We start from the raw sequence: 72089 nt of genomic DNA, 5'->3' as shown, positions 1-72089 counted from the left end.
CACTCCGTTAAGACTGAATGAAGGACTAGAATTTTGGCGCACTATGACTAATAGTCACATGACCCTGATTGTCACGAGGCCAATGTGTATGTGAGAGGTATCGAGAGGGTTGAGTTATCTCTTGTCAGGGACAGTTTTAATATATCCCTCATGACTATGAGAAGGCGAGGGCATTGTGTATGAGATTGGTTGTGATGGATTCATGATAATATGAGATCAAGAATTTAATGTTTTAAGCCTTCATGAGAAGGTTAAAGGTTTGAGAGGATATAGGTTCTAAATCCTTGACCTCGCAACCTTCTTATGGCATATGCATAAACAGTTGCAAAAAAATGAGAAGCCATCCAAGTTGATTCACCGAGAAATTCACATATATCAAGAGAGTACCCTCGCATCTACTAGAGAGAATATCCTTGGGGGTGCATCTGTAATCCCCTACAACCTAAGAGTCATAAGCCACATATTGGATTGACCTTAATAAACCACGCATGAGTCCTTGTTTTATATTGTAGGTCTGGGGTTTCATGGGTCATTCTAAGAAGGTGAATTTGGATTTTGAGTCTAACGGCGTGCAGTTCTCCGACACCTAAGTCATCTTTATAGGATCCTAGTTTCCCTCATTAATATTTGGACAAATAACATATAAGGATAGGCTACCTTGGGTCCCACATATACCATCCAAATAGCCAATGGGTGCCACATGGAATTAAATGGGATCCACGCGAACCCCACATGAGGATTATGTGGGGTTGAAGTCAACCCCATGGTAAATCCCCTCGTAATTAGTGTACTTGTTTATGTGAGGCCTTGAGTTCTATTTTGGAAGTGTGGTGGATATTCCATAAGGGGCATAGGGTGGAAATTATGATTGAAACCTTAAGCCCCACATGAAATTATGCATATGACCACCTATCTTATTGGCATTATATATATATATATATATATAGAAAGAGAGAGAGAGGAAAAGTCTTCTTAATGCCTATAGGTGAAAATAAATAGTGATTTCGCCTACTTTTATCACCATCTAAGTTTCATCACGCGGTCATGATTGTCCGGTAGTGTTTTATTTTTTATTTTATTTTCTATAAATCAGAATGGCCTGAAATTTGGAGGGTATGTACATCTTAATGAGGTGCATCTAATAAAAATATAAAAAAAATTATCCACAAAAAAAACATTGACCAAAATACCTCTGAAATATTTCAGGGTATTTTGGTTACTTTTTTAATGTAAAATATTTTTTTTATATTTTTCAAAGATTCCCCTATTTTTTATGAATGCACGCTCCAAATTTCAAGTCATTCCAATTTATAGAAAAAAAATGAAAAATAAAACACTACCAGACAATCGTGACCGCGCGATGAACTTTGGATGTTGATGAGAGTATGCGAAATCACTGTTCATTTTCGCCTATAGACATTCTGCAGTATTTTCTATATATATATAATATCAAACTCACACGGAATTGGAGATTATTAAATTTAAATTGCATCTAGAACATGAGCAGAATTACCTTGAGGGGTAACCCTCAACTCGGGCTTTCTCCATTTAATTGACTGAGTTGGCATAAGCAGCTAGCTATAGAAGCAAGTTGAATCTAATGTGAATTTGAATTTAAAATTGATGATGGGAAATTTATAAAGAATTAGGATTTTAAAAGAGGATAATGGTATTAAATTTCATCCACTCATCAAAATAACATGATGAGTGATGAGTGACTAAAATCAAGCATCTCTCATACCGTGGATAATTGACTTCAATAACCAAAGGTTGCTCATTGATAATTGACTCTCCATGATTGATCTGACCCACCAATTTGGCTCTTTCTCTCTCCTTCCCCCCATTTGGTTCACTCTCCATATTATGAGATGATTCTTCAAAAATAGAAAGATAGGATAAACGAGTAGGAATTTAGTGAGAGAAAGTGAGATTGAAGCTTCATCTCAAATTTGATGCAGAAACCCTAACTCCATGATCATCAAGCCATTATTCTATGAAGCTTTTTGGTAGCTGTAAATAAGGGTGGTAGTGGACCCGACTGCTTATATTATAGGGTATATGATGGTAAAAAAAAAGGCAAAAAAAAAACAGAAAAAAAAAAAAAAAAAGCTCATAGTTAGTTATAAGGTGGCAATAGATCTGACCAAACCCGGGACCCGATAGGTAGACTCAGGACCCGATAGGTAGACTCGGGACCCAATAAGTCTGGATACGGGTCCAAAGTTTGGATCTGATTACTATTCGGGTTTGGGTCTGGGTCCAGGTCCAGGTCCGGCCAGACCTGATCCGTTCCTGATTTGTTGCTGTAAATCTCAATTTGCAGAAAGGTATTATAGCCCATTACCTCCTCATTTCATGAGATTTTGAGTTCTATTTCATCTTTGAGCCTTTAATTCGTAGTTCGTTGATTCAATTTTAGAGTAATTATGATTGAGATTTCTTGAGACTTAATTGACTAATTTTTCTGCAATTTTTTTATCCAAATCAATCAATTAGTTCGTTATTGGTGAAATTTTAAGGGAAAACTATGCCGAAGTTTTTCCATTCTCATACTACTCAACTCAGAGCCCTTTTCTCCCATGGTTTTCCCCACATTATGGATTCAAATTTTTTAGCCTTTCTTTTGTTGAAATGTGCCACAAAATCTAAGTTTATACGATGCCTAATTGTTTTCTATTGAGGCGATGTGAAATTGGCCTATATTTTGATGCCATCCAAGTAGTCACTTCATGGTATATAGCTAAGAATTTAGCCATAAATCGGACATAGAGAGATTGCTTATTTGATTTCCCATTATCAAATCTATTTTGCACTAGTAAGTGTTTATTTTGGTGAAGATGAGATTGCATTTGAGGTATTTGATGTAGCTCCAAAGCTATGTATAATTTGGCATTGTAATTGGAGTAGTGTTGAATTTTGAAGGACTTGAGTATTGCTTTATATTCATTCAATCTCCTTTGTGCCCTAATAGAGTATTTTAAGATATATGTGACTTTGTGTCTTTTGTATTGTAATGAGAAAAACATTGAAGTGTTGTCACTTGGACTTCGCTTAATACATAAGGGTGGCAACGGATCGTGTCGAGTCCGGGTCTGGTCGAACCTAGACTTGAAAAAATTTATGGGACCCAGATCTAGACCTAGACCGTACCTGACTAGACCCAACCCAAAAATAAATAAATAAATATCTATATATATATATATATATATATATTATGTTAAGTATAATCATGTATCATTTAAATATTATAACTAAAAATATATACTTATATTTATTTAAATATTATTAGAATACTATTAAATTATTATATATTAAATATTATTTAAATAATAACACTATTCGGGTTGGGTCCACATGGACCCCCTGACCTGAATAGTGTTCGGGTCCAATATCTGGACCCGAATCCATCCAACAAGCCAGGTCCAATTTTAGACCCATCCGGACCCAGGTCGGGTCAGGTTGTCAGGTTCCAGGTTCGATCCAAGTCCATTGCCACCCCTATTAATACATTAATATTAATCACATATATTATCAAAGTTAGATTCTGGATAGTGGAACCAAACATCACATGTGCCTGCATAGTCGTGGCTTAATGCATATAAGCTACACAAGGGCAGATTAGCATAAATGGGAAATAACTCCATGAGTAAAATGACTGGTATAGGCTTGATTCATATAAGGATGAATAATGGAATGATTCAGATATTTAAAAATGTGAGATATGTACAGGATTTGAAGAAGAGCTCAATTTAATTTTATTCTCTACATTGGAGGATTACAAATTTCTTGAGCAAGTTGGAGTACTAAAAGGTTCAAAAGTCAGTCCACTTATGATGAAAGGAGTCCAAGAAGGAAAGTTGGATAAATTTTTTATTTTTTTGATAAATAAGGAAAGTTGGAGAAATTGTTTAGGGGCATAATTATAAATGAAATGGTAAATTTGGTTGTAGAGGAAAATAAAGCCAAAAAAAGACGTATGATTTGGCAATAGAAGATCTTAGTGATATGAAGCAAGGTCTAGCATAGTGTTGAGGCAAGTGGAGAAATTAAGCATTTGGAGCCTTCACAACAGAATGTAAGGCCCGAAGCACCTCATGAAATTTTTTCAAACCAATATTAAATATTTGGTCAACGAAAGGCAGATGTGACTAGAGTGTTATATTTTAATCTAGTGTTAATTTTGATAATTGCTATTTGTCAAGATTTGGAGCAATTTAAATAGAACAATTTTTCAATAATTGTATTACCCAAACGTTGGGTATATGTAGAGAATACAAGATGGTACAATCCCTTAATTTTAGTGATTTATCTAAAAAAAATAGAAAATGTACAATGTTTATCCTACTAAAACTAAAAAGTGTACAATAATACAAAATCCCAACTAAAATAAAAAACAATATAAAATTTGAAATTCAAGATTCCAATTTCAATTTGAAAATTGTAGTAACTCCCAACACTCCCCTTCAAATTAGAGCGTAAACTTTGAGTGTGCCCAACTTACCTGCGAAAAACTGAAATTGCTCTTTTCCAAAAGCTTTTATGCATATATTGGCTCATTGAAAACCAATTGGAATATGAGCAATACGAATGAGAGCCTGTTGAATTTTTTCACGAACTAGATGGTAGTCAAGTTCAATGTGTTTTGTTAACTCATGAAAAATGGGATTGATAATAATATGTATGACTGATTTGTTGTCACAATAAAGCATCATGGGGCCATTATGAGAAATACCAAAATCAAACAAGAGGTATTTTAACCAAGTAAGTTCACAAGATATAACTGTCATGGATGATACTCTGCTTTCCGTACATGATCGTGAAACTGTCGGTTGTTTTTAAGCTTTTCAATATAAGAGACCATCTCTTAACCAGTAGTCGAGCGCTTGGTCATTGGGCAAGTAGCCCAATCAGAGTCACAATAGGCAGAGAGTTGTAAACTACTAGTAGCACAGAACAAAATACCTTGGCTAGATGTAACTTTTAAATAACAAAGAACTCAAATAGCAACATGTAAATACGGTTTTCAAGGTTGGATCATGAATTGACTGAAGATATGGACAATGTAGATAATGTCTAACCTTGTAATTGTGATATATATAAATCTATCAATCAACCATCTATAAGATATGGGATCATCTAAAAGAGGTCAATATTTTGACATTCAATTTTAAATTTTGTTCCATAAAAAAACGATAGATTTTACAGCCAAAAGACCCATGCCGTACATAGTTTTTAAGAGCAGGTAGACCATTAAGGTAAACAATTAATATAAGGATGTGTCAATACTACCATTTTAATGGGCAATTATAATAGGTAGTAGGGCAGTTTCCAATTTTCATATAGAATGGTGAGACTAATTGGCTCTGGACCAACAATTCACACTCCAAAATAATTATTTTTGTAATCAATTTTGGACTAGCTGAAATACTCATATCCTTCAAATTCTTAGACTAGAGAGACATTCTCTCCAAAAAAATTGCAAAAACAAAAAAACAAAAGTGTTTTACTGCAAAATATCATATGCCAAAGCTATATTACAGAACCTAACTGCACTTCAATTAAAAGTGTTATACAACAGTCTTACTGTACGTGAAAAACCATAAAAGTTAACATGAAGGGTGTTCCTTGTTTACATAAAAGAAATCAGAATGGCCACAAATTTTGATGCAAAGTCGTGAATTGTTAGATGGTGCATAAGTTGCAGTACCAAAATTCTAACCAGCTTCATATACAACAAAAAACCCAACTAAGGGGGTGCTTATGTGTGTGTGTGTGCATGCCTGAGAGAGAGAGAGAGAGAGAGAGAGAGAGAGATGTTAGGTACTGCAGGCACTCTTAATGCGTCATCAATGGCTTATGAAGGTGATGATGCAAAGAATTAAGGCAAATATTTATACACTATATGGAAAATGAGGTTCGAGTTTGGGGTTAAATGGTTAATCACATGCAGGGGGGAAGCTTATCCTTCAATCGAGAGATGAGCTTAAATGTCTCCTCAGCCTCAACCATTTGACGAGGGTTTCTCTTTGATGCCCGATCAGGATGAAACCGAAGCAAGGCTTGTTTGTAAGCTGCTTGAACCTGATAATAAACACCAAGACTTCTAAATGTAATAGCAGCATTGTTGATGATTATGTTAATACTAACAATAACCATAGTTAACACAGAATATAGTAATTCCCAGCATTAAAATAATTTGGAAAAAGTAGCATCTACGAATTCCGGGAAGCTTACATGGGATAAACTCAGTAATTAACAAACCATACACAAACCATTACCAAAACAAATCTGATATTTAAGCTCCTTATCCAATAAACATTTCAAATATACAACTTAGGGGTTACAACAGCCAACAATAATTTCATTCCTTTGTCCCCAAAAGTGATCTTGTTCCTGACAGAAAAGTGTTTTACTTTCCCTCGACAGGGTTGAAGGAAACCAGCAATTGGTCAATGATATTTTTCATCAAAGTTAATAACCCACTAATTACTATCTAAACAATTACAACAAAAAATTGGCTTGGCAATGATGTAGCAAAATTTCGTAAGGCATCTAGATTTACTACATCAAGTGATCAGATTAACCTCCTAAAGTAAATGCCAAAGATCAAAAATTTGGTTTTCTAGCCATTTAATCAATGTTCAAAAAGGCAGCGATTGCCATGGCGGGCACCCAGATACCTTTGGCAGGCTCCTGAGAGGGGGGGTTTGAGGTGGGGCAGCATATGTTTTTTACGTCAAGTGATTAGATTAACCTCCCAAAGTAAATGCCAAAGATTAAAAAATTGGTTTTCTAGCCATTTAAGCAATGTTGAAAAAGGCAGAGGTGGCTGCCTAGACAAGCACCCAGATAGCTGGGCAGGCCCCTGAGAAGGTGGGGGGGCGTTGAGGTGGGGTGGCACATGTTTTGTGCGTGCCTATGTAAATATTGTGTGTGTATGCACCTCCATATGTATATAATGTGTGTATGTGTGTCAGTGTGCGAGTATATGCATGTGAGAGAGAGGTCTCGAACACTGAGCATATGGATCCGTGTTTGTGACAGGGAGGACTTGGACACTTGGAGTATGTTATTTTTATTCTTCTAATAAGTTGCGAAAGAGAGATAGAGAGACACTGTGAGAGAGGGACCTCGCATTGAACACTTAGAGATCATCTTCTTTTCTTCTTCTTACATGTAAAGCAAGAGCACATGGGTCCATTGTGTCTTTGTGCGCGTATTTGTGTGAGAGAGACAGAGGCCTCGCATCAAACACTTGGGAGCTTTCTGCTTCTTCTTCTTATTCTTATATATAGAGATAGCACATGGGCCCATGAGAGAAACAAAGAGAGAGAGATAGAGAGCAGTGTTTCAAAAAGCGCTAGGCGGCACCTAGGCAGCCAGGGGGGTCCAGGCCGCCCAGCACCTAGGCAGCCGCCCAGAACCTGAACAGCCCAATTTCTAAGGACTCAAAATCTTCTAAAAAACCCTCTAATAGATTTATAGAACATAAAAAAATTAAATTTAATATCAATGGGTGATGCTTCGATCAATTTCTCGTAACTTTGAGAAACCCTTCGATCCTATGGAAAGCACAAAAAAACTAGTTTTTTTGGGTTTTTCTCCCTCTAAAATAGGCTCTAATGGGTTTTAGGTTTCAAATGAACCTAAAACCCACAATTTTATCCCTCTAGTATTAAAAGAATGACAAAAAAAATGCCCTCAACGAGTGACATTCCCACCTCTAGGCGGGGCACAAGCCCTGCCAGGTTCCCAGGCACCTAGATGGGCACCAGGGATTTCCGCCTTTTTTTGCGTGCCTTCTAGACTGTCTTAGTGGCTACCCAGGCGATGGACGGTCCGCTTTTTAAATCACTGATAGATATATATAGAGAGAGAGAGAGCCCTTATATATGCCTTAGGTTTTTATTTTTTAATGTGGCTTTTTTAAGATGGTGGCAGGCACTAGGAAGGCAGCCAGACCCACATAGGCGCCCACCTTGAGCCCGCCTAGGCGGACTCCTTGGGCACCTAGATGGGCACCTTCGACATGCCTGCCTAGACCCACCCGCCTGGGCAGCTTGGCTGCCTAGGCAGGCCCGGACAGCCGATGTTTTCCACAGTGCATGTAATAAAAGAACAGATAAATTCATTCAATCCACATAACTGCCGTGACTATAAAATTCCATGAAATTCAGTAACAAAGATGCGAAATTGCAAATTACAACTGACCTCATGTAACATGGGGCGCAAACCCCCTCCAACCATGATCCCTAAGCCACGGAGTAGTGAAGCCATATCTCTATATTGAAACTCCAATTTGTCAAGTTCCCTCCTCACTTCAACACGTAGCTGCTCCTTCAAATTAATAGTTTCTTCATCCTAAATTTGGAATCAAAAAGATCCAAAAATCCACGATTAAAATAAAATCCAAACATAGTTTTAAAACAAAAGGAGTTGGAACTAATAGGAATTAGGAAATGGGAAGGAATGATTCCATGGGCAGAATAAACCAAACCTTCTTTTGTGTTTCTCGCATTTCTTCTATGCGTTGCTTCTGCCTTTTCTCCATTTCTAACAAACGCAAACTTTCTAATTTTTTCCTCTTACGCAATCGCTGAGCTTCCTCTGCCTTCAAATATGAAAAAAAGAATAATCACATTTTACTCAAAAACAATAAGGTGTACACACTCAAGAACATTGCATGAACGAGCAACCAAAAATAACTATCCATTGTAATCATGACCATACAATCGAATGATGGATGGTTGGTAAGTGGGAAGTTCAGGACTAGGGGAAGACCCCAATAGTGGGTCCAACAAGCTCTCAATCCATCCAATATTTCATCAGATGGTCATGACTCCAATGGACGATGCTTTTTCCCAAGCCCATTGGACTATAGGGTACTTCATCTTTTCCTAGAGATATGATTTCCATGTACAGGTCATGAAACTTGCAACCCTCTAGGAATGTTATATACCATATTCATGACAAATCCCAGAAAGAAAGGTCAACTCCTCAACTTACAAACATATATACCTTGTAACATTTGTTCCTATGGCTCATACAGAAGTCCAACCTATAGGTGATGAAGCTTCGGTCTTGCCTTCCAAATAAAAAATAAAATTAGTGAAGTTTTGGCCAGTAATATAGATGGAATGGGGGAGATGGAAAACACCTTGGTAGGCTAGTCTGTATAATAGTTCTTTTTTTTCCCATCTATACTTTGTGTAGAATTTCCAAGAGGAGTTTCTTAAATAAGAGGTGGGGGAGATGGAAACACCTTGGTAGGCTAGTCTGTTTAATAGTTCTTTTTTTCCCATCTATACTTTGTGTAGAATTTCCAAGAGGAGTTTCTTAAATAAGAGGTGGGGGAGATCAAAAGAGACAATGAGGGCATTGAAGCAATTGCGAAGGAAGACAAGTTTTCCAGAGAAAGGGATAATGCTGTGTTTAGCAGGCCTTGGTATTGGCTCACATGCTGGATTTTACAATAACTTCAATCAAAAGAATGCATCCCCTGCAACCTAAAAGTTCTAATGGAACTTCCCACCATCAAACCCTTCTTATGGACATAAACTGTTGCCATCATACTATCTATTTCTATATATATATGTATGTATGACCAACTTTATATCCATTCTGTATTAATCCACGTCAAATGCACCATCTAAGATATTCTTTGGACCTCCCAAAAAGCCTATTAACGGCATGCACATATTAAATATTCATTATTAAAGGTAAAAAAGATTTTTCTTAGTGATATGAAAATTTTGGAGGCATTTCTTTGACAAGAAGGGCTTCAAAAGAAGCCCATCATCCATGAATTTAGGAGCCGACCAACATCATTTTTCATTCCTAAATGGGCAAAGGGAAAACCAGCCCTCTATTACCATATTTTGGCCCTTCCAAACAGGACATAAATTACGTAAGTTCTTGCAAAACTAGTGCAAAGAAATAAATGAAGCTCAAATACAAAAAGGAGCACACTAATCCACAGGTAAGTGACATTGTGGTCGGAATAATAATTGCATCTACCCACTTTAGGCATTAGGCAGAGAAGAAGGAAACGATTATCCACATAACTTGGCAGATGTACCCTCTCATAAGCCACAGTTATATATAAACAACTCCAAAAATTAAGAAATAATACATCAATGGACTATTCAAGACAAAGTTACAAAGTTGAATCATTCGCAGTTCCAACGAGTTCTATCAACTGAGGCCAACAATGACAACCACTTGCATTGGGGGAAGAGCCAATTAGACACAGAATTCCTGGAGCACTAGATATTGCACTAGTTACCAAGAAAATAGAAGGAAATGTTCATTTCAAGCAACTTGTGCCATGATAGTGTTAAAATTACCAAGCACTCTGCTCCTAAAAATACAAAGGCAGTATTATCCAGGATAATTAAATAAGTAAATGAATATCAAGAATTAACCAATTTCAGCAGGCTAAAAGTTTTAAATCGAAAATTTGCTAGTTCCAAATTGCACTATAGTACAAATGTATTCATTTCACAAAACAAAAAAAACTAAACATGCATTGGTACAAAGTATCTAGCATCTACTATATGAAACTGCTTTAGATCGGTATGTTATTTCATTCAAAACTGACATGTAATGCTTCATAATGAGGCATCAGAATTAACTAAAAACAACACTCCATCTGATAACTATTTGGGAGAAGTTTTTTGTTTTTTGCTGAATATTGTGACTATGACTCTGACAAGAAAGAACACAACACATAAGGCACGTAAAGAAAAAGCGGGCCATATTATCATCGGAATGTTTCAACTTATTTCCTGGCCATCACTATACAGTCTACGATCATGTGAGGGACACATATGATAGAAAACAATATTACAGAAAACAACATTGAGATGGATTGTATGCAGAAAGAGAAAGGAATGTCGACAAACCTGTATTTGTATTTCTCGCTGCCTGTTCGCCCATTCTTCTTCTATAGCAAGCTTAAAGGCAGCAGTGTCCTTAAGCTTCTCTCTATCTCCAACCAAATCATTCTCAAACTCTGTTGTCCCAGTATCGTTTCTGGCATCCCCAGCAATGTTTTCCACTTTAGTGTCATCATTCTCTTGGCAATTAAATAAGGGATCTTTAACATCGCCATTCTCTCTGTTATTGAATAAAGAATATTTCACATCACCATGCTCTCGGTTCTTGAATAGAACATCATTATCATCACCATTCTCTCGGTTATTGAATAAAGCATCTTTAGCATCACCAATCTCTTGGTTATTGAATAAAGCATCTACGTCAGGCACCCATCCTTCTTGAGCCTTGGGACCATCTTCTTCATTTCCATCATCCACTACAGTTCCATCTAATCCCTTCGTGCTCTCAGAATCCATTTCTTCAAGATTTGATGAATCCCCCATCTGAGTTGGGGCACCCATATCTGGTGACTGACGATCAAATTCTGATCCAGAGTCATTAAGATCAGGATTTGGAATAAACTCTTCTCTAATATCATCCGGACTAGTCTTAAAGTTGGAGATATCCTCCTCCATCACAATATCACAGATATCCTCCATCACAATGTCACTTGCACTAGAAAGCACTGGCTCATCAGACTCCAAATCGCGATCTACATTGACATCCTTTTGAACAAATGAGCTATTTTGTGAATGACTTCTAGATTCATTATTGGATCCTGAGGTGCTTGCCTGATCCTCAACCTCAAATTGCATGTTCCAAGATCCCTTCATCATTTTCCTTCTTAATGCAGCTTTCTCCCACTGAGCACGAACATCGCCAGAAGAGTCTTCCAAAATTTCACAATCTGAATTATCATCTTCTGATATATTAGATGCAAAGCCAGTATTAAGACCAAACCGATTTCTAGAGGTCAAATTCCCAAAGTAGCCATCATTAAGACCAAAACGATTTCTAGAGGTCCGAAACTGATGTTCCGTGCGCTTTGGTGAAAAACATGGGGCTTTTCCTCGAAAAAACATCTGACATTCATCATCTGAATCTTCAACAATTTGGGGTTCATCAGGAACCGATGTAAGTACTTCGCTGGAGATTGTGTCACTTTGATGAGCATCATCACGTTCTTCACCATTTTGATGCTCATCGTCATCCAGGCCATTGTCTATAATTATAAAGGTAGCTCTCTGTGAAGGTTTCTTCCTGTTCTTTGAAGTTTTGCAGCCTTTCAAATTTTGGCTTGATGTTTCTGGAACGTCGACTACATTCACATTAACCCTAGAATTACATTTCCCTAGATGACGCTTTCTCCCCATAGACAAACTATGGGAACGGTACCTTGGCATCTTAACCTCCACAACTATAAAGCAGATATTTTTGGGGTGTCAACTTGCATCAGGCCTTCATCATTTCCATCAAAATTCTGCCATCTCAGTAGCTGATTTTGAAATAGTGCACCTGCATTACGTGCTCAAGCAATTATGTGGACCTCTCTGTTCTCAAATATTGAACACAGTTGTATAGATGGAATAATTCAATACTTCCCCTGCAAGAGGAAAAAAAACAACATTCAACTTCATGAGAACTTCTGTGATAGAAACAAAATAAGAACTGACAAAACATGAAAATAAACTTGAAATAAAGGGTCATAGCTCCAACAATGAACTGAAGAAACTAGGGTCTGTGACATGTTTGTCTCATTGTATCTATCCTTGCCCAAATGCCATAACTAATCCAAAGATACCAGTGATATATTTACATTTTAACACAATCTAGAAAAAACAAGCCGCAGCAGCAAGCAAAAAGAAAAAAAAATGAAGACACTTAACAAGGGACATAAGTACAAGCAAAGAATCAAAAAAACAATACAAGTTTCTATTCTTCATAATGTATTTTTGGGCGAGTGCAACTCTGTAATAGTAGAGATCCGAAGAGCGATAAGGGCAAGCAACAGGATGATCAATTTACCCATAAACTTCACTTATTCAAGTGTATGCAGTTGTGGAGAGGACTAAAGGCATGCAGAAAACCAATAGACAACTAATTGGACATGCAATTCAACAAGTGGAGCTTGATGGAGCTTGATCAGCCTTCCAGCATACTCCTCAAGGGGAACTGTTCATGTGAATCTATAAATGCATCGGCAATTGCAAAATCCACAGATGCATTGAACACCCTCAAGGAATGTACTAATGGTGGTGGGTCCCAAACAGCAGTCGTATTTATCACAGAAATGCAGCCCTATAGTTGCAAGTAATTTGCTCAAAACTAAATTATCCACACTTCTTCATGCATAATTTATGCACAAGAAGTTAAGCTACTTCCCTGGCATACATTCTTGCCCATCCATGGCCAACAAAATCATATTTGACATGTTTAACTTTGTTATCGTAAGTCGTATGTTATTGTCTTTATTGTCATATAATTTGCGTTTACACAGAACACAATTACGCCCCAAATTAGGTTAGCAAACCATTTATGACAGAAAAATAGTTAAAGGAAACAATAGGAATCTTTACAAATCTAGTTCATAGTGATCCATCTGGACATGTCAACCAACATCTTCTTCCACATAGTTATTTCTGGTAATATCTTTCAGGAGCTATCTCTTGTATTCATGCATCTTACATGTGAAAGAATAGTGTATTGCGGCATATAAGAAGTATTTAGGAAAAATACCTTAATTTTGCCAAGTAAAAATTTAAGTTCTACACTATGGAGGTGCAACTTAATGGTATTTAGAGAAAATACCCATGTCGCTATATTATACAGTCAGCTACAGTTCACAAACTCAGAGAGTCAGACTCAAACTAACCAGAGGTACTTGGGATCGGCTGCCTGCCCCCTCCCCCCCCCCCCCCCCAAACCTCCCTCCAAAAAGACAAATTGGCAAAGGGTACTGTTCATCAGTTCATCTGGGTTACAGCAGTAACTCAAGCAAGTTATGACAGATTTGGCGATTCCATCGAAACTCACTGAGCTTGACATATATTGCAGTACAAAAGGCGGACTGCAAAAAGAAATAAAACCAACTATATCGATCTTATTCTGCTAGTTCTTTCAGACAAATTCATACAACTGCAAAATGAATGAACCAAACTAGATACAATGGCGTGACTATCATTTCCTAATTCAGCCAAAACAGATAACTATACATACTTGCAAGCCACCACAAAAAGCTAGAAACTCCATAAAGACACAAAAACTGAACAAGAAACCCTAATAGTAGCTATCCACAAATAATCATACAATGAAATAGCATATAACTGTAAGACCAACAAAGAGCTATGAATTCCATATGGAAAAAAACTACTGAACAAGAAACGCTAAAAGCAGGCAATCCAGAAAAACGCGCAATCTAAAACATGGGTTAATCAACCAAAAGAAAGCGATTTTTTCTGGAATAGCACAGCAAAGCTGAGAAAAATTGCAGCCCTAAGTTACAAACTTTCATTACCCTATTTCGAAAGCAAACAAAGCAAAGAAAAGCATGATCAAACCACCACGTATTGACGAAACAACAAACACCATTCTCTTGGTGAGAAAAAGAATTGCAAATAGGCGATCATAATTCGACCATGGGTACTTTAAAAAGGAAACCCTAAGTCAAAAAGAAAGTACACAGAAAAATTAAATTAACGCAAAGCAAAAGAATAGCCCTAGGTCAACCAGAAAACACAAAAAGGATATGATTTTTGAATTAGAAAGAGAAACTCAGAGTAAGAAGAAGAAATGCTGAGAGAGAAATTGGACCTTCAAGAGAGGAGACCGTTAAAAATCTGGTTACTTTTGGGGGGGTTTTATTATAGGGCAGAACTTCTGTGAGAAAAGCAGGCTCTGGTTTTAAAGTATTAACAAGGATGACCCCTGAATTCAAGATATTGCAAGAGAGGACTTCTACTGAGGGCGTGGGCGTAATAGAGAGAGAGAGAGAGAGAGAGAGAGAGAGAGAGAGAGAGAGCACGAAATCTGATTGGTTCGTTAGGGAAATCTGGAGTTAGAGAGTGCAAGAGATTGGAAAGAGGTGGGAAGAGCGCCAAGAAATAGCGGTATGAGGAGGGAGTCAAAATTTCGGAGGGTTTCAAGAGAGAAAGTGAGGAGAGCGAGAATTTCGGACGGTTTAGAGAGAGAAAGAGAGGGAGTAGAAATTTGGGAGGAATTCGAACGAGGAGAGAGAACAGGAATTGGCTGTGTTGGGAGAGACCCCAAATTTAGAAAATGTAGAATTAAAGGTGAACCTCAAAACTTCAGGGAAAAAGGTTGCTGTGATATTGAAAAACCCAGAGTTCGTTTGGAGAAGAGGAAATTAGGAATCTTTCATATTTGAAATTCAAAAAAATATATGGATTTACAATATCAATGATTTTTGTCGTGGATTCGTCAAATCGTTTGGATAAACTATACAAAATTCATATAGGTAACTAAACTTGTTACAATTTTTCGCTCTAAAAGTTTAATATCCTTTTTCTCTCTAAAACTCAAAAGTTGGGATAATGCGTCTATACAATTTTGAGATTTTTTTTTTAAAAAAATTTGATATGGTTTCTCTCTCTAAAATTTGATATGGTTTTTTTCTCTAAAATTTGATATACTTTCTATTCAAAACTTAAAATTTGAAATTATTTCTTTAAAAATAAACTTAAAATTTGAAATTATTTCTTTAAAAATTTTGAGATAGTTTCTCTCTTTAAAATATTTAAGTGCTTTCTCTCTTTAAAATTTAATATAGTTTCTCTTTCTAAAATTTAAAATACTCTCTATCTAAAACTTAAAACTTGAGATAGTTTCTCTTTTCAATAATTTTGAGATAGTTTCTCTCTCTAAACATTTTTAAGATAGTTTCTCTCTAAAATATGACATAGGTTTCCTCTCAAATTTTAAGATACTTTTTCTCTCTAAAAGTCAAAATTTGAGATAATTTTTTTCAAAAAATTTTGCGATAGTTTCTCTTTCTAAAAACTTTTATGTACTTTCTCTATCTAAAATTTGATATAGTACTCTAATAAATTTTAAAATGTTTTCTCTCTCTAAAATTTAAAGTTTGAGATAGTTGCTCTCTCTAAAATTTTGAAATAGTTTCTCTATTTAAAATTTGATATAGTGTCTATCTAAAATTTGATATACTTTCTCTCTCTGAAATTTAAAATTTGAGATACTTTCTCTCTCCAAAACTTAAATTTTGAGAGTTTCTCCATCTAAAATTTTATGAGATGGTTCCTCTCTAAAAATTTCATGTACTTTCTCTATCTAAAAGTTGATATAGTTTATCTCTCTAAACTTTTAAGATATTTTCTCTCTCTAAAACAAATTTTGCGATAGTTTCTCTCCAAAAATTTTGAGATAGTTTCTATCTCTAAAATTTTTTAGATGGTTTCTCTCTCTCTAAAATTTGATATAATTTCTATTTTTAAAATTTTAACATATTTTGTCTCTCTAAAACTCAAAATTCGATATTGTTTCTCTCTAAAACTCAAAATTCGAGATAGTTTCTCTCTCTAAGAAACTTGAGATATTTCTCTCTCTAATTTTTTTTTGCCAGTTTCTCTTTCTAAAATTTATAATAGTTTCTATCTAAAAGTTTAAGAATACTTTCTCTCTCTACAATTTTAAGAATACTTTCTCTCTTTAAAACTTAAGATTTGATATAGTTTCTCTCTATAAAAAATTTGAGATAGTTTCTGTCTCTAAAAAATTTTAGGTACTCTCTAAAATTTGATATAGTTTCTCTCTCTAAAATTAAAATTTGAGATTGTTTCTCTCTCTAAAATTTTTGAAATAGTTTTTCTCTCTCTAAATTTTTTGAAATAGTTTCTCTCTCTAAAATTTTGAGATAGTTTCTCTCTCTAAAATTTTGAGATAGTTTATCTCTCTAAACAAATTTGGTACTCTCTTTCTCTAAAATTTTAACATATTTTCTCTCTCTAAACTTTTAGCATACTTTCCCTCTCTAAAAAATTTAAGATAGTTTATCTCTCTAAAAAATTTAAGAGTACTTTCTCTTTTTAAAAAAATTTAGGTACTTTCTCTCTCTAAAATTCTAGTACCCTCCAAATGTTCCCTATGTTTCTGGTTGAGGGAGCCAATGATTGAAATCCATAGGGGTTGGATATTCAAAAAAATAGGTTTTGGTGCGGAAATGAAAATATGAAAAACTAGGTCTTATTTTTATGATTTTAATTTTCTTGATTTTAAGTATCTTAGTCATTAAGTAGTGGATTTTGGTAATATCCAAGATATTAGAAATCCACGCCTTAAAATCCATATACCCAAACAGGGCCTTACTAAAATAAAGACTGTAAGTCTTAGAAATAGGGCATCTTGTAACACATTATCTACATCGTCTATTTTCAAGATTTCCGTATGTTTATAGATCGGCTTAATTTTAAACATTTTTTAAGTTTAAAATTTTATAATTATATTTGAAAATAGATTTTAAGATAATCCTAAAAAAAATTTATATCAGAATGACTTGTTATGGTAAAATTTATAGATGTGCCTTAATTGGATTATTTAAGGTTGCAACCTTATAAAAACCACACCCTAACAAAAATTTGTTTCATGCGGGCTGGACCGCATTTCTACATTTGCAGTCCAAAAAGTGTAAAGCATCCATCTTAAAGATGATGCAAGTAGGTGTTCCACCTAAAAAAAAATGAAAACTAACGGTCCAATTGTATTCTTACTAAAAAAATTATTTTTAGTTTTAAAAATTTACTTATTCTTCATATTTATGATCTCCATGTTAGAGACTACATAACTTTAAAAATTAAGTTAAAAAATCTATCTCAAAAATAGATTTATTAATAGGCCCGCATTTCTACATATGCGGATTGGCCGCATAGAAACCGGGTCAAAAAAGAAATGGTATGATATTGGTAACATCATTCCAAAGGGCAAAGTAGAAAAAATAAGAAAACCACGAAAGACAGACCTTTCGCACAATCTTCGGAAAGAAAAAAGGGTCTTTCCATATTTTCCTATTTATTTTAAGGAAAAAGTTTATATAAGGATGCTACCTTATAATGTAGAACTACGGATGCCCCTCAAAAATCTATCGGAAAAGATAGTTTTAATGTTGAAAAACCCTTTGATTGATCATCGACATCGAGATGTATGACTATGAAAAGTAAAAAGATTTTAAGTCTCATAAAGAGTGCATTTTACAACATATTATCTACACCGTCCATTTTCAAGATTTTCATATGTCTATGGATCTACTTGATTTTAACTATTTTTGAAATTTTAAATTTTATAATTAGATATCAAAATAGATTTTGAGATAATCTTAAGAACATTTTACATCAAGACTATATACCCTAATAAAATTTGAAGGTGCATCTTACCTCTTCACCTACGGATGCATGCGTATGCAAATTGCACCCTTGTTTTAATGTCATTACACAAATTAATCAACACTAGAAACTTAAAATATTGTGCGGAAGGTCGGTCTTATTTTCTTTAGTTTGCCCTTTGGTCTGATATGGCTCATATCAGCCTGTTGTTTTTTTTAATTTTTATTTTTTAGGAAAAATTACTTAAATATTTGTTATATTTTATATTATTTTAAAAATATTTAAAACTTTCCATTATTACACATATGTCTCTTTTTTCAATGTCATAACACTTTTTTTTTTTTAAAAGATGAAATTGCCCATTTTCGGTTTTTGAAAAACTGAAAGTTTTAATGTTTGGTTTTTCAAAAACCAAAATTTTAAAATTTCGGTTCTGAAAAACCAAAAATTATATGTTTTTTGGTATTTGAAACTCTATCTCTACCATTGTTAGTAAATCAGGGAATAATAAAATATCGGCAAATCAAAACATAGGTAACAAATCGGTTTTATTTTAAAAAGTCGGACAAAAAATCAGGTCAAAAATACAAATTGCCAAAAAAAATAAAGTAAGCTATAGAATCGTAAATATTTCGAATTTGGTTCAAAAAAACGTAGTGAAAAAATCAGATATGTAAAGATGCCGCAATATAAGATTATGATTTACAACTATTATGTAGATAATCTAAAGCCATTAAATAATACTTTTATATCCTAACTATTGTCATTAGAGTAATACTTAACAATTTTTTGTTGAAACTTTCAATAAATCCAGCAACAATGTTTACTTTGTTGTTACGTCACGATTTATTAGGAGCACAAAATGAAACATGATGCAGGGAGAGAATAAAACCAGAAAATTGACAATAAAAAGAATGAAAGTTAAGAGAAAAATTCTTTTTCTCAAAGGTCTGCAAGGGAATCTACCCCCAAAACAATCTCTTTCAAGAGACTAATTTTTATTCAATTCATAGATTGATTTACAATGAAAAGAGATATCCCTTTAAATAGACTAAAATAAGATAACTGATAAAAAGCTTCTCTCTACACCTATCCCTATTTGCTCTCTCTGATATTCATGGGCTTCTAGATAGCCATGTTTACCCTTTCATGTTTTACCCAAAAAAAAACCTCCCAAGTTGATTATTGTTAATAAAGATAAACACTCTTCTAAATTTACCATTATCCTAATTATATCCTATTACAAGATAAACACAATATAAACTCTAAAGTCGCCCTGCTAATTATCAATGCTCACTCCCTAAACAAAAGAATAATTAAAATAATCCTACTAACGTCAATTTTTTTGCCCTTTTTTGGCCCAATCACGAAAGGGGATGGCTACATCATTCCCGCCCAGTTGAAAGGAACTCGACTCCGGCGAGTTGACTTCAGTATATATGTGATTGGCGATAAGAACCCTTTCAAGTTTGAAAGTTTTCAGTCTTCAAAACTTGCTCAATTTCATCCTCTTTCTTCTTGGGAATTTCTTCATCATATCAACTACATCTTCTACGCCTTCTAGAGGATCTCCATGAAACTCAAATAAGTCGGCAACATTAAATATCTGGGAGATATCCAATGCCTTTGGTAACTCTACCTTATATGTGTTGTTCCCATATTGCTTCAAGATGCGGCAATGACCCACTTTGTTGGACTTGAGTTTATTATAGGTTCCCAATGGAAATCTTTCCTTTCGCAAATACACCATTGCTAAGTTACCCTCCTTGAAAATCTTCTATCTTCTATGCTCATTTGAGGCTTTTGATACTTTGCATTGCTCTCCTCAATTTTTTTCTTGATTTGGGCTTACAAATCTCAAATATGCTCAGCAAAAGCATTGACATCATCACTTATCTTACCTGGCATGGGTAACGGCACTAGGTCTAACACATGATTAAGCGTCCGCCCATTAACAATCTCAAATGACGATTTTCTTGTAGATCGATTTATTGAACTGTTGTAAGTAAACTCAGCCTAAGGCAAAGCGAGGTCCTACTGAGATATGTTATCACCAACAATACTCCTCAAGAGGTTACCAAGGCTCCTATTCACTACTTCAATATGCCTATCTGTTTGAGGATGATAGGTACTAGAAAATTGAAGTTTGGTTCCCATGCGCTTCCATAAAGTGCGTCAAAAATGACTTAAAAATTTTGTATCTGGATCAGATGTAATAGACTTAAGAACACCATGTAGCCTTACAATATATTTGAAAACGAGATTCGCGATATGTGTAGCATCCATGATTCTTCTACAAAGAATAAAATGTGTCATTTTGGAAAATCGATCAACAACAACAAAAATAGAGTCCATTCCTTGTGTGGTACGAGTCCAAGTACAAAGTCCATAGAAATATCAACCCATAAGGCATCTGAAACAGGAAGGGGAGTATAAAGACTTGTATTTTGTGTGTGACATTTACACACTTGACAAGTTCGACATCGGGTTACAAATCGATCAACATCTCGTCGCATATTTGGCTAAAAATATTTTTCTCCAACCATAGCCATAGTTTTGTCATTCCCAAAGTGTCCACCCAAACCCCCACCATGAAGCTCCATGATTATCTTCTCCCTTAGGGAGCAATCAGGTATACATAACCGCACACGTTTAAATAAACAACCATCATGCACGAGATACTCACCCATAGGGTCTCGCTCATCAACACACCTTTCAAGGACCTTGCTGAAAATTGGATCAACTTTATATTGATCTTTTATTACTTCAAACCCTAACACTTCTATAGACAAAGTTCTATGCAATACTACCCTTCTACTTAAAACATCAACTGCCTTATTTTGGGTTCCAGCCTTGTGCTTTAATAGGAAAGTGTATTCTTGAAGGAAGGTCATCCACTTAGCATGTCGTGCATTCAACTTTTTTTGGGAACTCAAATACCGGAGTGCTTCATGATCTGAGTATAGAACAAATTATCTATGAATCAGTAGTACCTCCAGTAGCGTAAGGCTTACACCATTGTATAAAACTCGAGGTCATAAACCGAATACTTCTTATGTGTATCATTCAATTTCTCACTAAAGAAGGCCAATGGTCATCCCTCTTGACTTAAAACTGCCCCTATGCCAACATTTGATGCATCAGTTTCAATCTCAAACACCTTAAAAAATCTGGTAAGGCAAGTACTGGTGCTTGCATCATCTTTTGTTTAATTAGAGTGAAGCTCTTTTCAGCAGTGGGACTCCATGAAAACATTCCAGCCCTCAAACAATCAGTCGTTGGTGCTATTAGAATACTGAAATTTCTGATAAAAGGTCGTTAGGCCATGAAAAGAACGCACCTCAGTGAGTGACTTTGGCAGCAGCCACTCAGCTATGGCTTTCACTTTTTCTTGATCCACCTTAATTCCCTTAGATGAAACAACATACCCCAGAAAGAAGACATTGGTTGTCATAAATGAGCATTTTTTCAAATTCACAATAAGTGATTCATTCCTTAGCACATCAAAAATTTGTTCCAAGTGGTTAAGATGATCATGTGGGTTAGTGCTAAAAACCAACATATCATCAAAATAAACCACAATAAATTTGTTAATAAAAGGACGAAGTACCTCAGTCATTAGGCGTATGAATGTACTTGGTGCGTTAAAAAGGTCGAATGGCATCACGAGCCACTCATATAGTCCATCTTGAGCTTTGAATGCTGTTTTTCATTCATCTCCAGGATGAATCCGAATTTGATGGTACCTACTCCTTAAATCAATATTTGATAAAACCTTGGCTCCATTAAGCATATCTAACATATCATCGAGCCTAGGTATGGGAAATCGGTACTTGACTGTGATTTTGTTGATTGTCCGACTGTCCACGCACATCCTCCACGATCCATCTTTTTTTAGAGTTAGTAATGCAGGGACGACACATGGTGACATGCTTTCTCGAAGTAATCCCTTCTTAAGCAAAGCAACAACTTATCTGTGCAATTCCTCATGTTCCATTGGGCTCATTCGATAATGCGCAAATTTGGTGATTTAGGCACCAAGTTAATGTGATATTGAATATTTCTCATTGGTGGAAGATCATCACGTAATTCTTCAAGCATCGAATCTTTGTACTTATCAAGTTGAGGTTCAAGAGACATAAGAAATTGCAATCGGTGCAGAATTTTCTGTTGCAACCAATACATAAATCATATCCATACCCTTGTTGTCCCCTTTTAATTTTTGAACATTAAGCAACTTTAACCCCTCATCTTTAGTGGATTTGGGTGTCGGAAGTTGCTTCATAGGGTGGAGTATTATATTAATACCATCATTAACAAAAGAATAAGTATTTGGCCTAGTTTTATGCACTATATCATGATTATAAAGCCATGGTCTACCAAGTAATATGTGGCATGCATCCATAGGTGCAACATCACACCACACATTATCTTTATAATTAGCACCAATATAAAAAGAGATTAAACAACTAGTAAGAACTGATACTTCACCTCCTTTCTTGAACCACTAGATGTGATATAGGCGTAGGTGTTTATGTTCCTTCAATTGAAGTTTAGACACCATCTCTTTAGACACAATGTTTCCACTGCTCCCACCATCAATTAGTATTGTGCATAATTTGTCTTTTGATGTTCAAATTGTTCGAAAAATATTATGTCGTAGACGCTTCTCATCCTTGTTAGATATTGGGGTTGACAACATAGTTTGCTGGACAACTAAAACTTCATCCTCTTCATCTCCATACAAATCCTCAGCTTCACCTTTGAAAGGCCTAGTCCGTTCACAAGACTGGCTCGTCCCAATATCACCTTGGTCTTCCTAGGTGTATCCTTCATCAACTTTTTCTTCATAATTTTCTTCAGCCAAATTAACTTTGACAAGGGGTTGACGTGAGGAGCAATTGAATGCCATATGTCCAAGCTGTTGACACTTGAAACACACTATTTGTGTATTATCAGGAAGTGTTTTAGGTGCTCCCAATCCTCTCCCAACACCATGTCTCCCCATATTAGGGTTTGTCCTAAGTGGAAAATTATGAGAGGTTTGGTTTCCACGCTATATAGGTGGTCTTCTAAAGGTTAAAGCTTGCTGACCTTGTATTGAAGTAGAGCCTCTTGTTATTGAGCTATTTCTCCTAAGGTCCAGATTGACTATTTCCTCTACTTTGAGGGCCAAAGTATAAGCATCAGACATATTATAAACATCTTTGAAGGCCAATTCATTCTGAATGCCTTGATTTAGCCCATTCAAGTAACGATTTATTTTTTGATCTTCATAATCTTGTAAATTTTCCCTATATTTCAAAATATAGAACTCTTCAGTATAGTCACTTACCGACTTTTCACATTGCTTGAGGTTTTGACACCTTTGGTATAAAGTTTGAGCATAATTACTGGTCAAAATTTTCGACGCATCTTCGTCTTCATCTTTTCTCACGAATTAATCTTTTCCTTGGCTTGTCGAAGATGATCCTGTTGCAAATCATTCCACCAAACCAATGCATGGCCATAAAATTTTGTGGCTACTGATTTTACTTTTTTATGATCTGCAATATCTTTGTACTCAAACACTTTCTCTACTGTACTTAACCAATCAAGAAAATCATCTACATGCAATCGACCATGGAACTCTAGAATATCAATTTTTATTCCAGGTTCTCTTTCTCTTCCCAACAACCGAAGAATTCATTCATTGAATTCGTTATTAGCCGGGGCCACCCTAGGTTGGTTAGGAACAAGATGCATACCTCTTTCATCTCTGTTGCTTTGAGTTCCAATGCCGGTCTCCGGATTCCTTCAATCCTGAAGCTGAGCGAACCTTTGCAGAAGCTCATTGACTTTCGTAGCTACAGGCATGAATTGGTCTACTCTCTCTGCTAGGGCTTGAACTAATCCAGTCAATACCTTTAATCCATCGAGGGGTGTCTCTTGTGAAGCCATCGAAACTTGGCTCTGATACCAATTGATGCAGGGAGAAAATAAAACCAAAAAATTGACAATAAAAAGAAGGAAGGTCAAGAGAAAAATACCCTCTCTCAAATATCTGCAAGGGAATCCAACCCCCGAAACAATCTCTTTCAAGAGACCAAATTTCATTCAATTCATAAACTGATTTACAATGAAAGAAGATGTCCTTTTAAATAGACTAAAATAAGATAACTAATAAAAAACTTCTCTCTACACCTATCCCTACTTTCTCTCTCTTATATTCATGGGCTTCTAGATAGCCACGCTTTCCCTCTCATGTTTTATTAAAAAAAAACCTTCCAAGTTGGTTATTGTTGATAAAAATAAACTCTCGTTTAAATTTACCCGTATCCTAATTATATCTCTCAAACTAACCCAATCGATACAGGATAAACACAATATAAACTTTAAAGCGCACTCCCTAAACAAAATAATAATTAAAATAATCCTAATAAATAACCTTAATAATTTCTCTTTATTACGTCATTGCCCTTTCTTTCCCTCTTGGGTTCGGCGACCCTTCTTTGGCCCACTCACGAAGGGGCATGGCTGCATCAAAGCACCACAACAAGAATTATGAACCAACGTATACAATTATTTTTTAAAGAAAAAAAACAAAAAAGCCCTCAATATAGGATTACAACTAATTAAAAAGAAAATGCAAAGTCCCAAATATGTAAAATAGTGGTCCATCCAAAATGCTATGTTGTATACACCAATAAATATATAAATAAAAAATAACACTATGAAATTAATCAAATTTCTCTATGCATAAAAAAATAACAAAATGCTAAGAAAATTTGAATCTCACACTGAATTCCTGGCTACCTAAATATTTAGAATCATTGAATCTATCTCTTGCTCGTTATAAGGACGGGGTTTAAAGAGAAAATATAGATTTTCCGCTAGATTACTCTTCTTCTGATTCTGCATATTATTTTAAGATATACAATTGTTTTAATTCCTTTTTTTTTAGGAATATGTTGCTTATATTTTGTTCTTACACTTTTTTTATGTGAATTCATTGGTGAAATTGTTCATAGAATTTTTGTTAAATCAACATTCTTAATTTACTCCCTCTGTTAATGTGCTTATCTTTAAATCTAAATTCAATATTATTAAGCTAGTGAAGAAATAAAATTATAGCGAAGAAGCATTTTGTAAAAGAGTTTTTTAACAGATTTATATTGGTTCCATTAAAAAAATGTGATTTTTTGAAGATCTTTTGAAAAACTCAAAGTTCCAAACATATTTCAAAAAATCGGAGATTTTTTTGAAATCATCATGTTTTAAACAAATACGTGCTAACTATGATCTCTAGCCATCCATGTATTCAAAAAATTTAGAATCTTAAAAAAGGCAACTTGTTTTTTGATAATTCATTCAATTCTTCAAAGGTCATCAAATCAAATCTACACTACTCCAAAATCAGGGTCCATTTCTATCTCATCTCTCGGATCAGGGATCTAGGCACTGAAGGGGTCGAGGATTGTAGTGTTGTAGAGAACTAATGTATTAGAACTCCACATATGGCCTTGCGGACATGATTAAGCCCTTTCCTTTCATCTTTGCTTTTAATTTGATTGCCAGATCATCATCTTGCCTCTCCTGATCTCTGTCCTTGTGCTAACAAGAAAATTACTTCCTAGTGATTTCTATTTGTTAAGCAATAGTTTTGGGAGAAAGAATACATGGAAGGGTAGAGAGAGTTAAAAAAACCATGGACTTTGAGACTTACCTCAAGATCGTGTCGAAATATGTAGTTTTAATGTCGGAAATTATCTCTGAAAATCTATCAGGGATTGGTTAAATTTATAAGAGAGAGGTAAAAGAGAGAGAGAAAAGAGAGCAGAAGTTTTGAGACCTCAAAGGTTTGCAGAGAGCAAGAGTTTGGAGATCGTGTTAAACGGACATGGCCATTTTCGGTTATTCAAAAATTGAAATCATACCCTTTTCGGTTTTTGAAAAATCGAAAATGGGTAATTTCGTCTTTTTAAAAAAAATTGTTATGAAGTTAAAAAACAGACATATGTGTAATAACATAAAGTTTTAGGTATTTTTGTAATACCAAAAACTAAACCATATATTTACGTAATTTTCCTCTTTTTTTAACACAGACATCAGTCGTGGTGTCGATGTGGCATAAGGCCACAAACAGAGCAAACCTTGAACTCATGTCCTTGTGACTTACGGCCACAAATAGATGGGCTGAGGTCTTAGACGTCGGACCGGTCACTAGTGTCAATGTTCAAAATAATAATAATAATATCACTTTGAAAATAATGTGGTAAAATCAAATCGAAGGATAAAATAGAAAAATAAAAAAAAACATAAGGGATAAACCTTCCACATAATATTTGAAAAAGAAAAATACCTATTTCCGTATTTTCCAATTTATTTTAGTACCATACGTAAATTACTCTTCAAATTTTCAAAGAGAAAAAGTTGAGAGAGAGACCAAGAGAGAAAAAACTTCAAAAGAGAGGGAGGCGCTAGAGGCGCGTAATAACATGGTCCCTCATGAGCAAGAAAATATTTCGTTTAATGGTATACCTTACATTTTTTTAGAAAAAAGTTTAAAGTTTTTATTGATTAACAAAATGAGATTACAGCCCCCTTTGGCGAGAGAGTCGGCTAAAACATTAGCCTCGCAAAAGACATGCACAAAAGAAATAACAAGAGACCTGGACAGGTCCCAAATTTGTAATAGGGAAGACCTCAACTCTCAAGGGGGCTTAAGAACACCATTACACCAGTTGATAACATTGAGAGAGTCCCCCTCCACAATACAAAACCGACCGATATCACGTTCAATGAATAGTTTCAGGCCATTGAGGAGAGCTAGCATCTTTGTGTGGTTGGCTGTTGTGATTCCCAACGGCCCTGCATAGGAAAAATTAACCAGTCCATTCAAGTCTCTCACCGCACCCCCATAGCCAGCCCTCCCTGGATTCCCAAGAGGGCTCCCATCGAAGTTACGTTTGACAGTGCCTTCCAAAGGGGGCACCCATCTACCCTGCAGTCTACACTTTAGGGTTCTCAGAAAGAAAAGAATAGGAAGATTTCTCTTCACATCGACTTCTAAAATATCGGTCCCCTCCTTGGTGATGGAACAACAACGTCAAAGATCATGAAGTATTTTGACGTCAAACATTAGCCTCACAAAAGACATGCACAAAAGAAATAACGAGAGACAACGTCAAACATTAGCCTCACAAAAGACATGTACAAAAGAAATAACAAGAGACCTGGACAGGTCCCAAATTTGTAATAGGGAAGACCTCAACTCCCAAGGGGGCTTAAGAACACCATTACACCAGTTGATAACATTGAGAGAGTCCCCCTCCACAATACAAAACCGACGGATATCATGTTCAATGAATAGTTTCAGGCCATTGAGGAGAGCCAGCATCTCTGCATGGTTGGCTGTTGTGATTCCCAACGGCCCTGCATAGGAAAAATTAACCAGTCCATTCAAGTCTCTCACCGCACCCCCATAGCCAGCCCTCCCTGGATTCCCAAGAGGGCTCCCATCGAAGTTAAGTTTGAAGGTGCCTTCCAAAGGGGGCACCCATCTACCCTGAGGTCTACACTTTAGGGTTCTCAGAAAGAAAATAATAGGAAGATTTCTCTTCACATCGACTTCTAAAATATCGGTCCCCTCCTTGGTGATGGAACAACAACGTCAAAGATCATGAAGTATTTTGTGCAATAACATCTCAAAAGGGAGACTACAACCATCAAACACTCTTCGATTCCTTTTTTTCCACACTTTCCATAAGATCAAGCCTCTCGCAATCTACCACAGGGACATCCCAAACTTAGGTAGCGGCACAGACAAGTTTGAGATGATACTAATAACCTCAGCAAGCATGATAATGGGTATCCCCATTTTATCAAAAAACCAATGCCATATTTGAAGGGTAAAAATGGCAGTGAAGAAATAAATGCGGACCTATTTCAGTATCCGACTTGCACAGCAAGCAGACATTCGGCAAGACTTTACCTCTCTTGATTAGATTGTCGGTGGTAAGTACCTTATTTTGGACAGCCAACCATAAGAAGGCTTGAACTTTAAGGGGCAAAGGCCATTTCCATATTGAGGCTATCTCTAGCATCGACCATCTCCACCGGTCGTGGAACAGAAGGTCATACATGGTTTTGACTGAGAATAACTATCAGCTCGAATCTCCCAAATAACCGTATCTGAAGCATTCAGTGGGATGTAAACATTATGAAGTAGAGATTGCAGCCCCACAAATTCTTGAAAAATGAGATCATGAACCCTACAATATGGAAGATGGATATCCCAGCTAACCTGAGAACCCCTACGAGCAAACATCTTAGCTATCATGGCATTAGGGTTTGCCATAGTTTGAAAGATGGCTGGAAAGAGGTATTTCAAAGGCATCGAGCCCACCTACTTATGGTGTCAGAAAGAAATATTATGATCATCACCTAGGCACCACTAAATGTCCCTATGAATCAAGGCCCTGTAAGAGTTGATGGATTTCCAGGCCATTGGCAGCCCTTGTGACCCATTTCTTGCTTCCACCCACATCTGAAATCTGTCCACTCCATACTTTGCCGCCACCACCTGGTATCATAACAAATCTTTAAGGACTAGGCTCCTCCACTACCACTTGGAAAGGCGAGATTGATTAACCAAGGAAACACGCCTTAAACCAAGTCCACCATCCCTCATAGGGGTACACACTTTTTCCCACCTAAGAAGGTGGACCTTTTTTGAATTATCAAAGGACCCCCACAAGAAGTTCCTCATCATAGTTTCAATCTTCTTGGCCACCCTAGGCAGGATCTGCAACAGGGACATCTAATATATGGGTAAGTTAGGCAAACAAGCTTTAATCAAAGTGATCCTACCCCTAAAGAGAGGCATTTATACTTCCAAATATCAAGTTTAACTTGAATTCTTTTGATGATCTTATCCCATACAGCCAAGGGTAGACGCCCATCTGAAATGGGTAGGCCCAAATAAACAAAAAGAAAATAGTCCGCCTTACAACCCAAGATAGCCGCAATCTTCGACAGTAATGTCTCATTGTACCATAACTGCGGACGTAGTAAAATTGACTTTAAGTCCCAATGCTACTTCACAAATATTGATAAACATGGCCACATAGCCATCTTGTCAGTTCTAGCTTCACAGAAAAGCAGTGTATCATCCGCATATTGAACGTGTGTCACACACGGGCAGTCATTATGCAATTCGAATCCAATAAAGTGGCCATTAGATACCACATTGAGGATAAATCGGCTAAAACATTCAACATAAATAGTGAACAAAAAAGGGGATAAGGGATATCCCTGCCAAAGTCCTCTAGTAGGAAAAACTCAGAAGGACGACCTTTAAAAAGAATGGAAAAGTGTGCTGAGGAAAGACAGTAAAAAATCCAGCTTCTCCACTTAATCCCAAATCCCATATTCTTCTTGATCTCAAGCAGAATACTCCACTCCAGTCTATCATAAGCCTTTTCCAGATCTAATTTAATGACAACCCCAGCCTCTTTGCTCAACACTCTTGAGTGGATGCACTCTTGTGCCACGAGAACACTATCTGTGATCAACCTGTCATTGATGAAGCAGACTGAGGCCCCGAAATAATAGCAGGTAGGACCACTTTAAGCCTTTTAGCACGCACCATAGTAATGATCTTATAAAAGATCAAAAGGAGACTTATAGGTCTGATGTCACTCAGACTAGTGATGATAGACTTTTTAGGGATCTAGGCTATATATGAAGAATTTACTCCTCAAAAAACCTCACCACGCCTCATGAAGTCTCGAACCATCTCTAAGACTTCCCTGCTAACCAAGTTCCAAAATTTATGAAAATAACAGAGGGAAACCATCGAGGCCAGGCGCCTTATCCCTTGGTAAAGAAAAAACAGCTTTCTTAACTTCTTCCATAGACCCATATCTTTCAAGGAGATCTCTTACTTCGGTGGGTGGACACTAAAACCCCATACAAGACAGCCTAGGGGTAACCTTCACCTCAGAAGAAAAGACCCTCTTAAAGTGGTCGGTCACCGCCGAAGCCATTGCGGAGTCATTGTTTGGATCAGTTCCAGGAATCACCAGACCTGATACATCATTCTGGTATCTCCTAGCATTTGCAATGGCATGGAAGAATTTGGTGTTAAGGTCACCTTCCTTCTGCGAAGTTATTGTAATTCAATAAACCTCCATTATTATGCGAAGTTCCTGCAATAGTGGTCCTTTCAAGCTTCTGTTCCTCAGACATTGAGAAAGAATTTTGGACATTATTGTCAAACTCGAAAAGATAACTGAGGATATCATCAATCTTGAGTTTGACATGATATATGGTATCACGCTTCCATGCAATAAGTCAATACTTAACACAAAGAAGTTTCTTATGGAGTTGAAAGTCCATAGAGCCAAAGGAGATAGAGTTCTCCCATGCACTCTTGATAATATCCCCAATCCCCTTTTCAGAGAGCCAACCCATCTCAAATTTGAAGGGCTTGGGACCTTTAGGAATGACCTTAGAATAGAGGAGAAGGGGGGTATGGTCAGAAGAAAATCGCAAAAATGCCTTAACAACTGCAAAAGGAAATAAATCTGCCCACTCCCCAGACACCAGAAACCTATCCAACTTAGACATGGACAAATTGGAGGAGCTGTTATTAATCCACGCGTAATGTACACCAGAAATAGGCAGATCAATGAGGGCATGAGTTTCAATAAAATCATTGAATAAGTGCATAACAGTCGAGATTGAGTTAGTATAAGTGCACTCATCATGCCGTCTGATAAAGTTGAAATCCCCCCTCCCCTCCCCCCCCCCTCAAACACAGAGGAAAAGAAAATTCTTAAATAAAGAGAACCATATCATTAATCAAAAGTTGCTTTTGTGCCCAATTATGAGGCCCATACATATTCAATAAACCCCAACAAAAATCAGACCCAAGCCCCCCAAACCCTACCATCAAAAAGTTATCTTTTTTAAGGGAGCAGAAAGAAGACAAAACAATGGGATCCCACAAAATCCACATACCACCCGAAGTACCCACAGAGTCAATTCCTAGGAAATTAACAGACTTGGAACCCCAAACTTCCCTCACACTAGAGATAGTGGGATCGGGAAGTTTGGTTTCCTGTAAGATAAGAACAGTTGGTCTAAACCGAGAAACCAAAAACAACACATCCTTCTTTCGGTTGAGGTCATCCAAACCTCTTACATTCCAACTTAAAATATTCATGGAGAAGGGTTGAGAGAAGAGGAACCTAGGTCGTTCCTCAACCTGTCACCGGTAGCAGGGTCAACATCCTCCTTCCATTCTTCCTCTGTGTCCTCATCTTCGAAGGAAAGCCCTGTGTACTTAGACACCTGTACCTCTGAAAAAACAATCCCCTTTGTAGATGAAGCAACGCTCAGTTCTTCCCTCTCTTGCAGCCTTTTAGAAGATCTAGTCCCTTTTTCTGGGGCTTTACCTCTAGCTTTCCCTTTGGCCACACCTGGGGGTGGAGCCGCCAACATCAAATCCGAAGAGAAGTCACCACTTTTATTCACTTTCTCGGCCTTCTTTTTATCAAGAATGCCTTTATACACCACCACAATGGGGACATCATAGTCCATGTCGCAATCTGCAACCAAACCAGTAACCCTCTTTTCCTCAACTATAGCGGGTGAAGATTCTTTAAGTGGCATCACTACAGAAACCGGGTCAGTCGTGAGTAGCCTGCTCGAGTCAACTGGAGCAGCAAAAAGATGAAAGGTTACATGGTTATCATCTCGATGATAACTGTAAGAGGAGGTGGAGAGGCCACTTCCACCATCGCTAAGTTGGGGTCTGCAGACCCCATTGGATCAGCTGCTTTCTCAGAGGGCGCGGGAACATCACGTTTAGGGTTTAACGCCTCCCATTCTAGAACCATATTTTCTTCAGGGACAACCACTGCCAGCGGATCAACTAGCAGAGGGTAAAACTTCGGTCTATTCTTCTAATCTCTTTATAGTGGAAAAGGGGGTACATCTTTGCAGCGACCACTAACAGGAGGTTAAAAGCAACCATAGAGCAACGGTTATGAGCAGCAGGAAATAAGGCTGAAAGCCACACCGAGAAGAGGGAAAAGCAAGGAAGCTTCTGCTTGCTTAGGGGAGAAGGCAAAGAGGATGTCGATTGGGAAATGGAAGTGGTTAGCATCGTTCAGATGCACGCCGTCAGGCCATCTGTCCTTTTGGGCGGCGCCTCAGTACCAAACACATATTTGTTGCAGGAAGGAGGATTTGTTATTGGTGAAGCCCCGCGGTCCACCGAAGTTAGTGTACCAACATCAGAGCAGTTCCTACGTGTCACTTTGATGGAGCTGTTCAGCTCACTATCGAGTTGACCTTCCTGACAAAGCGCCGGTGGCTTCGCGAAACTTCCCACTGAAATCCAATGCTCGACAATTTTCAAATTTTGCTCATGCTTCCGTTTTTTCCTGGACTTCCGACACTTTCGACATCTTGAACCATGTCCAGTGAAATTCTCCATTACATTCAAGTTAGAGTTTTTGTGGGTCAATAGAAGCATTTTCACCTTTCAAAATCTATTTTAGAATCTATTTTAGAGATGGATTTTGAATTTTCAAATTTTATTGATTGACAATATTCCTGGTCACGATGATGAAATATTTATAAGGTTGGGACCTTATACTACTGAAGTAAGGTACATCTCAAAACCCTCTAGAATGGAGTGTACCAACATTGAAGAACCTTTCAATTGATCATCTCGACCTCGAGACATGAAGATACAAAGAAGAAAAAGAATTTCAAGTCTAAAAAATAATGGATATTGTAATACGTTATCTGGATTGTCTATTTCCAAGATTTTCAAATATTTATAGATATATTCAAACTATACTATTTTTGACATTTTAAACTTCATGACTAGGGATACAAATAGACTTTTAGCTATCATGAGATTCCCTACACCAAAACTACATCCTCAAGCAAATTTTCGAAGTAAGCATTACTTCTACAATATAAGGAGGGTGCCTTATATAAACCTCACCCTTGAAAACGAAAAAGAATTTGAAGCTTAAGATAATATATTTGTCCGTTTTTACCTTGTTTATTTTAAGGGTGTGGTTTCTTTAAGGTTGCAACCTTAAACAATACAATTAAAGTGCACCTCTAAATTTTATGATAACAAGTAATTTTGGTGTAAAACATTCTTTAGATTATCTTAAAATCTATTTTCATCTCTAATTAGAAAATTTGAAACTCCAAAAATGGTTAAAATCAAGTAGGTCTATAAACATATGAAAATCTTGAAAATGAACGGTCTAGATGAGGTATTGCGAGATGTACTATTTTTGGGAATCAAAATCTTTTTTTTGTTTCATATTCATACATCTTGATGTCGAGATGATCAATTAGAGGGTTTTTCAACATTAAAACGATATTTTCTGATGGATTTTTGAGGTGCATCTGTAATTCTACATTTTAAGGTTGCAACTTTATATAAATTTTTCCCTTATTTTAATTATTCTTAAATCATCAATTCGACTATTTCTTGAGCAGTGCAATCGTAGATCTAACATAAAAATGCATTTGGAGTGTCTTAAATGTATTCTATGTCCTAAATCCATTAGAATAAGTGCAGCCATGCATGCAACAACCAATACACTTTTCATTATTTTATGGCATTTATAGAAGATTATTGCTGCACAAATGTTATTTAGGTAACTTTAAAAAACAACAAATACTTTATTTTAAGGTGTGGGTTGCATGAGGTTGCAATTTTATACAATAAATTTAAATGCACCTCCAAATTTTGTCATAAGTAATTTTGGTGTCGAAAATTCTTAGGATGGCCTGAGAATTTATTGTCATCTCTCTAATTATAAAATTTCAAACTTAAAAAATATTTCAAAATCAAGCAGGCTATAAATGCATGAAAGTCTTGAAATAAACAGTCCCGATAATGTATTGTAAAATACATTATTTTTAAAACTTAAATTATTTTTTTTTCTCCTTATTCATACATATGTCAATTCATTTTTTTTTTCCAACTTCAAAAAAGCCTTTTTTGATATATTTTTGAAGCGCACTTTAATTCTACAGCTTAAGGCATCAACCTTATATAAACTCTTTCCTTTATTTTATCGTTCAAAATAAAGAAAGTCACCTATTCCTTTGTGCAGGGAAGTCGTTCGTTGAGTTTGGGAAATACAATATATTGCTATTGTATAGATATTGGGAAAGAGTGGGCGTTGATTGGTTTGAAATTTGAATGTTGTTTGTCAAGTGGGTCTCACGAAGCCTGTAATTATTGGAAATTGAAATATAAGTACCTTTTTGTATGTATGATTTTAAAAATTATTTTCTATGTTTAAGTGTTACGTGTATATTTTTCTTTTTTGGAACTCCAATTATAGAACTAAGGTATTTTCTGCAGCTTAATTTTTGGTTTTGAACTTCATGCTTGGAGCCAAACGTTTTTTTTTGTTTAACCGGTTCATATATACATATAAAATATGAGATTAGCCCGTTCGCCTATATGTTTCAGCTGCATCTAACGGTCATGATGAAAAGTCTATAAATGGACGGTTAGTAGGATGGTAAGAAATGTCAGCATTCTTTGTGAAAAAAATGGCTTTTTTTAATGGGGGCGCTGACAGTGCAGCGCATGAGTACTGACATGCACGATTATCTCTCTCTCTTCCTGAAACAACGCGCCTTCTCTTCTCTCTGTACCGAAACAACACGCCCTCTGTCTCTCTCTCTCCTGGTTTTCTTCCTCATCTCCTTGCTTTCTTCTTCCCCCACTCTCTTACCACACAGTGGAACTCCCTCTCTCTCTCTTTCTACGCAGTGGTCCTCTTCTCTCTATGCAGCAGAAAAACCCAACTTTCTCTTTCTACGCAGTGGAACTCCCTCTCTCTCTACGCGGCGGTCCTCCCTGTCTCTCTGTACAGCAGAAAAACGTAGCTTTTTCTCTCTACGCGGTGGAACTCCCTCTCTCTCTCTAGGTGGTGGTCCTCCCTCTCTCTCTGTGTAGTAGAAAAACCCAACTTTCTCTCTCTACTTGGTGGAACTCCCTCTCTCTCTGTTCAGCCATTGAAGCCCCATCTTTCTCTCTCTACGTGGTGGAACTCCCTCTCTCTCTGTTCAGCCATTGAAGCCCCAATCTCTAAAGGTACTCTCTCTCTCTTATTTGATAGGTTTTAGTGAGAGAAATCCCTCCATGATTTTCGGCCTTCCTCAAGCCCCTTCATCTTGCTTCATTTACAGCCAGGCAGTTTAGATTGATTCTACAGTTTGAAGGTTTTATTCATATTTGATTGATCTTAGTTTGGAGAGTGATCGATTGAGAGTTTCTGGAATTGTATTGACTGATTTTTCTGTGCAATTTCCGATTTTTCTCAGCAATTTATTGGATCATATATGAGTCAATGAGATCATCATTTTGGTAAATTTAAAAATGGGAAACTATTTCAAACTTTTGTAGAGGAGGAGATTGAATTTGAAGTGTTTGATGGATTTCCAAAGCGAAGTATAAAAATTGGGTTTTTCTGTATAGCGTAGGAAAAGTCCAGTTTTTGGGCTACAAAAATTTGAAAAAGTTAGCAATAGATTAGAAAATCATTTGGGCTAGAAGTTCTCTCTCTCAAAATTGTAAAAGTTAGCAATAGATTTATTGGCTACAAGGTTATCATAAGTTCTCTGTTGAACATGCTTAAAAGATTTGATTTCAGGCTTGCATTCTTTCTCCCATTGGCAACTTTCGACAATCTTGTTGTCCTGTGTTATTGTGCGTTAAGGGGCATCCTGTGTTTTTGTGCGTTAAGAGGTACAATTCTCTTACCCTAAATTTAGATCTAAGTAGGAGTTTCATGTACATTCACATTTCACAAAAATTCTCTCATTCCTGAAAATGCAATTTTTTAGTTTCTTCACATGCTATGCTATAATTTATTGCTTTTTCCTTATTAGATTCAGCTGTTATAATTATGATTATTTGGTTCAGGTATAAAGCAAATGGCATCAGGTTAGATTCTGGTGACAAATTCATGTTTATGACAAACTTTTAAATCCTGAAAAGTATTGTATGTTGGGGACAAAGTCATGTTTATCCTTTTATATATGTTTACGTCACTCATCATAATAATGTATTTTATGTCTCAGACAGAGTATTTTGTGTCTCAGAGGACAAATTCATATGGAACAACTTCAAAGGAGGGGCTATGGCTATTTTTTTGTTTTATTTGTTTTTTGAAAAGTTTGTTGTTAAACTATTGGCATTATTGACACTCAAAAAAAAAGATACAGGTTGTATGCCATTGTACAGGCTTGTCTGTTGATTAGAGTGTGTATGGTTTTTGTGTAAACTTGGCGACGGTTTGTTGCAATTATGCAAATCTGTCTTGATCTGCAGCAAGAGCTTGTCTTCTTGGTGGCATTGGCCATGATATTTTATTGTTGAAAAAATATTTAAAAATGCAAGAAATTAATCTGACTTGTACGTAATGACCTCACTGCATTTGATATTTCTGTGATCATTCAAGTAGTCTGTTGCAGAACTCTTTTTGAAAATAAACAGTTTCAAAAAGTAGTTCTGAAATCATATTCTGTTGATATCACAAGTAAAATTGAAACCTTATTTTGAAATGAAGGGGCAAGGTCAAGAAAAAGGTATGTGCTTGACTACAAGCTAATTCTCACCTAGAGCGCAAATTATTAGTTATCCTATTCAAATTGTATCTTTTATAGGTTCGGGAATGTATTAATGCTTACTGGGCAAGCTGATTATCTTGCCATTACTGCTCTCGATATTACGAATTGTATTGAAAACAGTGTTTTAAAAAACTCCGAGTCGAACCGGACTCGTCCGGTTCGACTCGGAAATCACAAAAAGTGGATCGTATTGGCCAAAAAATCGAAAATCGTCCGGTTCTAGAGAGAACCGGACGATTCTGTACAGTGACTCGCTGATTCACAGTGAATCGGCGAGTCCGAACGGTGAATCGGCAAGTCCCGTACGGAATTTTTTTTTTTTTTTTTTTTTTTTTTTTTTGTAATCCATGATAGATTTTTTTGTAATACTTGATCGATTTTTTTGTAATCCATGATCGAATTGTTTTTGTTTTTTTGTAATCCATGATCGAATTTTTTGTTTTTTTGTAACCCATGATAGAATTTTTTGTAATCTATGATCGAATTTTTTGTAATCCATGATCGAAATGTTTGTTTTTTTTTCTTGTAATCCATGATCGAATTTTTTGCTTTTGTAACCCATGATAGAATTTTTTGTAATCCATGATCGAATGTTTTGTAATACATGATCGAAATGTTTGTTTTTTTTTTGTAATCCATGATCGAAATGTTTGTTTTTTTTTTTGTAATCCATGATTGAATTTTTTGGTTTTTGCTTTTTTTGTAACCCATGATAGAGTTTTTTGTAATCCACGATTGAATTTTTTGTAATCCATGATCGAATTGTTTTTTTCTTTTTTTGTAATCCACGATTGAATTTTTTGTTTTTTTTTGTTTGTTTTTTTTTGTAATCCATGATCGAATTTTATGTAATCCATGATCGAATTTTATGTAATCCATGATCGAATTTTTTGTAATCCATGATTGAATTTTTTGAAAATTTGTGATTTTTTTTTTTTTTTCCATGATCGAATTTTTTTTTGTAATCCATGATAGAATTTTTGGAAAATTTTTGATTTTTTTTTTTTAATCCATGATCGAATTTTTTTTTGTAATCCATGATAGAATTTTTTGAAAATTTGTGATTTTTTTTTTAATCCATGATCGATTTTTTTGAAATTTGTTATTTTTTTTTTTTAATCCATATTACTCAAAGAGAAAATGAGAGAGATGATGATTCTGAGGCCACCCTATCCCAGCCATATTATTCACATATCGAGTCCCAACAACAACAGTGTAGGATGAACACGACAGTGCAGGTGAGCATGAAGGATGGACAATCTTCGGGGATTTTAGATTGGGAACACAACAAAACACTAACACTCAGGGATTTGGGAATAGTCAGATGCCTGTTAATATCGATGATTCGTTTTTAGATCGAATCAATGAATTGTTAAACGAATTCAATCAATGACACCAACGTGATCAAGAAGAACAATAACGTCGTCTATCATTTTATTTTTAGATCATATGTTACTAATTTTATGCTTTATTGTAGTCCATGTATGTTGATATACTTATTCCATGATAATTGTATGTTTATCCTTTTGTGTGATGTAAATTAAATGCTGAATGGCGGTTCATGCAGGGAAAGAACATATCAATATTGGCATATTCATTCAAAAACATGAAAATTCTTAATGGAGTACCCTCATTTCTTATGGAATTCCTAAAAAATAATATTTATAATGAATTTTAATAATTTTTTCGGATTTTTTTTAAGTTTTATTCCGACCGATTCACCCGATTCCCGATCCAGATCGCCGATTCGCCGATCCGAATCGGTTTTTTGGAAGCCCGATCCGGATCACCGATCCGTTTTTTAAACCATTGATTGAAAAGGTTGCTTGCAAGAACTTACAAGATGCACTTGTTTAAGTACATGCCCCAATTTAGAATATCTTGGCGCCTTTGAATTGTGAGGTATTTGGGGTAAATTTTTTGTTCTCTCTTAATAATTAGAAACAGTATATAGGAAGTCATACGCTTCAAGTGGAATGCTATTATTGTACCTTTCCAACAATCGAAATATTAATCCATCAACTTCTGCTGCCGAGTCTCTTTCCCTATAGTTGTTAGACAAAGTGCTATTGTAATTTTCTTAAATATATTATGCTTTATGGGTTTAAAATATCTTTTCATTGCTTTTCTAGTTTTCTTCAAGTTTATTCGTGGGATTGTTGAGGGGAGGAATCGCGCATGCTTGAGGAATTTATAGAAATTTGAGAATGGACTATAAGCAACTGAATTGTTCTCCATTCAAACCATAAAGCCACCAAAATATCACGCCTACTCCTTCAGCTTTCAACATTCAACATTCAAACCACATAAGAATATCTAATGCTTGAGAGAGACAAATAGAGGGTTCCAAATCACATTAACGTACAAATATATTAATTTGAATATTGTTGTTCCATAGAATAGAAGATAGAGAACTATAAGTGTAAGCAACTATAAGTATATATATACCTTAAAACATATACCCATCTTTTTTACAAAACAAAGAAGGCAAACATCAATATCATAAATAAAATTACATATGAGAGTAATTTTTTGAATATCTACTTTCTCGGGGACTATAGCAACAGATTTATGATTCTCTTTTTCAAATAGAGATGCATCTACTCCATCACCAACACAACCATCCGGCTTTCGGCTTTAGAGGCACGAAGCTTTTAACTACATGCTGCTTATCTTCACCTAGAATTTCATCACACCACTTCACTTGGAATTTCATGTTTCTTATCTTCACCTAGAATTTCATCGCATCACTTCACTTAAAATTTCATGCTTCTTATATTCACTTAGAATTTCATCGCATCACTTCACCTAAAATTTCATCACACCACTTTAGATATCCTCATCCAGTCTCATCCTAACAGTTAACACCAATATGCTTTTACATTATGTTAATGAATGAAAAGTATATGAAAAAAAAAGAAAAAAGGTAGGAATGTTTTATGAGCTAAAAAAAAATAAAAAAATTTCATTTTAAAACATAGTGACAACAAGACATCAAGATGATGTCAAACATTGTGAAATTGGAATCAAAGGACAACAAGATTGTCAAAGTTGCCAATGGGAGAAAGAATGCAAGCCTAAAATCAAATCTTTTATGCATGTTCAACAGAGAACTTATGATACTCATGTGGCAAATAAATCTATTGCTAACTTTTTCAATTTTAACAGAGAACTTGTAGCCCAAATGATTTTTGAGTCTTATACAGAGGACAAAAACCCAACTTTCTAGACCATCAACAATCAAGTTAGGTCCTGTGCCTATAGATGTCTCACTAAGAAGAAAAGGAGGGTCAACGAAGTCCCAGGTAACCTTGTCGAAGAAAATTTGCACGGGGTCAATTGATTCATCAAATATCAATCCTGAACCATAAAAACATAATATCAAAGTCAAAAAGGAAAATGACACAAACAAAGGTGTGTATCTTTCAGCAACAAGTAATTTCAGTCAAATTAACGAATTCTAATCTATTGCTAACTTTTTCAATTTTTTCTAGCCCAAAAACTGGACTTTTCCTACGCAATATTGGGATGCCAATTTTTATACTTCGGTTTGGAAATCCATCAAACACTTCAAATTCAACCTCCTCCTCTACAAAATTTTGAAATAATTTCCCATTTTTAAATTTTCAATTTATCCTACCAAAATGATGATCTAATTGACTTATTTATGATCCAATAAATTGCAGAGAAAAATCAGCAATTGCACAGAAAAATCAGTCAATATAATTCAAGAAACTCTCAATGGAACACTCTCCAAACTAAGATCAATCAAATATGAATAAATCCTTCAAACTGTAGAATCAATCTAAACTACCTGGCTGTAAATGAAGCAAGAAGAAGGGGCTTGAGGAGGGCCAGAAATCATGGAGGATTTCTTTCACTAAAGCCTATCAAATAAGAGAGAGAGTACCTTTAGAGATGGGCTTCAATGGTTGAACAGAGAGAGGAAGTTCCACCATGTAGAGAGATAAAGTTGGGTTTTCCTGCTACAGAGAGAGAGAGGGAGGACTACCACCAAAAGAGAGAGAGGGAGTTCCACCGTGTAGAGAGAGAAAAAGTTCGGGTTTTTCTACTGCACTGAGAGAGAGGGACGACCGTCGCATAGAGAGAGGAGTTCCTCTGTGTAGAGAGAGAAAGTTCGGTTTTTCTGCTGCATAGAGAGAGAAGGAGAACCACAGCGTAGAGAGAGAGAGGGAGTTCCACTGTGTAGCAAGAGAGTGGCAGGGAAGAAGACAACCAGGAGAGAGAGAGGGCACGTTGTTTTCGTAAAGAGAGAAGAGAAGGCGCGTTGTTTCTGGAAGAGAGAGAGAGAATCGTGCATAGGAGTACTCATTCACTACACTGTCGGGATTATCATTAAATTAGAGTTAGATGGGACTTGATTTTTCTATATATGTGTTCGAAATTTAATGGTGATCTTTTGAAGTCCTATACATAGGTATGGGAGGGTCTCACAATATATATATAAATATAAAAGATCATGTTCGCCCACGGGCTATTAGCTATACTGTTAGCCAATGGTTCAGATTGAATTTGGGCCGATCCGACAGTCACGACATCATTTTGTGTTTGAATATTTATTTTTTTCTACAAATGCAAATCACTTGAAATTGAGAGTGTCTTTCTTCAAAAATAGAAGAATCTAATAAAAATATAAAAATAATAATTCGTAAAATATAAATTGATCAAAATACTCTCGAAACATCCGAAAATATTTCGATCAATTTATTTTTTACGAATTATTTTTTTTATATTTTTATTAGGCACGCCTTGATGAAAATAATGAACGCTAAAAATTTCAAGTGATTTTAATTAGTAGAAAAAAAAAAAAATGAAAATTCAAAAACGAAATGAGATTGTAACCATCAGGTCAGCCAAGATTCAATATAGGCTATTGGCTAACACTGTAGTAGTCATCCTTTGGGCTCCACTCCCATATATATATAGGAATATACTACAAAATACCTATAGGCGAAAATAAATAGTAATTTCGCCTACCCTCATCCCCATTCAAAGTTCATCGTACGGTCACGATTGTCCGGTAGTGTTTCATTTTCATGTTTTTTTTACAAATTGGATTGACTTGAAATATGGAGCGTGTGTTCATCAAAAATAGGCGAATCTATAAAAAATATCAAAAAAATATTTTACATGAAAAACATTGACCAAAATACCCCCAAAAGTTTTGAGGGTATTTTGGTCAAATGTTCAACAAATTATTTTATTTTTATTTTTATTAAGTGCGAATCACTAAGATGTACACACCCTTCAAATTTCAAGTAATTTGGATTTGTAGAAAAAAAATGAAATTGAAACACTACTGGACAACTATGACCATGCGATGAAGTTTGGATGGTGATGAGGGTAGGTGAAATCACTGTTCATTTTCGCCTATAAGCGTTTTGTAGTATCTTCATATATATATATATATATATATATATATATATATATATATATATATATATATATATATATATATATATATATATATATATATATATATGTTTGTTTATAGCTTGGACTTCCCAATGGGTTTCAAATCCCACATTCTAATGGAGAGCACAATATAAGCATAATGCCTAAAAGAAAGAAATATACTATTTCATTTTGAAAGTATATGGGATTGTATACTAGGAGAAAATTTATTTTTGCTACAAGCAGGCTATTTGTCACACCCCAAGTTTACTAACATTCCTGAGGTGCGACATACTATTCTTATACTATTAATATACTAGTAGAAATTTTAAATTTGTTATATATATAAATAGTATAAGAATAGTATGTCGCACCTTAGAAATGTTAGTAAATTTGGGGTGTGATACTATTACTTGCCATTAGATGTCAAATTTGTGTGTCACAAAGTTTGAGATTGTTTTTCAACATTTAAGTCTGCTCAATAACACACTCAGAACCATCCGATTTAAAAATTGAAGGAGAAGATGATTGTGACTTCCTTGTATTAAAAGTAAATGACCTCTTTATATACTATTCCGATTTAAAATATAAAATATGTGTGTATATGTGTCTTTTTTAATTTAAGAACTATAGAATCTCATATAGTTTTTTTTAAAATAAGGTGTATGCTATACTCCCTCAAGAACATAGTTTACTTCTACTCCCTCGGTCAGATGACCTACTTGCGAGATTTTTTCAATCCAAGATTTTAGTAACCACCTTAAAATCAAAGGTGAATTTTTAGTAACAATAGACCTACATCAAGGGTCAGCATTGAGCCTATAGCTCTATGTTTTACTTATGGACGAGTTAACTTGGCATCTGCAAGATGGAGTGCTGTGGTGTATGTTGTTCGCGGATGACATAGTTTTGATCGATGAACTATAAGCAACGTCAATATATAGTTCGAATTTTGGAGGGATGCTCTAGAATCTAAAGATTTTAAAATTAGTCGGACTAAGACAAAATATATGAAATGCACGTTTAGTAAATAATAGGTGCATAAACGAGGAAGCAACTAAGATTGATGGTCAATAAATACGTAAAAGAGAGTATTTTCTTTATTTTAGGTCTATTATCCATGAAAATGGTGAGATTGGGCAAGATGTCACACATAGAATTAGAACTAGGTGGACGAAGTGGAGATGTACAACTGGACTCTTATGTAATCACTGTTTACAAGATATCACTTTGTTAACAAATTACAATACTTTTTTTTTTGAGGAAGCAGAAGTTACAATACTTTTAACACACAAAAAATAGTAATATTTAAAATCACATTCTATTTTAATAAATATAAGAATTGCATTTACAAGATAATACTTTTATAAAAATATGCATTTTATTAGAATAAATGTTAAAAATTATACATTCTATTTAGTAATTAATAAATATAATAATAATATATAATTTTATGAAATTTATTTTACAATAAATACATAAAAGTAAAAATTAGAAATGGCAAAAAAAAAAAAAAAAAAAACACCCATGTGCCAAACTTTGGCCAACTTTTCGTTACCTTAGCAGCTCTTTAAAGAGGCTTTTTTTTTCTTTTTTTTGAAGAGTATCATCATCATTATCATAACCTTTTTCCCAATTAATTAGGGTCGGATAGACGAATCTTGGTTCACCATTTTGCTCTATTTAAGGCCACATCTTCAGTGAGGCCATAAGTCCTCATATCTTTTTTGACTACTTCACCCAATCTTTTTGGGCGTAATCTTTTCAATCCTTCCACTTGAATTAACTCGCACCTCCTAACAGGCGCTGTATTGGATCGATGCCACACGTGGCTAACCCACTTACGTATACTATCTCTCATGTTATCTCCTGTTGGTGCCACACTTAAACTTTTCCAAATGGATTCATTTCGGATTCTATCCATTCTTGTCTTGCAACTCATCCATCTCAACATCTTCATCTCCGCTACACTAATTTTATGGGTATATTGTTTTTGTCCGCCTAACATTTTGCCTTATAAAGTAAAGCCGGTCTCACAGCTGACCTATAGAACTTATCCTTCAACTTCATTGGTATGCGGCGATTACATAAAATTCCAATTGTACATCTCAACTTAGCCTACCCAGCTCTAATTTTATAAGCGACATCTTCCTCAATCTCTCCATTTTCCTGGATTATCATCCCAAGGTATCAAATGTGCAATCTTTTTTGAACTTTATGGTTGTCAATCTTAACTACTTCCTCATCTCTACTCCTATGATTACTAAACTTGCATTTTATATACTTCGTTTTAGTCAGGCTAATTTTAAAACTTTTGGATTCTAGAGCATCATTCCAAAGTTCTAACTCTGTATTAATGCCGTTTCGGATCTCATCATCAAAACTATGTCATCTACGAGCAACATGCACCCCAGTACCTCATCTTGCTGATGCCTAGTTAAATCGTCCATAATTAAAACAAAGAGATACGGGCTCAATACTCACACTACAGAGAGAGACCTTAAGAGAGAGAGAGAGAGAGAGAGAGAGAGAGAGAGTTATATTAAGAAAGAGAGGGTAGTCGTATTTGTTACAATAAAACATCTTGCATAGTGGGAAAGAGCAATATTAGAGAGCAGGCTTGAAAAATGGGCCAGAACAAAGAGGAAGGTAGTGACATTTTCTAAAAGATTGTGCCCTGATTTTAGAGAGAGAAAGGCACAACCCTTGTGCCCTGTGGTTAGATTTAGAGAAAGAGAGAGAGAAGATGTCTCTCTAACATTGTGATGGTGTGATTTAGAAAGAGCAAGGAAGGTGCCTTTCCAACAGCGTGATCTAGAGAGAGAAAGAGAGGAGGTGCCTGATTTAAAGAGAGAGAGATATTGAGCAAGGGATTGTATGTATTCCTGAAGTAGTAAAAGATGAAAATTTTAAAATGCAAAAACAAAGGCCATAAAGCCGAAATTAATACTGGATTGTTCGATCTACCCATTATGCTATAGTGAATCATCAGTTCTCTAATACATGCAATCCAGGGAGAGACTCGGCAGGCATCTGATACCATCAGGGAATCAACCCGATTAATAGTGATTCCATATGAAGACCAAAATTACCGATCTCAATTGGTAGCGAAAAAGCATGTACACCATGTAGCAATTTTTTTAAACAATGCTACATTATGTTGAGTCTTTCCGCTGCCAATTTGAGGGAACCATTTCCTAAAGGGTTTTTCTTTCATTAACATTCCCCATACATGATGGTGAGCGGGATTAGCCCTTAACATCAAGTACTTTAGATAATTTCCTTATTGATGGGGTCCTTGAATTTAATTTAATTATATTTAATATGAATTTCTTTTTTTCGTAATTTTGAAGGGGTAACTTTAAATAATCAACATATTAATGGGAAAATGCGCTAAGTTTACTTATTTATAATAGGGTATGGTTTGCATAAGGTTGCAACTTTAAACAATAAAAGTAAGGTGCACCTCCAAACTTTGTCATGAGATGCAATTTTGGTATAAACAATTCTTAGGATATTGCGAGAATATATTTTTATCTCTAATTATAAGATTTTAAACTCCAAAAATGGTTCAAATCAAGCATAGCTATAAATATATGAAACTTGGAAATGGACGGTCCATATAATGTGTTGTAAGATGTACGATATTTTAAGACTTGAAATCTCTTTTTTCCTCTATTTCTATGCATCTTGATATCGTGATGATCAATTAGATAGTTTTCCAATCTGAAATCAACCTTTTTCTTAAAGTTTTAGAAGTACATCTTAATTCCACATTTTAATGTGTCAACCTTATTAATTTTTTTTCTTTGATAATATGTACATTTGCTAGGTAGTGTTACATGGATACACCACATATGATGTGTCCAATTCTCCTTTAGAAAAAGGAAAACAGTCAAATTCTCCATTTAAAAGAAAACATTTATAGAAGGACATTAAAATATAGAATTAAGGTGCATCTCAAAAATCCATCGGAAAGGTTGTTTTCATGTAGGAAAACCATCTAATGGATCATCTCAACATCAAGAAGTATGAATATAAAAAATAAAAAATATTGTGATAAAATTTGGAGGTGCACCTTAATTTGATTGTTTAGTGCAAGTTTGTATGTTTACCCAAATTTGGAATTTAATTTTTTTTTAAAAAAATTTAAAATGGCTAGTGGAAACCATTTAGATAACCCTATAAGATTTTATTCCTCATAAAAAAACTTCATATTATCCCCAAAACTATCCAAAACTATAAGCCACAATCTTAAAAGAATTTCCGCTTTCCTCATCGGGTGCTTGTGCTTCCCTCACACTTACAAAGCTCTCTCCCGATCTCAAACAGGTGTTACAAGCTCTCTCTCTCTCTTTCTCTCTCTCTTTCTCTCTCATAGAACTAGCTATCTCTCGCAAGTTGAACAAGATCTTTCTCTTACAGGCTGAGGAGGTTATCTACACTCTCAAAAGTATGTTCCGCTCAAGCCTCTCTTTCATCAACAGATTAGAGAACCCATGTTTCCCTCATTTGCAGATTAATAAACCATTATCCCATCATGTATATTGTTATGAGATTAGGGATTTCTAGAGTGATGGCATTTTATGCTTTTAGAGGTAATTTGGCTTTGGTAGTGGTACCAGACAAGGTATGATGTGTGCTGTTCTAGAGAAAAAAGATAAACTATTGTCCATTTTATTGGGAGACAAGGGGATGTTGGTGCTTGATGTGATGTCCATGGGAGGCATTCTAGACATGGCGAATGTGTTCATTCTTTACTCTTCTCATTTCATCTCTCTCATAGTTACACATGTTTCTAGTTTGTGTTAACGAAATTTACTCCTCTCATTTCATTTCCCTCATAGTTCCTCAAGTTTCTAGTTTGTGCTAATGAAAGCTCTCTTTTCAATCTTCTGGAGTTTCATAGTTCTATTTCTAATTCTAAAAATTAGTTTTTCCATTTAGTTATCTTTCTCTTTAGGCAGTTCACATTTCCAACATTATTTATAGATAGTCTAACTTCATGGATTTCTCAAGAGGAAGGAAATATACCAATCTACCAAGCTCATGACAATATAAACTATCATTGAATAGCTTTTGGAAGTTGATCAAATACGGGGAGAATCTGATAGCATGCTCTCTCTTCTTATTCAATGAATAAATGGATTTCCTTTTCAGAATATAACTTAATTTATGGCAGTATACCTGCATCCAAATATGTTATAGAAGATGCACGTATTTGTTAGGTTCATGTCCATCTTTTCAGTTATGCATCATAGTTGGGAAAATATGATGTACACTGGTGTGTTTTGTGGCATATGCCTGTATGGTATACCTCAAGATTGTCCAATGGCCTTCATTCAAATTTTGTTGATGAAATTCACAAAATTGTCCAATACTACTGTTGACTTTTTTGTAATAGCATGGATGCAGTTTTTTATCAAAGTTTCTTGAACTTAAATTGCTCATTTGATTGGGAATTCATTAGAATTCATCTAAGATAGTATTAGAATGGTAAAATCATTAGAACTCATCTAAGATAGTATTAGAATGGTAAAATCATTAGAACTCATCTAAGATAGTATTAGAATGGTAAAATCATTAGAACTCATCTAAGATAGTATTAGAATGGTTTGATTAATGTTTGTGAGAAAGTTTGAGGCTAATCACCGCTAATCACATTGATCATAAGAGTAAATAAGAATTAAGAATCATCAGCTAGTTTTGGCATTGTTTGTGCAACAACAAGATATTCATCAACCCAAAACAACTTGTTCTTGATCTACTCTACTTCAAACTAATCAATCAACTTATAAACCAATGTTCAAATAATATGTGTTCATGTAATGTTGGATTAAGATGCAAAGATCTCATGACATTATGTTTAAAAATCATATAATACTACTATATTTTCTTTGTTGTGCAAAAAGTAGAGACTTCTTTCAATTTCGTCATGAATTAATATGAAAATTGATTTTAAAAAACAATGTAAATGATCTCCTTAAGAGTGATTCATGATCTAACAGTAAGGACCAGCAAAAACTATTTTTGAAATCTGGTTTTAGAACAATAATTTTTTTTTTTATACTGTTACTTAAACATTATTCTTTAACGTATGAGTTGGGGTAGATTTCCTAATCTTTTACACTGGACCCACTCATCTCTATTTCAATTTGCCTTCTTGCTTTGGGGGTCCAATAGATTCTTCCTTTACTTTAGGGTTTTGTAGCTTTGGTCATGGGTTTGCAAGTTTATTTGTTGATGAGGAGTATGTTTTTTTGTTTCTCATTGAACCATGTAATTTTTGTTCAAATTATACTGAGCATAGGGCTTATACATAATAAGTGATATTGAGGCCTTTGATGGTATGTTTAAGAAAATGGTGGGTTCACTCATTGAGTTATTTGTTGATTGTGTTATATGTGAACTTTTGTAGCAGTGTATTTTACATAAAGTCAAGATGTTAATAGTTTGACAAGTATTAGAAGGTATCATTCAGTCTAGATGGCTTCACACCCCCCTATCTCTTAAGATCCTACCAAAGCAAACTCGAGTACAGCGCTTGATGAATTCATAGTCAAACAATTGAAAAAATAACATTTTGCTGGGAAGCGGTTTGATATTGGATGGAAAAAAGAGGATTGGAGGTCTATCTTAGATGCATTTAATAAAAATTGTGATGTTAAAAATACCATACAACAATTGAAAACTTGCTAGACTAACTCGACTACACTTAAGAAGCAGTATTTCATTGCGAATGAACTTATTGACCAAAGTGGTTTCGGTTGGTATGACCATGATGACATTTGTAACTATTGTGAATAACGTGTGGGATCAATATCTGCAAGTAAGTTTTCAATGTTAATTTCAAATTTTTTATTTTTCTTTGGGTATAGTAGGAATTTATGTACAATATTTGGAAAGCTAACATATCTAAGAAAGTATGCCCATCCTAAAGCAACGCTATTTAGAAACTCAAGGTTTTCCTTTTATGATCAACTTACCATACTATTAGAAGGCAATTATTTCCACTATATCAAATATATTTATTTTACTTTATATTGCACAAGAAGAGACATTCAAAGATGACATTTTGTGCCAATAGGTAAACATGCCACGAGGAAAGAACAACTATCAGCTGTTCGTCAAGAGCCATTAGCAGATGACATAAATGAACATAAGATTGAGCAAAATCCACAATTAGGAGCACAATATAATACGGATGAGAATGATTTGGGCCCTTAAGATGAGATGCCTATGGTGACGCCTGAATGGAACAAATGTCAAGCCACTACAAAATTAATTCTAAGAAAGTGAGATCTAGCCCTACGAGTATATTAGCAGCAGCCATTAAAAATTTAGTAAATAAATACAAAACCCTACAGAGAATTTAGAGTTTTCATATAAGAAGTACTTGATAGAATTGTAGTAGTTGGAAGGCTTAAGCCAAAGTGAGCACCTGCAAGCATGAGATTTACTTACTAATGAAAAGGTGGTAATCGCATTTATGACTCTCGAACGAAATTGCATTTGGATTGGTTGCGTGCTAAATGTCATGAAGGACATTAACATCTTATGTTTATCTCTTTTTTTATTTTTTGTATGAGAATAATTAATTTAGTGTTTGAAGAACATTCTAATTTGGCTATGTAAGGCTTTTAGACATATTTTTTTGAAGAACAATAATATAATGTTTGTTGTTTTTTGATGAACAATTTATTTGTCATAGGCATTTATTTGACACGTTTGAGTTAGATATATTTAATGTATGGGGTTTGTTGATTAAGTTATTATGTATCTTATGTTGATTTAAAGATGAATATGTGATTCCTTTTTCAAAAGATGCACATATTCCACTTTTTTTTTTTTTTTAATTTGTTAAGATCTCTTTCAATTTTTCTATAGAGTGAATTCACACATAATCGACCAAAAAAACGCGATTGAGATGGAATTGGCCAAACGAGATGAAAGGCAATGGAACAAGCAACGATTAATACTTGCACTTGTACTTTACAATTATAATAAAATTTCTATGAACAAGATACCTTATATATAGAAGAAATAGTTAAAGGTCATAGAGAATGATGCCTTCAAGTTTGTCATATAAAATTATATGTATTCAAAACCTTTATGAGATTCTTTTAAGTAGACGTCTTTTAATTGATAGTTGAGGTATAAAGGTCGAAGAACAGTTGGCAATGTTCTTATACATCATGGGAAAGACCTCAAGCCATCACACAGTCCAAAACCGGTTCCAACATTTAGGTGAAACCATTAACTGCCATTTTGAGAGAGTTCTCTATGCAACATATTAATTATCACTCTACTATGTTAATCTACCATCAAATGGTACTCCCCCATAAATTCATAAAAAAAATCATATGTTACCTTTCTTCAAGGTATTTATTTTAAATTTATGCATCTTTCTATAGTTCTAGAAAACTAATGGTTAATTTAATCAAGGGTGTGGTTTCTGTAAGATTGCAATCTTAAAAAATCAATTAAGGCGCAAGTCTAAATTTTATCATAACAAGTAATTTTGGTGTTAAAAATTATTAGGTTATCTGAAAATCTATTTTCATATTTAATTATAAAATTTTAAACTTCAAAAATAATTAAAATCAAGTAGATCTATAAACATATGAAAATCTTGAAAATGGACAGTCTAGATAATGTGTTGCAAGATGCACTAATTCTGGGACTCAAAATATATATATATTTTCTTTTTCACATTCATACATCTCAACGTCAAGATGATCAATTAGAGGGTTTTCAACATTAAAAGACCTTTTCGATGGATTTTTGAGGTGCATATGTAATTCTACATTTTAAGGTTGCAACCTTATATAAACTTTTTCCTTTAATTAAAGAGTACCTATTTTATTTTTGGAGAATTACATTGGGGCAATAGATAGTACACATATTCCTATGAGCATTGGTGTTGGACATCAAGCTCTATATCATAATAGGAAAGGTTTTTTATCACAAAATATAATGGCAGTTTGTTTTTTGACCTTCACTTTTTTACTTGTACTTGCTGGGTTGGAGGGATCATCATCGAATTCTTCTGTGTTAAAAGCTACACTAAAATTTGGTTTCAAGGTTCCCAAAGGTCACAATTATTTTTTGTACCTTTGAAAGTTATTTTTTGGTGAAATATTTAAATTTCATTTCAAAGTTGCTAAATGTCATAGTTCTTGTCCACTTCCTACAAAAGTAATATTTTTAGTTTAGAATATTTAACTAAAATTTGTCATTTATATGCATTCAGATCGATGCCCATTATGAACACACATTTCATAGCTCTATTTAGGCCTTAAAGTATTGTTTGAAAGCTTATGGTCAGGAAATTTTAGTCCAAAAAATGCAAAGGAGCTCTTCAACCCTCACTATTGATCTTTTCGAAATGTTGTTGAATGTGCCTTTGGCATGTTGAAGAAACAATCACCTCTTTTAAAAGTGGCACATCATATCCTTATGAAACACAAGCTAAGATAAAAAAAGTTGTTGCTGCTTGCACTTTAGATAATCATGTCCAAACTATAAGGGGTGGTGACGATTGGCTCTATGAGGAGTCTGATGGGGATATTGAACTTGAGTCAATTTAAGAAACAAATAATTTGAGATTAGATCGCTATAATGATATCAACTCTCATGCTTGTAAAAATGATGGCAATGAATTGCTCACCGTTGAGTACAAATCGGCACACAAATATGACAGGCTGTAATTATGTTTTCCATGCTTCTCTTTTGTGGCCACTATGCCGATACTAATTATAATTAGGTTATGGAACTGGCATAAAACTCTCTTATTTACAATTATCTTTGTTCATTCTCCTATATGGCCATGGAATAATTTATTTTTTCCTATAATAAATAATTCCTTAAAAAATTCTTATTTTGTAATTTTTTTTTTACACATTAATGATCTTTAGGTTAGGAATTTTATTCTCCTAATCTGGATCAAAATCTATTTGAAAAATAGATGATTATAAGGGCCATATTTCTATATATGAATCTGAGGACTCATAAAATTGTCCTCTTAAAAAAACTAGAAATGGCAAGACAAGTCTGTACATAAAATATTTAAAGTAAATATGTTTACCTTATAAAATTTTCATAACTGTTTTTTTTTTTAAACGATGAGTTTTCATTAAGGTAACGAAGAGAACCTCACATGGTGAAAGGAATGAGGAGAGAGAGAAAAGAAAAAGAAACATAAAGAAGATAGGGGGGAAAGCGAAGATATGAGGAAAAGGTCACATAGAAGGCCCCTCTTTCACTAGCCGGTCTGCATCAAATTTCCTTGTCTCTGAAAGTATGTTGGAATATAACCTCTCTCCCAAAGAGGTCAGAAACAATAATCTCCATGGAGGAGGACAACATCCAGGGAACACTCATAGGGTACCTAGACCAAGATATAACATTAGCTGAGTCTCCTTTTGATGATTGGCCTGGAAATGTGAGGCTGCAGCTTTTGAACCCCCTCGTGAAGTTCCCTCAATTCGACCTCATTGATATCATAGAAGTGCATAGGTCCACTAAAAGACAAGAGAATAACACCCGCATCATCTCTGAGGAGGCCCCCAAACCCTGCTCACTGCTCGTCCAGCAAAACGCTCCCATCAAAAGTTCAACCTGAACCACCCAACAGGTGGAGAAATCCAGAGCGTCGATCGGGACCACCTTCTTCTTCTAAAGAAAATCAACTCCAAAAAATGCGACAAGAGAAACTCATTCGGCACAGAAGAAAAAGGGTTGGAAGCACGAGCCCAGGCAAAAACCAAAGCTTGAATAGCTTGGATCACGATGCTGACATTCCTATACTTTCCTTCAAAAGTTCTCAGATTTCATTCCTTCCTAAGACTCCAAATTACCGTATCTAGAAGGATCCTCCATAAAATCAGACCTGAAAGAATTTGGGGGACTTGATCTGCGAGAGGGTAATATGAATGTGTTGGTGAGGCATCCACATCCATCCATAGATACTTTTAACCTAAGACCAAATCTTTGAGCCACATGGGCGATGTAAGAGGATATGATCCAAAGTCTCCTTGTCGTTTTTGCAAAAAAGACAGACTGAGGAAAGCACCACCCCATTCTTTTGCAACTAATCAATAGTCAGTGGCCGCCAGAGACCCACCAATCAAAGGAAACTCGCACCATATGGGGTGCCCTGTAGGACAGGAATCTATTCACTTCCAAGTTCAATTCAATAACACTATCATGACATAAAGTATCAAAAAGAAAAGTGACCTAGAAAAGCTCTTTGGATTCTAAAGTCCCAACAAGTTTGTCTGCTTGCCCAGGGAAGTAGAAGAAAATGCAAAGAAGAGCTATACGGGCAGTGAATTCTTACTCAGCTTCTGCACCAACCCTCCTCACACCTAGTAAAGCATTCCAAAGGATATTACAACCATTATAGGAGACAAGAGATTGGACAAAGGCATTCTTATGAGAAAATCTACGAAACAAGTGTAGAAAGGAGAACTTAAGGGGGTACTCAAGTTGCCATTTTCTACGCCAAAATCTCGTAGAAGCACCATCCCCCACCACCATCCTGGAGTAAACTAGGAAGAGGGGTCTAACAGATAAGATCCCTTTCCAGACCCCAGAGGTAGGGAATCTAGTAGGGGTTTGCCTTGCAATAAACCCATTAGGGTCTCGACTATACTTCTCTAGGATCATAGTCTCCCATAACTGACCATGTTGTCTAGAAAGCCGCCATCACCATTTAGTAAGAAGGGCCTCATTAACTACTGAAATTCTTCTAATTCCCAGGCCACCTTCCTTTTTAAGGAGGCACACTCTGGCCCATCGCAACAAGTGAATCTCCTTCCTATGTTGACTCTCACTCCACAAGAAATTCTGCATTAGAGCTTAAAGTTTATCAATCACCCACTTCGGAGCACTGAATAAAGAGAAGTAATAGATAGGCAAGTATGTCAGGGATGCTTTAATGAGGGTGATACGACCTCCAAAAGACAAGAATCTTGACTTCCAGCCATCGAGTTTAATCTGAAAGCGGTAAGTGAGAGGATCCCAAAACTCCATCGGGAGACCAGATATAATAAGGGGGAGGCCCAAGTACAAGGTAGGAAAAAAATCAATAGTACATTCCATCCACTGAGCCCTCCAAGAAGTCTCACCATCATCACAATTGATACCCAGCAACCTAGTCTTAGACATATTAATTCTAGCCCCAAATACTTGTTCGTAGCATTTTAGAAACAACCAAGTATTACGGATATTTTCTCCAACTCCCCCAACAACATAAATGTATGATCAATGTATTGGAGATGGGTCAAAGGGGTTCCTCCCCGATAGGATGACAACCCATTAATCAAGTTACTACTAACAACACCTCCCATCATCTTGCTGAAAGACTCCCCTACTAGAGCAAAAAGAAACGGAGAGAGAGGGTCTCCTTGTTTGAGCCCCCTAGAGGCTAGAAAATACCCGCAAGATTTTTCATTGATACGGACTGACAGATGGGTCATAGCCAAACATCCCTTAATCTACTTTTGCCATTTAACACCAAAACCCATCAATTTCAAGATCTCAAGAAGGTAGTCCCATTCCACCAAATCATAAGCTTTTTCAAAGTCCAATTTCAAGAGAACTCCTTCGGACCGGAATGGGCATCCGAATGTATGACTTCCTGTGCAGAAAGAATCTCATCCATAATATATCTTTATTAATAAAGGCAGATATTGGGCCTTTAATAAAAAAATTCATAACTTTGGGCAACCCAATTAAGATTGTAGGGCATACTTTCTATCTTCGATAGGCCTAGAGTTGAAACTTCAAGGAATAAGCTTCATGGCATATGCAAGATGTTAACCCTAGAGTACATTGAGAGGGACACTTATTTTCATGAAAATACCACAAAGTTCCCACATTCATAATTTAATGCAAAACCTAATTTCTTCCACTTGAATTTTGGTGAGAGGCTATATTTTCTTTATGTGGTCTCAGACTCACTAACTTGTAAAAATCTGAATTTTCATAAATATATTTTCAAAAAGTATATAGGCACTTCATTAATTTAGAAGATATGCATAAATGGCAATGTCGATTTTTTAAAATGTAATATTAAAACTAAGTGAATATTTTTTTACTGTAATTTAAATTAAGAGAAATTACATAATTTTTTTTATTTTGGAAATTTAAGAATAATTTCATATATTTTTATATTTATACTCAAGTCCCAATTTTTGAAACTATGTAGTGTATTTTAATTTTATAACTTTTATATATAACAGATTAATCTCACCACAGCACGCCTATAAAAAAATTTAAAAATAATTTCAAAATCATAAAGAACTAAATCCTTAATAGTATTCAGGGGTATTTTGATAATTTTATTAGTTTTTAAACATTCATATATTTATAAGTGTGCAATTTCATTATTTGTTTAATAGATAAAAATAGATATAAATTACAAATATATTTATTTATCAAAGCAAATCATGGGCATAATAAAAAAGTGATAATTAAAAAGGCAAATCACCAAAATTATTCTCATCAATAAAAAGTTAATTTTTCAATCTTAGTTAACTATTTGCAATTATCGTATTATTTTACTCATACAATGACAAAATAGTAATTTTTGAATTCCGATAATTGTTTGTAATTCACAATATAATGCAACTAAAAACAAATTTAATAAAGTTCATAATTATGTTTTTTAAAAGGGAGTTATTGCTATTTAGTATTGATTTCTAATTAATAGCATAACATTGTTTTAGTAAAAATACTCCTATGATTAACTAATTTAGGAAAATATTTTGATAGGGCTGTAGTCCCATCAAAACAAGTAAAGCCTCACCTCAAAACTCATTGAAAATTGCAGTTCTGGTGACGGAAAACGTTCAAATCGATCATTTCAACCTTCACCATTTGGTTATGCTTAAAAAAAAAGAAGAAATTTCCAAGTCCTAAAAAATATTGTATATTGTAATACATAATCTAGGCAGTCTACCGTGCCCTAAAAATAAGTGTTTTTAGATGTGCATGATCCGTTCCATGTTTTGAGCTTCAAATTTCGTAGCCGTTTTTTAAAGTTTATTTTAGAGCCGTCATAGAGATTTCAGATGCCCAAAGTGCATTTCGAGTGAAGCTTTGAGGTGAGGCTTTACTTTATTTTCGTAATGCGTAAGCCTTGTAGGAATTGCATCAATTAATTAATCATATGTTTTGTTAATTACTCCAGGTAATTAAAAACTTGACCTAATGCCAAACGATTTCAAGCTCCCACGCAAGCATACTATCAACATACTACCTTGGATAACATAAGAGTAATTTAAGGACCCTAAATTTTGGGTATATAACCTCTTTGAACATTAATAACTAAATGTGTGTACTTGAAAAAGAATAATGCTTCAAGATTGAATAGAGAGCATCTAATTTTTTAGGGTGAGATCTAAGTGTTAAAAAACTCAAAATATATTATTTTTTAAAATAATCTCATAGGTGCTCACGCGATAAAAATAATAAAACATATTTCTACCAGAAAACCATAATAATACCTTTGAAACCATCTTTTCTTTTCATAAATATTTTTTTACTTGTCCTAGATGCACAACCATAAGAAGAGGAGACCTCCCACATTATAATAAAAAATATTGTAAAAAATGATAAAAATCAGATAGTATTTTAGCATGCTTTGTGACATAAAGAATCCAAGCCATCCATTCAAATCAAAAGGATGGGAATTGGAGTCACATATACTCTTAATCTTGTGACACCATGTAATATAAAAAATAAGTAAAACCTCACCTCAAAACACGTTGAAAATTACAATTTGGGTGTCGGAAAACCTTCATATCGATCATCCCGGCCTTCACCATATGGCTGTTATTAAAACAAAAACAGGTTCCAAGCCCTAAAAATTGTGTATATTGTAGCACATAATCTAGGCCGTCCACTTCGCCCAGAAAATAAGTGTTCATGAGTCTACAAGATCCATGTCATTTTATAAGCTTCAAATTTCATAGTAAGTGGTAGAAATTTAGTTTAGAGCCATCATAGAGATTTCGGATGCTCAAAGTGCTTTTCGAACGAATCTTTGAGGTGAGGCTTTACTTTATTTTCATAAATCTTAAGCCTTATAGAAACCACATTAATTAATTAATCATATGTTATGTTAATTACACAGTAATTAAAAATTTGACCTAATGCCAAACGATTTCATGCTCGCACGCAAGCGTACTATCCATTTACTCCCTTCAGTAAAAAGCAATATAAGAGTAATTTTAGGAACCTAAATTTTAGGTATGTGACCTCTTCGACCGATAGATGAACCTTACCGAATGGTACTTTCGTGTACTTGAAAAAAGAATAATACCTTAATATTGAATAAAGAACAATTAATTTTTTTAAGGTGAGATCTAAGTGTTAGAAAACTCAAAATATATTATTTTTGAAAATAATATCATAGGACACACGTGATAAAAATAATACACATATTTATGCTAGAAAATTGTAAGAATACACCCTTGAAACTTGAATGAGTTTCATTATAATTTTTTTTTTCAAGGGTTACAACAATAAGAAGAGGAAATTTTCAAGGCTTTACAACTAAATTTAGCATGCGTCGTGGCATAAACAATCCCAGCCATCCACTCAAATCAAAAGGCTAGAAAGTGGAGTCACATATACTATTTATCATATATGACACCATGTAATATCACACTTCTCATATAGAAAGTAAATATTTATTTGTATAAAAAAACGGGACTTGAGCCCCTACCATTCCATCCTTTCTTTGCAAACAAAAGAAATGAACGATTAAATTCTAGTGCCATTTTGTTGCTCTTTTGCATAGACAATGACTTAAATTATAGGGGCCATGGTGCAGATACAAATTAGGAAAAATTAAGAATTCTAATTTTATTATTTTTTGAATTTATTTTTTTAGGAATGTGTAACTTGAGTTTTTAGGGAAAGCAAGTTAGTTTTTTTTTTCAAGGTTATCTTAGATTTAATGAGAGATTTAAGGGAATTTAAATAGATATAGTGAGATATTTAAAGAGGATTTAAATAGGAGAAAGATATGGGATTTAGATATAGAAAGGTATGTTTTGGATTTATCTCCAAAAGAAAGAAAGGTTGAGGGGATGGAAAATAGGGATGGCATGTGAGGTTAAGAGTGAGAAGATAGGGATAGAGGTAGGCTATCTTTTGGAAGCAAATCTTTTAAGACGTAAAAAGAGAAAGAAAATAGGGAGATGAAGAGAGAGAGATAAGGAAAAGTTTGTGCAAGTAAGAGAGAGAGGTTTTTTTAATTATTTGTTTTTTTTTTTGAAATATTTTTAAAGGGAGAAATACCTTCATAGTAAACCATCAGATAATGATAAAAAATGATAACTGAGAAAGTTGATCTTGTGAAAAGATCTGAATTGAGAAAATTTGATTTTGTCAAAAGATCTGAATTGAGAAAATTTGATCTTGTGAAAAGATCTGAATTGAGTAAAGTTGATCTTGTGTAAATATCGTTTTTGGGTGGATTCCCTTGTCGACCTTGAGAGATGACATATTCTTTAAACCATTTTATTTTCATATTTTTATTGTTTCAATTTTATTTTATCTGTGCATCAATTGATATTAGAGCATTGAGATCTCTAATCTAGTTATGGAGAGCTTCAATCAAAGATTTGATAAACTCAAAGAAGACTTAGTAAAGTGTATTAACAAAGTAGTAGAATAACGTCTACGAGATTTATCTCATAGATAACAATTGAAACAAGAGGAACAAGAATACGAAGAGGTAGATTCGATATAAAAGATGACATCGATAACCCCAATGTGCAAGAAATTTTGAAATCAATTATGAAGAAAAAGATATGTGTGATGCAGTATTCGAAATCCAACTACGTGAGTCTCAAGGAAAAATCAAGATTGAGCCCAATATTATAATTTTCTACTTCGAAATAGCACAAAGCCTTTCATGAATCAGTTCAATGAAGAAATTGAAGAAAAAATACCGAAACGTATGGTGGGATTACATCACCAATTAGTAGAGTTTGATTGGCTTCAAGCTCGACGTCGAGCTTCTCCCAACTTGGGGAGAATGATATAAATAAAAATTAGGAAAAATTCAGAATTGTAATTTTTTTTTTTTTGAATTAATCTTTTTAAGAATCCGGGGAGAATGATGTAGTTAGTTTTCTATTAAGCTAGATTTGAGGGGGATTTAAATAGATTTAGTGATAGATTTAAGGGGATATGAGAAGCTACGTTTTGGATTTATCTCCAAAAGAAAGGTTGAGGGGATGGAAAATAGGTATGGCACGTGAGCTTAAGAGAGAGAAGATAGGGACAGAGGTGGGTTATCTTTTGGAAGCACATCTTTTAAGATGTAAAAAGAGAGAGAAAATAGGGAGATAGAGAGAGAGATAAGGAAAAAGTTCATACGAGTGAGAGAGATTTTATTTTTTTTTAAGTTCTATTTAAAATAGAGATATCACTTCATTGTAAATGATCAGAGAATGATCAAAGAATGAGAATTGAGAAAAAATGATCTTGTGAAAAGATTTGAACTGAAAAAAGTTGATCTTGTGAAAAGATCTGAATTGAGAAAGGTTGATCTTGTGAAAGATCATTTTTGGGGTGATCTTGTGAAAAGATTGTTTTTGGGGTGGATTCCCTTAGACATTGAGAGAGAGTATATTCTCTCAACTATTTCTTCTTTATATTTTTATTGATGCAATTTTATTTTCTCCCTACATCAGGCTAACACCTTATATAAATTTTTTTGAAGATAAATTTGTTCCCTTTGTTAAAAAAAGAGATAGATTTTTTTCCCTAAATTTGATATTTTTATGCAAGTTGCTTATTGTAACAAAAGTAGGGTCTCAAAATAAAACATGAATATCATTGCAAGGAGAGACAAAGCTAACATCTTTATACTATAATGAATTAGCCTTTGCATTTTGGAAAAAGATAAAAAAGTAAGCATTACTTATGCCATATAAAAACATTTGGAAAATTGTTTCACGCAGGTTCAGCCGCATTTTTACAAATGCAGTAAGTATAAATCATCCATCTTTAAGATGGACGCAAATATGTGGTCCATCTAAAAAAAATTGAAACTAACGGTCCAAATGTTTTCTTAATATAATTATTATTTTTAGTTTTTGAAATTTATTTATTTTTTCATTTTATGATCTCCATGTTAAAGATTACATATCCTTAAAAATTAAGTCCAACAATCTATCAAAAAAATTGCTTTATTAAAGGCCACAAATCCAACACATTTTGGATGTCACGAGTTGGAAGAACACATGCATGTCCTTTTTGTAGCATAAAGACCAATTTACTCATGAGTTGGGAGAACCCATACTATAACAGTAGCAGCATAATTCAAATTTTTTAGTCAAGCATAGACCCCGAGCCTTCGAAGAAGCTTTCATTTGATGCATACTATTTATAGAAAAAATATATATAAATAAATTTTTTTTTGGGTAATTCTGTGGGTAGACAACCCCTACCCATTTTTTCAATAGATTAGAGAATTATATTTTGAATATGTTAATTGGAGGTGTCAGCGGTAGGAATGGATACAACGATATGGTAATTGGGTGTGGGGATGCTACCACTACGACCCCAGCCCCATTCCTAAAATATATATAAAATTTGACTTCCTTATTCAACATATTAGATAATTTCACTTAATTATATTATTAAAGAGCATAAAGACATATTTTATATCAAATTAATTTAATGTTGGAGTTTAGCAATAAGATTTGCTAAATGTTTTCCATCATGTGAGTGAAAGTTGGACTATGTAACCCGAAAAAGTGTATATTAATTAAACTTTTTTATTTTTTCTTTATTTTCACCACCCGGATTACTTACATATGTCCAAATATATAAAAACACAAAGAATCCCAAGAACTCTCAGTTGATGCTACTTTAACAATTCTTTATTACACAAACGAAATGGGTGAAGTTTGTATAGAGCCGAGGCTCTAAACAATCAAATTAAAGCCCACTTTCAGGAAAGTTTTTTGATAGTCTTAAATTATATTTTTCATCTTTAGTTATAATAAATAGTTTAGATCGAGCAGATCTATGAAAACTTGAAAATCTTGAAAATTAATGGTCCGAAAATGTGTTACATGATGCACTATTTCCAAAACTTGAAATCCATTTTTTTTCTCATGTCAATGTATCTTAATGTTGAGATGATCAATTTGATTATATTTGAATATTGAAACAACCTCTTCTAGTGAAAGTTTTGAGGTAGGCTCTAATTATTGTTTAGAGCCTAGGCTCTATATAAACTTTTCCCCAAACGAAATTCTATGAGAGTAAGAAAACATAATAATGCAAACCATAAAGAAGATTTCCACAAGATTACCTTAACTAGACTTTGAACACTCCACTCCAGGTCTCCTCCTCCAATGGGCTACCTTAGATCTTTAAAGCATGGGAAATCATACGCTACAACTCTTAATCAAATCTGAGTGCAATGGAACAATGACACAACATGTAAATCCTCAATACCTTAATATGGGCGAGACCCCTTGTTTTTCTTAACTAATATTATTCTAAGGGAGAGAGATGAGCTAGAGATGAGTGAGTGTGGCGTGCTACTCATAGGGGAGAGATATAGATTAGAGGTATAGCGCAAGTATAGAGATTTGGCCCCTATTTATGGACTTTCTCTAGAGTTAGGGTTTCTTAAAGTTAAATGGAGATTAGATCCAGACCATTGATCATAAGAGACTTGTGGTCGTGAGAGAGCTAGGCTATAAAATCTTTAGATCAACTATCATTGGTTAGATGCCTCGATCTCGCCCTCCGGGACGGGATGACCTAGTGGCATGCGTCTCGGGTTTCAAGGTGAACCCGAGACTTGAGACCGCTCTCTCGGGAACTTTGTTAAGAAACACGGGCAGGTACACCAACCGATGAGAGAGGAATTTAATGTGAGGCGGGACACACCTCACCTGGGTCCGTGACTCACTAGGGCATACTTGCATGGACACCATCTTAGATCATGACGGAAAGGCCCCCCAATCCTTCAACTGGTTCGAAATCACCTCCTTTGACCTATACTCTGTTGTATCTGCGATCACACACACATGGTTAATTTTACAAGACAAGTGGGCCAAGGGACCCCACCTTGTCTTTGGCCGAAGGCCCACAGTTGTGCACATTTGAAAGAAGAAAGGAAATAAATGAGATGAAGATTGGGTTGATAAGAGGAGAAGGAAGAAATAAAATAGTAGGGAAAAGAAGAGAAGAAAGAGAAATTTGACCAGGTGGTTGGATTGACACAGTAGTTAGACTAAAACGGTGATTGACCTGACGTGGTAGCAAGATTGGCACGATAACTCAGACCCGCACGACGGCAATACTACTTGACGACATAACCAACACCGACCAACCTTGCACGATGGTTAGCATGTTGTTGCAGCAAGACGAGTACGGTAACTCAGATCGGCATGGCGGCAATACTGCTTGACAATGAGACTACCATGATAGTGCTAGACTTAGCTTGTTCCTTGATCAAAGGAGAGAGGAGGGAGAAAGAAGAAAGAAAGAGAGGAAAGAGAAGAGACGAGGGAGTAACAGAAAAATAAGAAGAAAAGTAGAGAGAGAAAGAGAGAAAGAAGAAGAGATATAGAAGAAGAGAGAAGAAGAAGAAGAGAGAGAGAAAGGAAAGAGAAGAGAGAAATAAGAGAAAGAAGAAGAAGAGAAGAAAAGATGAGAGAGATAGAGGAAGAATAGAAGAAAAGAAGAGAATAGAGATAAGAAGAAGAGGAGAAAGAAGAGAAGAAAGAAGAAGAGAGAAGAGAGAGGGCAAAGAAAAAAAAGAAGAGAAAGAAGAGAGAGAAGAGAAATAAGAGAGAGAAAAAGAAGAGAAGGGAAGAAAGAAGAAAGAAGAAAGAAGAGAAAGAAGAGAAGAAAGAGAAAAGAGAGGGGGAAGAAGAGAGAGAAAAGAAAGAGAAGCAGAGAGAGAAAAGAGAAAAAGAAGAGAAACATGGACGACGATGGAATTCCTTCATCCATGACAGAGGAGAGAGAAAGGAAAAAGAAGCATGGACGGCGATGAGGTTCCACCGTCTATGACAAAGGAGAGAGAAACGGGGTAAGGGAGGAGGAACATGGTCGACGATAGGCTACGTCGTCCATGACAGGAGAAAGAGAGAAAAATAGAACATGGACAGCGATGGGTCCTACCGTCCATGATAGGAGAGAGAGGATAAGAGAGAACATGGACGGTGATAGGTTCCACCGTCCATGATAGGAGAGAGAGAACGAGAGTGAATATGGGCAGCGATAGGTTCTGTCGTCCATAATAGGAGAGAGAGAACGAAAGTGAACATGGACGACGATAGGTTCCACCGTTCATAACAGGAGAGAGAACGAAAGTTAACATGGATGGTGATAGGTTCCACCGTCTATAATAGAAGAGAGAAAATGAAAATGAACATGGACAGCGATAGGTTCCGCCATCCATGACATGAGAAGAGAGACAGGAGAGAGAAAAGAAAAGACATGTGCAATGATAGGTATCGTCGTGCATGTCAGAAGGGACTCAAACACGACCCTGCCCGCCAATTGGGAAAGGACCCGGTTCAATGTCCTTGTTAGAGAATAGGGGAAGAAATGTTGCGGCGACGATGAGCATCACCGTGCACAACATGAGGAAAGAGGAACTCTGACAGAGGCCCAGCCCGCCACTAGAGTTAAGGCCCGACTCACTGTGCATGTTCTAAGAGAAGAGGACATCATGCTCGGCGATGGGTATCGCCGTGCATGATTGGAGAGGTGAGAGAAAGAAAACAACAAAGAGAAAGAAAGAAGAGAGAGATTAGGAAAGAGAGGAGAGAGAAAGGAAGGAAAGTAGAGAGAGAAGGAGAGGGGAGAAAGAAGATTAGGAAAGAGAGAGGAAGGATTAGGAAAGAAAGGGGGATGAGCGAGGAAAAGGAGCAGAGAGAGAAAGGAAAGAAGGAAAAGAAAGACATGCACGGTGATAGGTTACTACCGTGCGTGTTGAGAGAGAAGTGAGAGGCAAAAAGAGAGGGAGAGAGAGAAAGATAGAAGAAGAGAGAGAAGAAGAAACATGCATAGCGATGCTTACTGTCGTGCATGTTTGAGGTAGCGAAGAGAAAGACAGAGGGAAGAAGAAGAGAAGAGAGAGAGACAGAGACAAGGAAAGAGAAAGAAAGAAGAAGAGAGAGAAAGAAAGAAGAGGAGAGAGAAGAGTAGAGGAGAGAGAAAGTTACCTTCACCGAGGGGTACCGGACTTTTCTTCTCTCTCCTGGACCTGACCCTGAATCTCAAAGCTTAACACCCAATTTTATTGATCAAAATGAAGGTTTAATATAATGGGGTATACTGTAGTATTTATAGACTTGGGGCCAAAACATAGGCGGATGCCCAAAATCTAACATAATGGGTGCAAAATTATGATTTTGCCCCTGCCTATCAGTACACAAAATTTCAAAATAGTCCTAATCGCACCCATGGAACGTATACGATTTTCCTAAGCTGATTCAGGGTTGCTCCGGCAATCTTTTGACTAAAGATGATCACTTTCTCGTTGAGCTGGGCATGACGATCAATTTGGTACCAACTTCTAGCCACGGATCATGTTTTTTTGCGACGATCATGCGACTTGAAATTTGTACGAAACTAAAAAACTTGCGATCGATAGTGTGCTCATTTCTTGATGTATTTCTTTGATTTCTTCGCTGAATTGCACTGAGCATATCATCATGATCGCGTTGCAACAAATGCAGCTCAATTTCGTGCCCGAACAAAGATTTTACCATCTTGGGTTTTTGCCGGAATTTGAATTTCGGCCGTCAGAATCTGTAGCAACTTCAATGCCTTCACATATCGAATCCAACCGTTCATCACGTGCGAGATTTGGCCCAGATGTAGCCCTGGACCTTGCGGACACGATGGAACTGACATCTTGTCGATCGGGTACATGAGCGTCGTGATATGGCCGCTCGAGTGGGTCGTGATACTGCTGATTTTCCTGCAACCTTGATCATGAATCGCCTTCTTCTCTCTAGTTTTTCTTTTTGCTCGGACATCGTAATGGGATGTGTCATATATCAAAACGCTCATCTTGACGAGACAAACACGCTCACAAAATTTGAGTGCGATTCGACTTGTAACCAGGGAGATATAAACCTAAAAAATTGTTGTTTGTGACTGTGAAAACCAATCTCCTTTAATGGAGACTGGTGCAAGGAGGGCACACGAGAATAGCGTGTGGCCTACTCTCTTTCAGTCTTTTGCCTATAACTTCATCCTAGAATGTATGTTTAAGCTGAAACTTGACCCCTGGGGGTTTTCGATTGTGCTAGGTATAATGGCTATGGTCCCATAGCCATCTAACTTACTTAAAATAGAGTTCCAGTTATAGGGTCCATTTTAGGGTGCTTGAGACCGATTTTTCTGAAACTATTTCTTTCTCTGCACTGCCTTGGACATGTTGGATTGCAACGAAACTTGGCAGATAGCCTTTTGGAGTGCTTAGAAACATTTTCACTCGTTCTAGGGAAATTCTGAGACTGTAAGGAATTCCACTGTAAATCAGGGCTTTATTGATCGGCTTCTCTTTTATTCCGCATCGGGGACCCAAGGTGCTGAAAAATGTCTTTAAACAGCTTGCCCTACCAATGTTGTGCTTTGAGAGAAGTGAGAAGGACAACATTTGAAAAATTTCCTTCGACTTTATTACTTTTTTCTTTCTAGCCATAGGATCACGTGAACGTCGAGGAGATATCCACGCAATGTTGTAACTAGGATGCTCAGACGTTTCGATGCATTTGTCATAGATCCATTCATGGGGACTTTGGTGGAGAAGAGACTTGAGCCACTGGTAGGGGACATCTCATGGAATGCCCATCATCCACGTCAGGAGCTCTTCTTGGGTTCCGACAACTGAGGGCCTTTAAAAGCTTATAGACCCAGTTAGTCAGAATCCATGCTTGTCTGGCACTGTAGGGACGGCTTTCACCACCTCCTTTTATTTGGGGCTCTTTCATCCATAATCTTGCTGCCATGTCCACCCTTATTCTTCCATTTTTACTCACGGTTCCCTTTCGGGTTTTCACCGTGCCCGGGTTTTTATTTTCACGGATCTCTTTTACTCATAGTTTCGTGACCATGTTCGTCCATCATTTTACTCATGGCGTTCCCTTGTCCAAGTATACACCATGCCTGTTATTTTTTTTCTTTTTCTTGTATTTTTTTGTGAAGGTGTGTTTGAGGTCATGCCTTTAGAACCTGTGCGAATCCTTTTAATGTCATGCAGCCAAAACATGCACTATAATTTAGAGTCATACAGCTGGACCATGTTGGAGATGGGTGGCAGTCTGTGGAGGCCATGGAGTGAGTATGGTAGTGGTTTGACCTACTTTGGGGAGATGGCACGAGGCTGCCTGTGAAAGATGGATGGTGCCGGTATGAAAGGTGGATGGTGGGGACCCACTAGCTGACGGTGAGTATAGATGGCAGGATGGCTCGCCATTGGTGAGCGCGGGTGAGACTCACTGGGGAATGATGGAGGGTAATGAAGTGAATGGGTTCACTGGGAAGTTGATGAAGGTGGTGTGCGCACACGGGCGGGTCGGTTAGGAAAGGCTTGCGTGAAGATGCATGTAAAGGGCATGTGCATGTGTGTGGGGGAGTGTTTAGAGTCATGCCTCCAAGACCTGTGCAAAGCAGTTTAACGTCATGCGGCTAGGACGTGCACTATTGTTTAAGGTCATATAGCTTGGACCATGGCTATGCAGTTTAAAGTCATGCATCTAGGACCATGCAGTTTATGGTCGTGCAACTAGACCTTCGCTACAATTTAAGGTCGGATAGTTTGGACCAAGGATTTGCAGTTTAAAGTCAGCATGGCTATGCAGTTTTAAGGTTATGCGGCTATGACCATTGTTACAGTTTAAGGTCAAGCAACTAGACCATAGCTATGCAGTTTAAAGTCATGCAGCATGGACCATACAGTTTCAGGCCGTGCTACTAGACATCTGCTACAGTTTAAGGGCGTATAGTTTGGACCATGTAGTTTAGGGTCGTGCATCTAGACCATTGTGTGGGTCGCCATGTAGGTGAAGTTCCCTGGGGAATAGGTCTGTGGGTGGCAATCCGACTTTCTGGGGGTAAAATGGTTAAGGCCTTAGACAAGTAGAGGGCTCAGGTGGAGATGGTGGCCAGATGAGGGGTGGCAAACGGAAGCAGACTTCACTGAGGATTAGGGGGTGAGTGTGACTCCCTTGGGGTGAAGAGATGTGGCATGCTCATTACTCCACTGTGGATGACAGGCTGGGGCACATATGTAATTCGTTGGGGATAATAGTAAAATACACACGACGATAGCCAGGCTTAGGAACGCACGACGATAGCGTGGGTGGCAGCAACACAAGCAACGCTATCCTGGGTGATAGTTGCACAAACGGCGTAGTGGCGTTCACGCACGACATTGGCTGGTGGCTTTCACACACGGTGTTAGTCACAGACGACGCTAGTCATGGGCAGCATTGAGTTCGGGCCTGGGCCTAACCAGGTCCTAGTCCATCGGACACTGGATGCTCGGCACTAACGTAAGGCACTCAAAGGGTTTTGCAAGAAGACAGTGAGAATGGGAAGAAAGAGAATTTTCGACTAGGAAGAGGGAGCACCGACAGGGTTACACAGGGAGAGGCATTCGCGGGGGTCACAGTTGCCAGTGTCTTGTTAGCGAAGTTATTTCGGCAAGCGTTCTGGGATACCAGAACATGGACTGAGGGTGTAGCAGACACCCATCGCAGGCTTTCAATGGTTTTTCGGTGGTCTGGAGGAAGGGCAACGGTCCGCCAGTGGGTTTTCGACAAGTGGGGGAGTTCTCCGGTGGGTAGCCCGAAGGTCGCGGGATTGCGAACCGTCCTTGGCAGCAAACTGTCACTAGGAGGTAACGACTGTCACCCACACATGCGAGGGCATGTGTCAGTCCACCTCGCGGCTGACAATTGTCAGGTGGTGCGCCTAGGACTCGAGGTGACATGTGCGCAATCTGTGGCTCGTGCGAGAGATTTGAACACTAATGACACTGCTCTAAAATCACAAGCGGTGATAGTCTTGAAAACACAGCCGGCGTTAGCCTTTGAAAACGAGGTCGGCATTAGCCTTTGAAAACGCTGTCGGCATTAGTCCTTGAAAACACAGGCGACGTTAGCCCTCAACAAACACAATCAACGTTAGCCCCTGGACAAATGCAACTGGCGCTAGCCCTTAATCGACGTAAACGACGTTAGTCACGCACGACGCTAGTTAGTGCCTTTCATGCATGGTGATAGCTAGTGCCTTTCACGTGTGGCAATAGCCTTGTGCCTTAGTGATTCACACACGGAAGTGAGCCCTTAAGCTTAATCTGATGGCCGGGTCTTCATACAGAATCCCTGACGTGAAGAACCTTTCAAGGGGAGGAGATATTGTCACCAATGAATTTACTGGGGAGAGCCTGGTCAGGGGTGAACCCTACCCAATATGCAAATCGGAGTGGCTCCTTAGTGCCACTTTTATTACTGACCCGGTTCGATTTGAGGTCTGGGAAAACAACGATGGAAATGTCAATATTGAAGGAGGGGTGGCCCTCCTCCATTGTATGCACAGGAATGTGGCTTTTGGAGAGAACTTGCCCACGTTGGGGAAGAGGATGGTAAAGACAAAGGGGTTGATATGGTCTTCTGCTGATCTCCGCGTGCAAGGGGAGCACCAGCATTTGAAGGGGTACTCTTCCTGGACCATCAATGTACTGGGATTGTACAGAAGTATTCTTGGTCGTGCCTCTCTATTAGTTGACGTGCAGTGTTCAGGCAACTATTACCACCGATGCTCAAATACCATCAAGGTATTACTAGAGATATGGAGTCATGCAAGCAATACATAGCTCCTCAGTCATGGTGAAGCAGGGATCTCCTTGCTTGATCGTCACTTTATCGGCGGGCTCCCACTTATAGGAGGGATGTATGACGAGTTCTTGCCTCAAAACTCAGTGATTTTTGGTGGTGTCCACCTTGGGGAAGAGGAATCGCCCATTGGTCTTACTACCATTTCCGATCGGGGGCTTTACTGATTGGGCCTTTATTGACGAGATGGGTAAGGAGCTGGATGGTGCTCCTACTACCATCAAGGAGCTCATGTTTATCTTGAGCATTAGAGGGGGAGTTTTGCCTTATAGGATCCCCTATAGCGTTAGGCTCGAAGGGTACTTCCCCCATCATTTTGCTCGTCAGCATGGGCTCGATCAGAGTTGCCCCTTCTTTGTACTCTTCGAGAAGTGCCATGGCAGAGTGAACACAGGAAGGAAGGAAGAGCTAAGGACTCTTCTTGAATCGTGGTGGCCTGAGCATATTCGCACTGCATGGTCCACATGCTTAGAAATGACAGAGCTCAGTAAGTATGTGGTACCACACTTTGACAGGAGGGTCCGCGCCACTGAGGCTTATGCGCACTATTGGAGGATCACCAGCCGGGGGTATTGGGAGGTTGATCACCCCCTGGAAAGGGGAGAACTGCAACTGACACCAAGATACCAGGCAGAGGAAGATCGTCAGGACTCCTCCTCTAGGCGAGGTTTTTTCGCGGCAACTTCTTGCCATGGAGAAGAAGACATGGAGCCTTTTTGACAACCTTACCTCTATCTTTCAATGGAGGGGGGGTCAATAGGTCCCTGGTCATGAAGGGCGCTCTATTCATGACTTGAATGCATTGATAGGGAGCGGCACGCACAACATTCTTGCTGCAGGCCCTTCTCGTGAGGGGAGTTTGAAGACGATTGCTCCTTCCCAAGAAAAGGAAGCGCGTTGCCCCCACTAGCATTCGTGTGCCACCTCGAGCTGTCAATCCCGCTCCAAAAAGCAGGAGTGCAAAACTTCATGTCATTCTGGAATCGAGAGGTAGCTCTTCATCTTTCACCTCCTCAGATTAATTTGTTGCTCCTTCCCGAGTCATCCTCAGCCCTTTCTTCATCATCCTCTATCTCTCCTGATCTGTTTTCTACTTCTTCAAAGACTGAGGTAGATGACTCCGGACCCTCTGAACCCATCGTCATTGCTTCTGATAAAGAGGGGACACCTAAGCTTGCAGTGGTGCCCCAGGTTCTAAGAACGGCTTCTGAGTTAGATCTGGTTCCAATGGAGACTAGTGGGGTTTGGGATGAAGGTCCCATCGTTGCTACTCAACTAGAGGAAGCCGAAGTTGACAAGACCTCTGAGCCTTAGGAGGTTGCTTCCCTGATTTGTAGCCATGGTTTGTGAAGGCTTAAACATCCCTCAGGAGGAGGAACCTATGGTTGATGAGGCACCCGAGCATCAGGAAGCTGTTTCCCTGAGTGACGAAGTTATGGGTGATGCAGGCTGTTCTAAGGAGGGAGATCTTAGGGGTTCAGAGTCAGTGGGCCCAAAGAGCGCAGATCCTGAAGAGGAAGTAGTAGAGGTTCTAGATGTGGGGGATGTGGACCATGTATAAGAGGCCGCAACTGAGATTGGAGTGGTGGCTCTAGGGGATGAAGGCCAAAGGGAGGAGATGGCCCCTGAATTTGCTGAGGCTGAGGTGGCAATTCACTAGGATGAAGGGCAAGAAGAAGAAGCTGGCCCTAAACTTATCAAGGCCATACTAGAGGGTGAGAGGCAAGGGAAGAAGCTCCTTTGGAGCATGCTGAGACCAGAATGGTGGCCTCAACCGGGGAAGGTCAAGGTGAGGAGGTTGAGACTGCTCCAGAAAGTGAAGAGCAAGGAGAAGAAGCTGGCCCTGAAGGGGCCGAGACTGCTAAGATTGTGATTGAGGGCCCAGGGGTAGAATCTGGTCCGAGGGGTTTGAACCTGATGAGAACAGGGCCATGAGTGAAGGGACATGCGAGGGGGTTAACGCTGAAGGAACCGAGCAGCCTGAGACTGGGGCTCCCTTTGAATCTGAGGAGCTCGAGGATTTGGGCTTCGTGATTGCTCTAGAAGAGCCAGTGACTCACATGGCTATCATCCCTTCGAGCTCGATCCTCAAAACTGAAGCTTCTTCCATCGTGGTGGCCCCAGCAGCACCGTTCAGGCCTAGTTTCTACGGGATGCCCGGCATAATTATGGACATGCTTCACCTGGGTGTTTAGAGACGGAAGGATTTGCCTCTTACTAAAATTGACGATGCAATCCAAAAGTTAAGGCAGATCGCCCTTTTAGGGGGTGCACCACACGTCCTTCCATACTTTGATGGCACCATAAACGAGCTGGAGGGATGGCAAATAAATGCACTTGAAAAGGAAGCAGCAGCACGAAAATTAAAGGATTCTCACTTGGCCTCTCTGGAAGCCTCGCTCATGCACCATCGTGAATCAATTGAGGCCCATACACATAAGAGGGATGATGCGGCTTCTAGGAGACCTGATCTTAATGAAGGGACAATTGCTCACTTCAATAGAATGATGGCTCTGAAGGCCGAAATTCGAAGCATGAGGGAGGAGTTTGATGGGCTCGAGAAGGAGGCGAGAGCCTGGGAAGCAGAGGATGAGGTCTTAGCCAAGGAAGTATCAGCCCTTGACTACACCCTGGAGTAGGAAATTGCTTCTGTGGAACCAGAAGCTCAATTGGTGACTTATTTGAAGGGACGCATTCAGCATGTCAAGGCTTCTTTTGCAGCTTCCAGAGTGAAGATCAATGAGATAATTGATTGTTTTTTAAAGTTTCATTTTGTGTTCTTTTTTTCTTTCTTTGTATAATGACACTTGTAACTATTTCTGAATTGATGAATGAAATACTTCGTTTTCTCCTCTGTAAC

General features: G+C 36.5%; 1 protein-coding gene and 2 long non-coding RNA genes across 7 annotated transcripts; 1 reads left to right on the top strand and 2 right to left on the bottom strand.

Moving 5' to 3' along the window:
• Nucleotides 1-5534: 5534 nt before the first annotated feature.
• Nucleotides 5535-12417, bottom strand: LOC18446130 (Chaperone DnaJ-domain superfamily protein). 2 transcript variants are annotated; one of them, XR_016042784.1, is made up of 5 exons: nt 10905-12417; nt 9019-9080; nt 8498-8611; nt 8212-8361; nt 5535-6081 (listed from the first exon to the last, which is right to left on the bottom strand). XR_016042784.1 is itself a non-coding variant. In XM_088849728.1 (4 exons), the coding sequence occupies exons 1-4, from the start codon at nt 12279-12281 to the stop codon at nt 5941-5943; spliced, it is 1782 nt and encodes a 593-aa protein (XP_088705854.1). In that variant the 5' UTR covers nt 12282-12417; the 3' UTR covers nt 5535-5940. The 2 variants fall into 2 exon arrangements, 1 of the variants encoding a protein (XP_088705854.1); XM_088849728.1 differs by lacking the exon at nt 9019-9080.
• A 22382-nt stretch (nt 12418-34799) lies between these two features.
• On the top strand, nt 34800-36695 carry LOC110008262 (uncharacterized). Of its 3 annotated transcripts, XR_016042783.1 has the most exons (4): nt 34800-35364; nt 35924-36018; nt 36196-36216; nt 36354-36695. It is a non-coding gene; the product is annotated as an uncharacterized LOC110008262 (long non-coding RNA). The 3 variants fall into 3 exon arrangements; XR_002282991.2 differs by lacking the exon at nt 36196-36216; XR_002282989.2 differs by having other exon boundaries at nt 36196-36695.
• Nucleotides 36696-39241: 2546 nt separating this feature from the next.
• On the bottom strand, nt 39242-41279 carry LOC148780050 (uncharacterized). Of its 2 annotated transcripts, none has more exons than XR_016042782.1 (2): nt 40813-41279; nt 39242-40262 (listed from the first exon to the last, which is right to left on the bottom strand). It is a non-coding gene; the product is annotated as an uncharacterized LOC148780050 (long non-coding RNA). The 2 variants fall into 2 exon arrangements; XR_016042781.1 differs by having other exon boundaries at nt 39242-39710.
• Between the last annotated feature and the right edge of the window lie 30810 nt (nt 41280-72089).

The sequence above is a fragment of the Amborella trichopoda genome, chromosome 10 (genome assembly GCF_054954075.1).
Source record: "Amborella trichopoda isolate Santa Cruz 75 chromosome 10, AtrichopodaSantaCruz75HAP2 v2.0, whole genome shotgun sequence".
NCBI lineage: Eukaryota > Viridiplantae > Streptophyta > Magnoliopsida > Amborellales > Amborellaceae > Amborella > Amborella trichopoda.
The sequence above is the reverse complement of the archived record's forward strand: the minus strand, read 5'-3'. Positions and strand labels throughout refer to the sequence as shown.

Bases quoted from the DNA above. Each gene is read 5' to 3' on its own strand.
- LOC18446130 (XM_088849728.1), bottom strand. From the start codon at position 12,281: ATGCCAAGGTACCGTTCCCATAGTTTGTCTATGGGGAGAAAGCGTCAT. The intron at 8,362-8,497 runs GTTTGGTTTATT...TTCCAAATTTAG, and splicing joins TGCGAGAAACACAAAAGAAG to GATGAAGAAACTATTAATTT. The intron at 6,082-8,211 runs GTCAGTTGTAAT...GTTTATTATCAG, and splicing joins TGCGCCCCATGTTACATGAG to GTTCAAGCAGCTTACAAACA.